Source organism: Buteo buteo, chromosome 3 (assembly GCF_964188355.1).
Source record: "Buteo buteo chromosome 3, bButBut1.hap1.1, whole genome shotgun sequence".
In the NCBI taxonomy this organism is placed as follows: Eukaryota; Metazoa; Chordata; class Aves; order Accipitriformes; family Accipitridae; genus Buteo; species Buteo buteo.
In genome coordinates this window covers 42,424-109,934 of record NC_134173.1, presented here as the reverse complement: position 1 = coordinate 109,934, position 67,511 = coordinate 42,424, and the positions used below count along the sequence as shown (strand labels likewise).

General features: G+C 50.1%; 2 protein-coding genes across 19 annotated transcripts; both read left to right on the top strand.

Moving 5' to 3' along the window:
• Positions 1–9,610: 9,610 nt before the first annotated feature.
• Positions 9,611–21,994, top strand: LOC142029399 (uncharacterized). The gene is made up of 4 exons (XM_075024262.1): positions 9,611–9,707; positions 10,067–10,994; positions 20,421–20,527; positions 21,824–21,994. Exons 1-4 carry the CDS (start codon positions 9,611–9,613, stop codon positions 21,829–21,831), a joined length of 1,140 nt encoding a protein of 379 aa, XP_074880363.1. The 3' UTR covers positions 21,832–21,994.
• Positions 21,995–26,319: 4,325 nt separating this feature from the next.
• Positions 26,320–53,726, top strand: LOC142028824 (uncharacterized). 18 transcript variants are annotated; one of them, XM_075022653.1, is made up of 12 exons: positions 26,320–28,324; positions 29,733–29,917; positions 37,578–37,640; positions 37,728–37,780; positions 38,025–38,080; positions 38,164–38,240; positions 38,482–38,574; positions 39,711–41,979; positions 42,312–42,350; positions 47,776–48,018; positions 49,846–49,991; positions 52,278–53,726. In XM_075022653.1, the coding sequence occupies exons 1-6, from the start codon at positions 28,121–28,123 to the stop codon at positions 38,218–38,220; spliced, it is 618 nt and encodes a 205-aa protein (XP_074878754.1). In that variant the 5' UTR covers positions 26,320–28,120; the 3' UTR covers positions 38,221–38,240; positions 38,482–38,574; positions 39,711–41,979; positions 42,312–42,350; positions 47,776–48,018; positions 49,846–49,991; positions 52,278–53,726. The 18 variants fall into 18 exon arrangements, 9 of the variants coding, with proteins under 9 accessions (XP_074878754.1, XP_074878760.1, XP_074878755.1 ...); XM_075022659.1 differs by adding an exon at positions 36,290–36,327 and having other exon boundaries at positions 49,846–53,726; XM_075022654.1 differs by having other exon boundaries at positions 39,711–41,038; positions 47,878–48,018; positions 49,846–53,726.
• The last annotated feature ends 13,785 nt before the right edge of the window (positions 53,727–67,511 follow it).

Below are 67,511 nucleotides of genomic sequence, written 5' to 3'. Positions count from 1 at the left end.
CGGGTCAAAAGAAGACTGGGTAAGACAGCAGCTAAACCTCTGGGTCAATAATAAAAGACCCAGGTCATAGAACTCATATGCAAGACTTGCGAACTATAGTAATCCAGGGGATTAGAAAAGCAGTACCCCGTGGTCAAAACATCAATAAGGCATTTAATGAAATGCAAAAGAAAGATGAAAGTCCAACCGAGTGGTTGGAACGCTTAAGGAAAGCACTTCAATTATATTCTGGGGTAAATCCAGATGATCCTGTTGGACAGGCACTTCTTAAAACTCAGTTTGTGGCAAAATCATGGGAGGATATTAGAAAGAAACTTGAAAAGTTAGAAGACTGGCAAAATAGGGGATTGGATGAATTATTAAGGGAGGCTCAGAAAGTTTATGTAAGGCGGGAAGAAGAAAGTAGTAAAAGGCAAGTAAGAATGATGGTAGCGGCAGTAAGAGAAGGTCGCAGGGATCAAGGCGGGGGATATAGGTTTTCTGGAGCAAGACAGGAAAATGGGACAACGAAGAGGGAACAAAGACGGTGTTTTTATTGTAACAAGATGGGACATTTGAAAAAGAATTGTAGAGAAAGGATTAGGGATGAGGGAATATCAAAAATGGAATAGGAAAGTCAGGGGCTCTACATTTTGGGGGACCAGAGTCATCGTGAGCCCTTGATAAAATTAAAAATAAGTCCCCATAAACAAGAGTTCACCTTTTTAGTAGACACCGGGGCTGAAAAATCGACTGTTCGGCAAATACCTGAGGGATGTAAGGTTTCCCCTGAAAAAGTACAAGTAATTGGGGTAAAAAGGGGAACCCTTTAAAGTAAATAAAATCAAAAATGTGATATTTAAAACAGAAAATAAATTTGGAATGGGTGAACTCTTGCTCGTCCCTGAAGCAGAATTTAATCTGCTAAGACGAGATTTAATTGTTGAATTGCAATTGGAAATTAAAGTAAAAAATCAAGAGCTAATGGTGTCTACTTATCCTTTAACCGTAAATGATCAAGAACAAATTGATCCAGATGTGTGGTATTCTCCGGACACAATAAGTAAACTGGAAATACCACTACTTAAAATTCAAATTTCCGAACCCCACACACCTGTGAGGGTGAGGCAATATCCTATATCTTTAGAAGGACGGAAAGGATTAAAACCAGAAATAGATCGATTACTAGCACAAGGGATTTTGGAACCCTGTATGTCACCTTTTAATACTCCCATTTTGCCTATAAAAAAGGCAAATGGAAAATATCGGCTTGTGCATGATTTAAGAGAAATAAATAAAAGAACAATTACACGGTTTCCAGTGATAGCTAATCCTTATACGTTGCTAAGTAAATTGGGCCCCCATAACTCATGGTGTAGTGTAATTGATTTAAAAGATGCGTTTTGGGCCTGTCCCTTAGCTGAAGAGAGTCGTGATTATTTTGCATTTGAATGGGAGGACATAGAAACAGGTCGCAAGCAACAATTATGATGGACAGTACTACCTCAAGGGTTCACCGAATCTCCTAACTTATTTGGGCAAGCTCTGGAAGAACTTTTACAAGAATATCAGGTCCAAATAGGAAAAGAAACCAAGTTACTAAGGTATTACTTGAACACATTATACCTCGATATGGGGTACCTGATGTAATCGACTCCGACAGAGGAACACACTTTGTGTCAAAAATTGTTAAAGATCTAACAGAAAGCTTGGGTATTAAGTGGGAATACCATACACCATGGCATCCACAAAGTTCGGGAAAAGTTGAAAGGATGAATGGAGAAATCAAAACTATTTTGACCAAATTAATGATAGAAACCAAATTATCATGGATTAAATGCCTACCCATGGCACTATTAATCCTCAGGACTAGACCCCAGGCAGATGTAAGAATATCAGCATTTGAAATGGTGTATGGTATGTCCTATAGAATTGAAAGTCCGCAGACGAATGTTTTAATTCGAGATCGTGTAATTAATGAATATGTTTCGCAATTAGCAGAACATCGGAACAAGCTTTGGGAACAAGGACTGATTGTGCAACGACCCCCGTTGGACTTAAAAATTCATAATTTTAAACCTGGGGACTAGATACTGGTTAAAATGTGGAAGGAGGAAACCCTAAAACCTAATTGGGAAGGACCTTATCTTGTTTTACTTACTACAGAAACTGCCGTTCGGACTGCTGAACGTGGATGGACTCATGCTAGTCGCATTAAAGGTCCAGTAACCCGACCCCACTGGAAAATAATCAGTACTCCAGGTGACACCAAGATAATCATGAAGAAATAAACCATGATAGAGACTCTGTTTGATCATTATGAAGCATTACCTTTTAGTGTAAAAAGTGTTATAGTTTTTGTTGTTGCTTTTTAATTTGTCTCTTATTGTGTATTATATTTAGAAGTTTACAAAGTGTACCAAGGGAGTCTGTTAAGCCTATGCAGCCCCATAACATAGAATATAAAAGACATACAGATGAAAGTAGGGTGCGTATCTTTGTTCGAATTAAGGGTAATGATCCAAACTGTAATTGCTTTCCATTTGCTTGTTTCAGGTGCAAAGTTTGTCGAGAAAATTGATGGAAGCACTGTGAGTATGGTTATCCTCCGATAGGAGTTTGTATACAGTGCTGGAAAATACAAAGAAATTTTACCAATCAGAAACTAAGACAATTGGTAGCAGAACAAAAAGATTCTTTACGAATCCCGGGAATGGTGGGAGATTTTTTACTAAAGGCATAATTCCCCAATATTATTGTTACCATTCCAACAAACCAGTCCCCTTTATGGCTGAAATTTCAGCTATAAAGTGTAGAAGGTAAATACTAACCGTGTCTTGCTTTGCCCCATTTGTTAAAGCCGCAAAGTGGGAGGCCTATATAAATAGGTAGGAGACCCGAAGCGGCTATTCTCCTGAAGAATTCCCTTGCTGCCGAGAAGATGGTACACCCCGTGACTCGAAGCAACCGGGTCGACGGGCGAGGCAGAGGAGGAACAAACAGTGGAGAAAAGAACCAGAACAATGGGACCCAAGAACAATGGTGACTGAACTTCCCCAGGACTGGTAGGAGTATTCCAAAAACAATACAACCAAAGTATTCTCTGCTCCTCGGTATACTTCTGTTAATGAAATCAGCAAATGGAAATCCCCCTGAGCCCGGCAACTAGCCATAGAAAAAAGCCCAAAAGAAACACACCGGAATAATGGGAGGAGTAGATATAAAGAACATAGGTTTAGCTACGGTGGTTCTCTATAATAGTACGGTACAACAACAATGGGACAGAAATAATAAAGAAGGAGTTGATCGGTTATGGGGTATGTGGAAACTAGGAGATGAGATAAAAGTGGGTTGAAGAGAAGGGGAGGAAGGCACTTTCCCCATTGAAATCCGAAAAATTGTTTGGGACAAGGCTACAAAATTAGAGAGAGAGCTACAATCTTGGTGGACTCTTGTAAACTTCACTTATGATTCCTCTACCAACACTACCATAACCTTTGTGTTAACTATTCGGAACTCTTCTATATCTTTATTATATCCCATTATTGCCCTAGGGTTAAATCATAATGGTACTGTGCTCTACCCCTCTGAACACAGAGCATGGGCTCGAAAGATAAATAAGAACTGGCAAACTGTAAACTTAGACTCCTGCATCACCCGAACACAATTAGGATTTATTTGTGAAAGTAATACAATTGATGCACAAGACATTTGTCTGGATACTGAACAAAATATTTGCCATTTTGAAATTCATCCAGATAGCAGTCAAAAGACATTACTCGTATATACTGGCCACGGTTGTGTTTGTTTGAGGACTGCCTGTGACTCCCTTACAATAGAATACGAAGTAGTCCAGACTGATAATCATTCTAATTTGTGCATTTGTAATTTCACTAAGATTGTAGGATGTGACTTCTCTTATCAAGCACCAGTCACATCCCATCAGCCGATAAAATCCAACTACACTCTGTTTCATCAGCTATCTCCTGTACCAATAGGAATGAATCTCTCGTTAGTAAAACAATTAATGATTCATACAGATTTAATCGAAATATTACAAGATGTCAAGGAAAGTGGACAGAAAACATTAATAACAGTCCACCATGATACAGAGAAAATCTACAAGGTCTTGAAAAGGATAAAAGAAGATACAACACATAATTGGTGGGATATCTTATTTGGCTGGTCACCCACTGCCACAGGCATCCTAAACATGATAAGACACCCTGTGATTATTCTTTTAATATTAGTACTAGTATGTTTAGTCTTTTCTGTTATTTTGTTTATCTGGAATTGGAAGATGTTAACAAGGATTACCTCTTTAACTTCTTTACTTAAAACACACGGAATAACTAAGTTAAATGTTGTAAGTACCAATATGGAAAATGATATCAGATCCATCCTTGAAGAGGAAAATTATTGTGAATGCATTATGCAAAAAGGCATCAGTTGTGATTGTTGGGAAGAAAAGGGAATTTATTGTGATTGTGGGACAAAGTGTGATAACTGTAAAAAAAGGATTGCGTATAAATATGAAGATACGCTTTAATAAACAATTGGATTATAAAAAAAAAAGGGGGGATTGTGATAAATGTGGGGCAAAGATTGTTTATCAAAGCTAAGAATGAGTAATTGGGAAATACGTTTTGTTACTGAAACCAGTTAATTTTAATTCATCTTTATATTGTAACAATTAACCGTTAATTAAACCCTCGGGTTAAGCAATAAGGATGTACTAACGATTTTACTGATATGTGTGGGGGTGTACTGATTATTGTGAGGAATGTGAAGAAAATGTTCCTGACGCTTGAAACAAAGATAGGTCAAACAGGAATTGTGCCTGCGAAAAGAACAAGATAAAGATTGAGAAAGGGGGATACGAGCAATTTCCCGACACTTGAAACAAAGATAGGTCAAACAAGAACTGTGCCTGCGAAAAGAACAAGATAAAGATTGAGAAAGGGGGATACGAGCAATTTCCCGACACTTGAAACAAAGATAGGTCAAACAAGAACTGTGCCTGCGAAAAGAACAAGATAAAGATTGAGAAAGAAGATATGAGAAACTGAAGAATGCACATGTTGCGGGAAGATTGCAAGCACCAACCAGGAGCTCAAGTTCTGTAATATGTATGAGATAATTAAAAACCTAAGGACTAAAACTATAAAAACAAGGGGTGTGAATGTGCTAGTTACGGCAGTCGGCGGAGCGCAGACTCCCCTGCCGTCCAGCGCTGTTCTTTGCTCCTATCCTACTTGCTACAATTAATAAATTTTAATTGGATTATAGTCCGTTGTGGTCTCAATTTATGACAGCTCCGTTCGGCTCTTCTCGCTTCGGCTGGGCTCGGCTCCGCTCGGCTCATCTCGCTTCGGCTGGGCTCGGCTCCGCTCGGCTCATCTCGCTTCGGCTGGGCTCGGCTCCGCTCGGCTCATCTCGCTTCGGCTGGGCTCGGCTCCGCTCGGCTCATCTCGCTTCGGCTGGGCTCGGCTCCGCTCGGCTTTTCTCGTTTCGGCTCCGCTCGGCTCTTCTCGTTTCGGCTCGGATCGGCTCCGTTCGGCTCATCTCGTTTCGGCTCCGTTCGGCTCTTCTCGTTTCGGCTCTGCTCGGTTCCCGTCGACTCGGTTCGGCTCATGTCGCTTCGGCTGGTCTCGGCTCCGTTCGGCTCATCTCGCTTCGGCTGGTCTCGGCTCCGTTCGGCTCATCTCGCTTCGGCTGGGCTCGGCTCCGTTCGGCTCATCTCGCTTCGGTTGGGCTCGGCTCCGTTCGGCTCATCTCGTTTATGCTCCGTTCGGCTCTTCTCGTTTCGGCTCCGCTCGGTTCCCGTCGGCTCGGTTCGGCTCATGTCGCTTCGGCTGGGCTCGGCTCCCCTCGGCTCTTCTCGTTTCGGCTGGGCTCGGCTCCCCTCGGCTCTTCTCGTTTCGGCTGGGCTCGGCTCCGTTCGGCTCTTCTAGCTTCGGCTGGGCTCGGCTCCGTTCGGCTCTTCTAGCTTCGGCTGGGCTCGGCTCCGTTCGGCTCTTCTAGCTTCGGCTGGGCTCGGCTAGGCTCGGCTCCGTTCGGCTCATCTCGCTTCGGCTGGGCTCGGCTCCGTTCGGCTCATCTCGCTTCGGCTGGGCTCGGCTGGGCTCGGCTCCGTTCGGCTCTTCTCGTTTCGGCTCCGCTCGGTTCCCGGCGGCTCGGTTCGGGTCATGTCGCTTCGGTTGGGGTCGGCTCCTTTCGTTTCTTCTCGTTTCGGCTGTGCTTGGTTCCGTTCGGCTTATGTCGCTTCGGCTGGGCTCGGCTCCTTTCGGCTCTTCTCTTTTCGGCTCCGCTCGGTTCCGTTCGGCTCGGTCCGACTCATATAGTTTCGGCTCCGCTCGTTCCCCGTCGGCTCGGTTCGGCTCATCTCGCTTCGGCTGGGCTCGGCTCCGTTCGGCTTTTCTCGTTTCGGCTGGGCTCGGCTCCGTTCGGCTCATCTCGTTTCGGCTGGGCTCGGTTTCGTTCGGCTCGGTTCGGCTCCGCTTGGTTCCCGTCGGTTCGGTTCGGCTCATCTCGTTTCGGCTGGGCTCGGCTCCGTTCGGCTCATCTCGTTTTGGCTGGGCTCGGCTCCGTTCGGCTCATCTCGTTTCGGCTGCGCTCGGCTGGGCTCGGCTCCGTTCGGCTCGGTTCGGCTCATCTCGTTTCGGCTCCGCTCGGTTCCCGGCGGCTCGGTTCGGGTCATGTCGCTTCGGTTGGGGTCGGCTCCTTTCGTTTCTTCTCGTTTCGGCTGGGCTCGGCTCCGTTCGGCTCTTCTCGCTTCGGCTAGGCTCGTCTCCGTTCGGCTCATCTCGTTTCGGCTGGGCTCGGTTCCGTTCGGATCTTCTCGTTTCGGCTGCGCTCGGCTGGGCTCGGTTTCGTTCGGCTCGGTTCGGCTCCGCTTGGTTCCCGTCGGTTCGGTTCGGCTCTTGTCGTTTCGGCTGGGCTCTGCTCCGTTCGGCTCATCTCGCTTCGGCTGGGCTCGGCTCGGTTCGGCTCATCTCGCTTCGGCTGGGCTCGGCTGGGCTCGGCTCCGTTCGGCTCTTCTCGTTTCGGCTGGGCTCGGCTCCCCTCGGCTCTTCTCGTTTCGGCTGGGCTCGGCTCCCCTCGGCTCTTCTCGTTTCGGCTGGGCTCGGCTGAGCTCGGCTCATCTCGTTTCGGCTGGGCTCGGCTCCGCTCGGCTCATCTCGCTTCGGCTGGGCTCGGCTCCGTTCGGATCTTCTCGGTCGGCTGGGCTCGGCTCCGCTCGGCTCGATTCGGCTCATCTCGTTTCGGCTCCGCTCGGTTCCGTTCGGCTCGGTTCGACTCATATAGTTTCGGGTTCGCTCGTTTCCCGTCGGCTCGGTTCGGCTCATATAGTTTCGGCTTCGCTCGTTTCCCGTCGGCTCGGTTCGGCTCATCTCGCTTCGGCTGGGCTCGGCTCCGTTCGGCTCTTGTCGTTTCGGCTGGGCTCGGCTCCGTTCGGCTCATCTCGTTTCGGCTGGCTCGGCTTCGTTCGGCTCGGTTCGGCTCCGCTTGGTTCCCGTCGGTTCCGTTCGGCTCATCTCGTTTTGGCTGGGCTCGGCTCCGTTCGGCTCATCTCGCTTCGGCTGGGCTCGGCTCCGTTCGGCTCATCTCGCTTCGGCTGGGCTCGGCTGGGCTCGGCTCGGTTCGGCTCATGTCGCTTCGGTTGGGGTCGGCTCCTTTCGTTTCTTCTCGTTTCGGCTGGGTTCGGCTCCGTTCGGCTCATCTCGCTTCGGCTAGGCTCGGCTCGGTTCGGCTCATCTCGTTTCGGCTGGGCTCGGCTCCGTTCGGCTCTTCTCGTTTCGGCTCCGTTCGGCTCTTCTCGTTTCGGCTGGGCACGGCTCCGCTCGGCTCGATTCGGCTCATCTCATTTCGGCTCTGCTCGGTTCCGTTCGGCTCGGTTCGACTCATATAGTTTAGGCTCCGTTCTGCTCCCCTCGGCTCATCTCGTTTCGGCTGGACTCGGCTCATGTCTGCTTTGCTCGGTTCCGTTCGGCTCATCTCGCTTCGGCTGGGCTCGGCTCTGCCCGGCTCTTCTCGCTTCGGGTGGGCTCGGCTCATCTCGGCTCCGTTCGGTTCAACTCGTTTCGGCTCCGTTCGGTTCCCGTCGGCTCGGTACGGCTCATTTCGATTCGGGTGGGTTCGGCTCCGTTCGGCTCTTCTCGTTTCGGCTGGGCTCGGCTCCGTTCGGCTCCGTTTGGCTCTTCGCGTTTCGGCTCGGTTCGGCTGTTCTCGTTTCGGCTGTTCTCGTTTCGGCTCAACTCGCTTCGGCTGGGCTCGGCTCCGTTCGGCTCGGTTCGGCTCATCTCGTTTCGTCACCGTTCGGCTCTTCTCGTTTCGGCTGGGCTCGGCTCCCCTCGGCTCGGTTCGGCTCTTCTCGTTTCGACTCCCCTCGGTTCCGTTCGGCTCTTCTCGTTTCGGCTGGGCTCGGCTGGGGTCGGCTCATCTCGCTTCGGCTGGGCTCGGCTCCGTTCGTTTCTTCTCGTTTTGTCTCCGTTCGGCTCTTTTCGTTTCGGCTGGGCTCGGTTCGGTTCGGCTGGGTTCGGCTCTTCTCGGCTCTGTTCGGCTCCGTTCGGCTATTTTCGTTTCGGCTGGGCTCGGCTCCCCTCGGCTCACTTCGCTTCGGGTGGGCTCGGCTTCGTTCGGCTCATCTCGTTTCGGCTGGGCTCGGTTCCGTTCGGCTCGGTTCGGCTTTTCTCGTTTCGGCTCCGCTCGGTTCCCGGCGGCTCGGTTCGGCTCATTTCGCTTCGGGTGGGCGCGGCTCCGTTCGGCTCATCTCGTTTCGGGTGGGCCAGTCTCATCTCGGGTCCGTTCGGCTGATCTTGTCTCGGCTCCGCTCTGTTCCCGTCGGCTCGGTTCAGCTCATGTCGGTTCAGCTGGGCTCGGCTCCGTTCGGCTCATCTCGTTTCGGCTAGGCTCGGCTCCGTTCAGTTCTTCTCGTTTCGTCTCCGTTCGGCTCTTCTCGTTTCGGCTGGGCTCGTCTCCGCTCGGCTCGGTTCGGCTCTTGTCGTTTCGGCTCCGCTCGGTTCCCGTCGGCTCGGTTCGGCTCACCTCGCTTCGGCTGGGCTCGGCTCCGCTCGGCTCACCTCGCTTCGGCTGGGCTCGGCTCCGCTCGGCTCACCTCGCTTCGGCTGGGCTCGGCTCCGCTCGGCTCACCTCGCTTCGGCTGGGCTCGGCTCCGCTCGGCTCACCTCGCTTCGGCTGGGCTCGGCTCCGCTCGGCTCACCTCGCTTCGGCTGGGCTCGGCTCCGCTCGGCTCACCTCGCTTCGGCTGGGCTCGGCTCCGCTCGGCTCACCTCGCTTCGGCTGGGCTCGGCTCCGCTCGGCTCACCTCGCTTCGGCTGGGCTCGGCTCCGCTCGGCTCACCTCGCTTCGGCTGGGCTCGGCTCCGCTCGGCTCACCTCGCTTCGGCTGGGCTCGGCTCCGCTCGGCTCACCTCGCTTCGGCTGGGCTCGGCTCCGCTCGGCTCACCTCGCTTCGGCTGGGCTCGGCTCCGCTCGGCTCTTCTCGTTTCGGCTGGGGTCGGCTCCGTTCGGCTCTTCTCGTTTCGTCTCCGTTCGGCTCTTCTCGTTTCGGCTGGGTTCGTCTCATCTCGGCTCCGTTCGGCTCATCTCGTTTCGTCTGTGCTCGGTTCATGTCTGCTCCACTCGTCTCGGTTCGGCTCATCTCGTTTCGGTGGGGCTCGTTTCGTTTCGGCTGGGCTCGGCTCCGCTCGGCTCATTTCGCTTCAGGTGGGCTAGGCTCCGCTCGGCTCCGTTCGGCTCTTCTCGTTTCGGCTCCGCTCGTTTCTTCTCGTTTCGTCTCCGTTCGGCTCTTCTCGTTTCGGCTGGTCTCGGCTTGGTTCTGCTCATCTCGGCTCCGCTCGGCTCTTCTCGTTTCGGCTGGACTCGGCTCCGTTCGTCTCTTCTCGTTTCGGCTCCCCTCGGTTCTGTTCGACTCGCTTCGGCTCCGTTCGGCTGCGCTCAGCTCATCTCGTTTTGGGTGGGCTCGGCTTCGCTCGGCTCCTCTCGTTTCCGCTGGGCTCGGCTTCGCTCGGCTCATCTCGTTTCGGCTGGGCTCGGCTCCGCTCGGCTCATCTTGCTTCGGGTAGGCTCGGCTCCGCTCGGCTCGGTTCGTCTCTTCTCGTTTCGGCTGGGCTCGGCTACGTTCGGCTTATCTCGGCTCCTCTCGGCTCTTCTCTTTTCGGCTGGACTCGGCTCCGTTCGGCTCTTCTCTTCTCGGCTGGGCTCGTTTCCGCTCGGGTCCGTTCGGCTCTTCTCGTTTCGGCTCCCCTCGGCTCTGTTCGACTCGGTTCGGCTCCGTTCGGCTGCGCTCAGCTCATCTCGTTTCGGGTGGGCTCGGCTCCCCTCGGTTCATCTCGTTTCGGGTGGGGTCGGCTCATCTCATTTCGGCTGGGCTCGGCTCCGCTCGGCTCATCTCGTTTCGGCTGGGCTCGGCTTCGTTCGGCTCATCTCGCTTCGGCTGGGCTCGGCTCCGCTCGGCTCTTCTCGCTTCGGCTGGGCTCGGCTCCGCTCGGCTCTTCTCGCTTCGGCTGGGCTCGGCTCCGCTCGGCTCTTCTCGCTTCGGCTGGGCTCGGCTCCGCTCGGCTCTTCTCGCTTCGGCTGGGCTCGGCTCCGCTCGGCTCTTCTCGTTTCGGCTGGGCTCGGCTCCCCTCGGCTCTTCTCGTTTCGGCTGGGCTCGGCTCCCCTCGGCTCTTCTCGTTTCGGCTGGGCTCGGCTCCCCTCGGCTCTTCTCGTTTCGGCTGGGCTCGGCTCCCCTCGGCTCTTCTCGTTTCGGCTGGGCTCGGCTCCCCTCGGCTCTTCTCGTTTCGGCTGGGCTCGGCTCCCCTCGGCTCTTCTCGTTTCGGCTGGGCTCGGCTCCCCTCGGCTCGGTTCGGCTCATCTCGTTTCGGCTGGCCTCGGCTTCCCTCGGCTCGGTTCGGCTCATCTCGTTTCGGCTGGCCTCGGCTTCCCTCGGCTCGGTTCGGCTCATCTCGTTTCGGCTGGCCTCGGCTCCGCTCTGGCCCGGCCCCGTGTGAGGTAAGGGCGGGCGGCGGGGCCGGTGGCCGTGGCGGGGGCTACTCGCCGTCCGTGGATCGGTGGGCTGCCCGGCGGTCGCCAGCGCCGGGGCTGCCCGGGGTCCTCGCAGGCCGGCAGCGGGGCTGAGGCGGCGGCGGTGGCGGCATCTCCCCTCACGGCAGGCCGGGGCGCCGGGACCCGGCCTTCCCCCCGCAGGCCCGGCCAGCCCCGGCCCCTCCCTGCCGCCCCCGGGGCTGCGGGGGCGGCAGGGGACTGCCCGCCGCTGGTGGCTGTCCGGCGGGGGCCGGCGGGCACCGCGGAGACGTGCGGCTGTGGAGAGAAAGGAGTTTCTGTCGGCTGTCCCCGCAGGGACCTGCAGCCGCCCGGGGTGTCCCTCCAAGCCTGGCGTCGGTGGTGGGCTGCGATGCAGTCCTGTCCGGGTGTTTTTGGCAGCCCCCGGGGCAAGAGGCCTATCAAGTTTCAGGGAGGTCGGCAGTGTCGGTTGCCTGGAACCAGATGTCTTCATGCAGGCAGGCTTGTGTACAGGCTTAAAATCTGGCAGGTGAGCATGTTGAAGCTACAGCCTGCAGTTTGGTGACTGCAGGTATCAGTGAGTTCATAAGAGACCCTAAATGCAGACGGTGCGGGCTGCTCTTTTCCTGCCTTCTTTCACTGACCGTGGAAGTGGTCACTTCAGAGTGGCTACTGCCCTCACACAGGCTGAGCATCAGCCTGAGAGAGTAATGTGCGCTGTAAAAAACGCTCCTGTTTCACTGCCATGTGTGGATTTTGTACTTCAGTGGGAAAAGAGGCTGGTTTTACTGACGGTATTTTGAAATTTTGTTTAAAGCGTTCAACTGAGAAGCTCTAGAGCCTTTGTAGTGGTTTAACCCCAGCCAGCAGCTAAGCCCCGCACGGCCGCTCACTCGCTGCCCCACAGTGGGAATAGGGAGAGAATCAGAAGGGTGAATCAACTTGCAGCTTGGCATAAAGATGGTTTAATAAGTAAACCAAAAGCTGTGCATGTGAGCAAAGCAAAATCAGGAATTCGTTCACTGCTTCCCATTGTCTGGCAGGTGTTTAATTTGCAGGAAAGCAGAGCTCCATCAAGCCTGACGATTACTTGGGCATGTCCCCCTTTCCTTCTTCTTCCCCCAGTTTTATTGCTGAGCATGACATCCTATGGTCTGGAATATCCCTTGAGTCAGTTGGGGTCAGGCATCCCAGCCTTGTCCCCCCCCAGCTTCTTGTGCACCCCCAGCTGACTCTCTGGTGGGGCAGTGTGAGGAGCAGAAAAGGCCTTGATGCTGTGTAAGGACTGTTTTCAGTACAAATCCAAAATACAGCCCCATGCAAGCTACTGTGTGGAAAATTAACTCTCCCAGTCAAAACCAGCACAGCTGTGGAGCTCTGTACTCAAAGTATGTACTTATTTCTTGGGCTGTCAGCTATTAGCAAAGTGCCTTTTACTGGCCTGGCAATCTGGCACTCAAGTGTGGATGTAGAAGGAGTCTTTGGAAACTCTCACTGGCAGTAGTTTGTTGTGCTCTAGGGATTTTTTCTCTTGCAAGGTTCCCTTTGCACTGCCACTCCTCTTTCAAATGTGTTTGTGACAAACCTGTCCTGTTGTTTTGAAACAACAGCGTGCCTCTCCTGCAGGCAGAGGGGCGCTGAGCAGGACTTTTAGGATAACTGCTGCTCTCAGTTTCTAGAAGGCGCTGTAGTGGCAAGCCTGAGAAATGAGAGTGAAGGGAGAGTATTTTAGTCTGTGGTACTGCTGGCCTGCAAGGCAGAGGAAGTAAAGCAGCCTTTGTGTATGCAGGGGACAATGAATAGGAGGGTTGTGGGAGGTAACAGTTGTATGGTAAGCCTCAAATGGAAAGCTTGAGTTAGTAGCCAGAAAAGTAACTAAAGCACGGGGTGCTGAGTAGTCTGGTCAGCTGGGGAAGATGTAAAACAAGTGAAGAGGATGGTCCTTTAGAAGTGAAAAAGAGAGTTTCCCTGAGGGTATTGCCCTGGAGGAATCTGCTTTTGACTGGTTGTCAGGCACACAGAGATGATGGGCAAGTGCTTTTATGAGTGGGCAAAACCTTGACCAGCTCACTAAAGGAACTCTGGAGCTTTTAGTTTGAGAGGGGACTGAGAATCCTGCGATCTATAATAATTCCAGAAGTTTGAGCTGCTCTGAAAAAGGAGCTGGAGCTGCTTAGGTTTGAGGGTGGTATTCCAAAGCAGGTGCTTATAGGTTGGGTCCTGCTGAAGGAGTGTTCTGTAGGGCTCAAACTTGGTCTGAAACTTTATGAGTTGTGGCTGTCTCAGCCTCTGATAAGTAATTAATAATGCTAGTATTCATAAGCCAAAGCAGTAGCTCAGCATAATCTGCCTCCCTGTGTACATCCTTCAAGGCTGTGATCATCATCAGGTTGATGTCCTCACAGGCTTTTGGGAAGTCTTCTAAACTGTTGAGGTTAAGTCTCTTTTCAGGTGGTGGCACCCATGCAGAAACTAGGACTGAGATCCTTTTGAGCCAGGAAGTATCCCTGAATCAGAGAAACAGAACAGCGTTGTGGCATTCCAAAACCCCTGCTTTCGTGCCAGTGAGGTTGCAGCAGGGCTAAAAATGCCATAGGCAATGACTCAAGCCTCTGCCTAGAGAGTGGTTTTATGAGTGTGAGTGAATTTGCTTTTGCAATGAGATGTGTACAGGCATTGCCAGGGCCTGGGTTTACTCTGGAAGTGACTGTTGTTAGCTGCAGAAGAATTGAAGAGAATGTGCTATGAACACCATGCCAATTAGGCTGTCTCCAGACCTGAGGCTACATTAAATCTTGTGCCACACTTGTCTCCTTTCTCCTTTGGAGAAGTAGGCTGGGTCCTTGAAATTCTGCTGCATGTCTTGTGGTGTCGTGTAGTGTTCAGAAGATGCTTGAAATGTTGCTCTTGTCTGTGACTAAGGTTCTTTCCCTCAGTGTAATCCCTTTGGAAGGCACTGCCAGTAGTGTGTGTATGTTTCTGAACAGCCTGCAGGTGTTTGATCCCCTGATAGTAGAGAGAGCACTGTATTTGTTTGAGTTTGGCAGTCCGTCATTGCTCCTTGCTTTCTTCCATTCTTTCCACCCTCTTCTCATCATCACCATGGCAGCATCCCTTCCTGCATCGTACTTTTGTGACCCTGCTGATTCATGAAGACTTCATGACCACAGCGTAAGTCTTGGGTGGGTGATATCTGTCCTTCTGCTGTGGCGCGCTGTGTAATTCCTTTCATTAATTTGTTCCGTATTAAGCAAGGAGAGAGCATTTCTGAAGAGGAAGGAAAGTTCTTATCTCTGACTGAGTTCTGCCTGGGGCCCCTGAATGTGGAGGATATGAGAATGGCTGCCTGCCAAACCATATACCAGATAATACTTGCACGCTGTAATTCCTTACACTGCACCGTATTTCCTTATTTCCAAGTGACATTTGTGCAACATCTGTTTACTTTTTAATGGGTTCGGCTTTTCTTTGAGACCTTCTCTCTCCCTGTGCATTTTATTGTTGGCCAATACCTAGCAGCAAACAACTTTGAGAAGCTGGCTTAAAAAAGGTGTAGTTAAGAGTTGGGAACACAGTTTGATGCAGGCAGTACACAATTCCCAGCATCACAGGGCTGTCCTAGTTTCAGCTGGGATAGAGTTAATTCTCTTCCTAGTAGCTGGTATAACTCTACAGTTATAGGCTATAAATACGGTATGGATGCTGTAATGATTAATACCACAGAATCACAGAATCGTTGTAATTGGAAGGTGCCTCCGGAGATCATCTAGTCCAATGCTCAAGGCAGGGTCAGTCGGAGGAGGGCGTGCAACGCTGAGTCCGCTGTATCCCTGCCTCTCCACACCTTTTGCAGGGAGGGGTGAGGCAACGTACTGGCAAGGCGGGGCCCCCGCGGCAGGACTTGGTCGTGGCAGGAGTGGGGCTTTTCTTCTTTTGGAGCCACCTCAGACTTCTCCAAGGAAGCTACCCAAGATGATTTTTCTCCTTTGGAGGAAGCTCTCTGTGAGGGACTGAGAGTTAGTATCTCAAACATTGTGGTGGGGCAAGTTCTGCTTAAGGACTGACTGCATAACAAGGATTTCTGCCTAGGAAGGAACCCCAGGTGAAAAGGAGCCGATCAGCACCCATCGTCAACAAGAGGGGAGGGGAGGGGAGGTCATGCCGGAGGGTGCACAGCCCCCTGGTCTGATGTGCTGAGCTGGGCAACTCACCGTGCAGGGAAGGGGAAGTTACTCCCCAAATGACCCCAAAGTCCCAAAGGCTCAGAAACCGCTCATGACACCTAATTAGCCTAATAAGTTTGAGTACCCTCCCGAAGGAGGGTCAAGGATGATAAAAGGACACAAACTGAAGCCCCACGTGTGCAAGCCCACTGGGACTGGACCCCTCGGCTGACTGAACCAGCGCTGGACCCAGGACTGGTGAAATCTTTCCCTTCTCTCTCTTTCTCTTTTCTGTAGTCCCTACACCTCGTCTCGTTGACCAAGTCTGGGACTAGGAGTGGATCCAGCCACCCCGGGCTCCTCTCTGAGAAGGAGTCTAGAAAGCGAGGGGGTCTGCTCTGAACCCCATGACTCGACGGGAGGGCTCGCCTTATTGTCTTCCCTGAACTGATTCCCAAATAAGCCAGGTGTCTAGGATACGTTTGGTGATGTAGGGTTAGCACGTTACACAGTTTACTGACATAGTTTCATACCAGTTTTGGTGGTGAGCATGCCGGTTCTTGCTGTGAGCAAATAAAAATTGAGTTTTGTGAGTTACAGGATCCCTGGTGTTTTTTCACCTTTTCCTGACCTGGGAATCAGCAAACCTGAGTCATCCTGAGAAATTGGGACATGACAGTGTGTCTCCTGCCCAGCCCCCCTTGCGTGTATGTGGGCGTGTCTACCTCCCCGCCCATCTTGCCCCTCCCTCAGCATGTCTCTCCCACCACCCCACCCGCGTGTCTGTGGGTGTGTCTCCCTGCAGCCCCACTGTGTGTCTGTGGGTGTGTCTCCCCCTGCCCCCACCCCACATGTCTGTGGGTGTGTCCCTCGCCCCCTTGCATGTCCATGGGTGTGTCACCGCCTTCCCTTGCCTGTCCGTGGGGGTGCTCCCACTTACCCCCCGTCCCGCATGTCCATGGGTGCGGCCCTCCCCCACTGCCCCCCCTGCATGTCCGTAGGTGCATCTACCTGCTCTCCCTATGTGACCGCGGGTGGGTGGACACATTTGGCTCCCACAATTGTCTGTTGGTGTGTCTCTCCCCCCCACTGCTCTCATGGCCGGGGTGTGTCTGTCTTCCCACACCTCCCCTGTGTGTCCCTCGGTGTGTGTCCCTCTAACCCTCCCCCTGCTCCGTGTCAGTGGGTGTTTCTCTCCCTTGACCCCCCCTTGTGTCGGTAGCTGTTGTGGTGGATCCCTAAGCGTAGATTCCGATTGTGTACGACCTCGTCCCACAGCCTCCCAGGGTTATCTCCCTGCAGCAGTGCTGTAAGGAAGGGAGGAGACGTTTTCCAACACCGGCGAGAGTGTTTACTTGTATGCTAAGAAGGTGTTCAAAATGGTATCAATTAGCCTAAATGCTGATTTTAAGTGTTCAAATCGCTCTTAACTTGTAAAGGAGGTGGTGTATTTCGAGCTGACCTGTTTACCTGGAATCCTGCTTTAGCTCAGCGACTCTTCTTGTGCACCCCCAGCCTCTGCTGGCAGGGCGGTATGAGAAGCTGGAAGGTCCCTGACTTAGTCTAAACGCTGCTTAGCAACAACTACAGCATCGGTGTGTTGTCAACATTGTTCTCATTCTAAATCCAAAATGGCCCTGTACCAGCTAGTCAGAAGAAAATGAACTTTATTCCAGCCGAAACCAGGACAACCCCAAACCCCCTGATTCTGGGTCTGCAACGGAAAAAACCAAACAAATTTGGGACTCCTGGGAAAGCCAAATCCGCCTGTATTGGTGCAGCTGGAAAGCAAAAAACCCACCCCATTTTCATGCACAAAACCGCAACCAAAAGATCACCCCTTTTTATGTTGTGGAAAAGCACTGAAACACACCCCAAACGGAGTATTTTGAAAAAGCAGAAAACTCCCCAGTTTGGGGAAGATTGGGGGTGAAGCACAGGCAGTTTGAGGGGTGTTGCTGGGGGTCCTCCCAGTGTGGATTATCTGGTGTGGGTGCTCTGTTGCGGGTTATCCCAGGCGAGTTACCTGCTGTGGATCATCCTGGGTGGACTCCCTGGGGTAGGTCATCCCCACCCGTGTCCCCCCATGCACCTTTGTACCCTCACCTACCCTCCCCCCCCCGCCCCCCGCGTGTGTTTCTCCCCCATATGCCCCCTGCTGCTCCAGCCCGCCCCCTTCACCCATTCGAGTTTTTAACCCACACGAGTTGTTTCCCCCTGCATCCCCTGCTCTTCTGTCTCCTGTCCCGTCCCCCCCCTTCTTCTTTTCCCTCCTCCATATTCCACACCACCCCCCCCCCATCATCCGTCAGGCTCCAGACCCCTGGCATGCTGCCTGCACCCCATTCTCTGTCATTTTTTCTTCTTTTCCTTGCAAGTTGTTGTTGTTGTTGTTGTTTCTTGTTAATGATTAGACTGTTTTCGTTTCAAGCCACGAGTTTTCTCACTTTCGCCCTTCCGATTGTCTCCCCGTCCCACTGGGGGCGGGGGAGCAAGTGAGCGGTCGCGTGGGGCTTTGTTGCTGGCTGGCGTTAAACCACGACACGAGGTGAGTTGCAAGCCCTGCCTGGCTAATGCTGGAGGCTCTCTATGTTCGTCCTGCCATCTTGACGGGCTGTCCTTGTTCTTCATTGCCGCTTTATAGCGAGCGCCTCTCGCTCTGTAAGCGGCAGTACTGGGGCCGTGCAGGTACTGCCTGTTGCAGGCAGCAAAGGGCAATTGTGTCGCTTGCTGGCGGGAGCGGCAAGGAGTGCGGAGCCACGCTCCTGTAGGGAGCAAAGATGGAACCTCGAGGGCTCTACGGTCATCTGCTGAGGACTACTAATATCCCGACAGGCCTCTTTGCTATCCCTGCTTCACGGCTGCTTCCTTTGCACGCCGGAGGGCGGGGCGGTAAGTAACACCGTGCAGCGTCTCTTCGATAAGAGACAAGCCCCGCACAAGAAGCCTTGCGTGCGCGCAGGATTGGGAGAGCAGAGTTCTGACGGCACGGAGGTGAGGAAAGGTGTGCCCACCCCAACTGAGCCCCAGGGTCGCCAGGGTATCGCTCGCTTGCAGGTGGGCCGCTGGCATCTGGTGCGCTGGGACGCGGCGTTTCCTGCTGAACAGAGCTGCCCCTCTGGCACAGAGCAGCTTTGGGTCTCTTGTGGCCTGCCTTCAGGCTGTCAGCTGAACCAGGCGTTATTTTTTGTTTTTAAAATCTGTCGCCAGCATCTGTTGACTGGCTGCTGTCACTCCCGCAACCCTGATGCCACATGCAGAGGGGATACAGCAGTCCCTGGGGCTTGCTCCAGGGGACACCCCCCCCCCCTTCCCCCCCCCCATTTGCAGGCTCCCTGTGCTGCTTCTCCTCTCTAGATAATGGGGTGGGGAGGGCAGGGGCAGAAGCGACCACCCGAATTGTCTGTTCTTTGCACTTGACTGCTGTAAACGCTCCAGGCACTCGGGTGCTTTTTGGAACGGAGGCGATGAAGATGACTGCCCGGGCTGCGAGTGGGGAAAGGGCAGGGCAACGTAAGCCCTGTGCCCCCAGTAAGTAGTTGCCGCCTGTGTCTGGTCTCTGCTGGGCTGAGCTGTCAGTCATCCCTCGTCCAGCCGCTGCTCCGAAGAGGATCGTTGTGGGGATGCTGCTGCCCGGCGACCAAAATGGGGTACTACAGCTCAGAGGCTGCAAAGGTGCGGTGGTGCCCCTGTAACGGCACCCGTGGTCCAACGGTAACGGCAGTGCGGCACGGGGGGAGAGTGCCGGCGCGCTCGTTGCTTCCTCCCGGTAAGGAAACGCCGCTGCCGGCCCACGTGCGCGGTGTGGGCGGGCGCTCAGCGGGCAAATCGCGGAACAGCAGCGCCGGCACCGCACAGGTGCGCAGCAGCGCCGCCGCCTCGGGTGCTGCCGCCTTGTGGGCAAAGTGTGGTACTGCAGCCCGGCGTTCGCGCGCCGGCTCTGAGCCCTCCGGCGCGCCGTCCGGGAGCACCGTGGCGGCGTGCAGGGCGCGGGTCTCGGCGGCAGCGGGCGAGCGCCGGGACCGCGGGTGAGGCGAGCGATCCCCTCCGGCGGGGGCGGTGGCGGGGGGTGCCTCCTGGCCGCCCGGGGCTGGTGGGACGGGAAGCTGCGAAGCGGCCGCCGCGGCAGGCTCCCGGTCCGCCGGAGGCGAGCCGGGCCAGGGCAGCGCCGGGCAGTTCCCCGAGAGCCGATAGAAGGGAAGAGGGGACGGAGGCGGGCACCCCCCAGGCGCGGCCGGCGGGCGCCTCCCCGAGTCGCCGGAGCTCCGACACGGCGTCGCGGCAACCGCGTATGCGCGGCGGCGCTCCTGGCGTTACCCAGCAACCGGAGCGCGTTACGGCAGCTCGGCAACCGCGCATGCGCGTTGCGCCTTTTACGGCGCTCGCCGCTGTTGCCTGGCAACCAGAGCGCGACACGACGCCTCGGCCACTGCGCATGCGCGGCGACGCGGTTTACGGCGCTCCTGCTGTTGCCTGGCAACCAAAACGCGGCCCTGGCCGTCGGGAGCCGCGCATGCGCGGTGGCGGCTTTTGCCGCCCTCCTGCTGTTGCCTGGCAACCAAAACGCGGTACAGCAGCTCGTGAGCCGCGCATGCGCGGTAGCGGCGCGTTTCTCCTGCGCTCTCTTCCGCCACCTATTGAGCAGAGTTCCGTACTGCGGCTGGGGTGCCGCGCATGCGCGCTGACGCGTTGTGCCAAGCGCTCGCCGCTGCCACCCCGCGACCAATGTTCGGTACTGCAGCTCGGAGGCTGCGAGTGCGCGGGGCTGCCCCGGTCCTGCACGTGCCGTCCGACGGTAACGGCAACGCGGCACCGGCGGGAGGGGCCGCCGCGCTCGTTGCTTCCTCCCGGTAAGGAAACGCCGCCGGCAAGGAAAGCTGGCACGGGCTGTCTCTGCCCGGCCTCCCTCTCCTCGCGGCGCGGGAGCACGAAGGGACAGGCGGGGCGCTTACCGGCTGCGGGCAGGAGCTGCTGCGGCTGAAGCTGGAGAGGCCAGAGAAAGGTTAGAGAAGAAGAAATGGAAGGCTGGCCGGCCGGCAGCTGCCTCCCGCTGCAGGCAAGAGAGAGCCTGCCTCTCCGCGTGTGGAAGGATCCCTCTTCGTAGTCCGCAGCAGGTCAGACCACCGAGGTGCACCGCAGGGGCCGGATGCGGCACCGACGGTGCGGTACGGCCACGTAGTGTGCGAGCGAGCGAGGCTCCGTGCCTAGGAAGCCTCGTCTTGCAAGACCTATGAGATGCGTGTTCTCCTAGGGGGAGGACGGCCACGCCGCCGGAGTTACAGAAGAGGAGGGGAGCGGGAGAGGAGCAGAAAGAAGCGTCTGAACTGGCAAATTCTCCTGGCAGCGCCAAGAGCTGTGGTGAGCCCCGGGCCCTCGGGGCCCTGTCTCCCCTCTTCCGCGTTCTGGTCCCTCCCTGCCCCTCCCCTGGTCCCCTCTCTTTCCCACACCGCTGCCTGTTTTTTTTCTTTTTTCTTTTTTTTTTTTTTCTTTTTCTTTTCTCCCTTGTACCTCTGATACTGAAAAGCCGGTCGAAGAAACTCCCTAAGACTCGTTTTGGAGTTTTAGAAAGCAGGCATTCTTCATTGCGGCACTGGATGCACGGGGGATAGTTCCACCCAGCGTGCATGCCACAGCTTTAGCACAAACAGGTTATACAGAATAAGTAATTGCATGTTAATCAGATTAGAATACATATACGTAAAAACGATGGCAACCGATTATCATAGTACTGCCTACATCCGATCACGCGCAATGAAGGATCCATTTGAGACGAAGGGCTGCTTTTGCGACCACCGACCCATTTGAAGTTCTTGCTGGCTGTCCTTGAAGTCTTTATTCTTGTCCTTGTTCTTTGATCTTGAAGCTTAACGCAGTTTCAATCACGTGTGGTCAGTTTCAGCATTGTTCTCATCTAGCGTACAGGAACATCTAGTCATAAGAGCAAAGAACTGCAAAACTTAGGAGTACCTACCTCTGCTAGTCGATTGCTTGGCTATACTTTTGTCTATTGTTTCAATGGTAGTGTTAGTATAAGATTTCTAATAATTATTTACCAAATCTCACTTTTGCAGTCACCTAGCAGCAAACCAGTTTCCACAGCTGGTACAAAATATTAAAACCATCCCAATATTTAGACGTGCCATACAGAATGTATGGAAATAGGCTATCAGAGGTGTCTGAGGGGCAGGGGGAGCGCTGGCGGGGCGCCCCGAGCCCCAGAGCAGACTCGCTGGCGGGACTCGATAGGCACGCGACTGACTGAATAAACGCTGGCCGCCCGTCCCCTTTGCCCTCCGGGCTGCGTTTGCGCTCCCTTTGCACGGGGCGAGGGGCCGTGAGGGAGCCCAGGGGAGGAGGAGGAGGTGAGGCGCTGGGGGGGGTCGGGCCGTGCCCCCCCTGTTCCTGCTGGGCTCCAGCTGTTGCAAATATTCTGGTAAAGAAATCAAAATTTAATCACATAGAAGAGTTAGGTTTGATTAAGAAGTAAAATTGTGAAGCATAACGTATAGGATTGTTAAGTTTGAAACGTAGCCATAGAAACTTTAGGAGCTGTGTTATGCGTGACTCTAGGAACCTTAATATTGTTAAAGTTTGAAAGAGCTAACCCTAGAAACCTCACCAGGAAGTTACTGGCTTTTCTACGTTCTGTTTCAGGAAAATAAGGAAACTGTCGTGGACACCAGTTTGCTGCTTGGAAACCCCCTTACCCTTCCCATCTCGATTTGAGGATCGAAGATGCCAGTCAGCAGAGCTAAGTGTAACTGACCAATGATTGTTTTTAAATAAGAATATTGATAAGGTTATATAATCAAAGGACCGATCATTATAAAGGTTAAATTTAAGAACGAGTATAGTATGCATTTTTACGGAAGGAGCTTAGGTAACAATGACCTGACAGGAAAAGTCTGTAAAAACTGATGGATTTTGATACTGAGTGGGACACGCCTTTGGAGGAGCGATCCCCTGTGTCCCCAGCACTGCGATAAACGAAGTGCCCGCTTCTTAACTTCACGTTGGTGTTAAGGAGTTTTATTCCAGATTTCGGTAACGGTTTTGGTGACCCAGATGGGACCTTGCGAGTGAGACTGGACGAGATCGAGTGTTGATCGAACTCCGGCCGGCACCGAGGTATTCTCGGGGAGAACTGTCACCCTCGACTCGCAAAGCTCCTCGCAGCGTTCCCTGGAAAAAAGGTAAGGCGCCACTGTGTTGGAATTTGTTTGGAAAGCCTGCCCGTGAGGCGCGGCGAAAGCTTCGCAGGGCTGGGGCTTGGAGGGTACCCGTCTGCAGTGGAAGCCTAGGTGTCTGCCCGTAAGTCATAAGCGAAAGCTATTGCTGGGTTGGACTTTGTGTATTATTTGGGACAATTGTCATTTGCATTTGTTTGGTAGTTGGTATTTGAATGTATATAAGTATAATGGCATTAGCAAAATTGTTTAAGAATAAGAGTGCAGGAAATGGAACTGCTGATGAAAAGATACCAAAACCATCACCGTTGGGATGTTTATTGGCACATTGGGGTGAATTGCAGGAAAAATGGTAAACGAACAGAACTTTGAGTTACAATACTATATTGCAATTACTTTTGTTTTGTAGGAGAGAGAGTAAATGGAATAAGGTGCCATATGTAGGTTTGTTCTTTTTAAGTGAACGTATCTGACGGGGACCGGAGGGGAGTCTCCCAGCAGAACCTCTGGTTACAGCTAAACCGGGAGAACAGAAAATTGAATTTGCATTGACACTAGAGTCACGTTTCCAGTTTTAAATACCTTAGAGGGAGAGTTAAGTTTTGAAGAAATTGGTGGTGTCGGTGCAACAAGTGAACGAGAAACTAGACCCTTCTTTAAATCTTTAACAATGAAATTAGGAAAGTAATGGGTCACTCAGCAGTTTTTGTGTTTGCCAAATTCTCCTAAACTCCTGTGAAGGAGAGATCTATTTGAGAACTTAGAGGCAGAAATTAAATTAAAAAATGGAGAGATTAAAATTTTAATTCCAGAAACTAAACGTATCGAAGCAGTGGCTTTGTTGTTAACAGGATGGTTACCGAAAGCAGAAGATTATACCAGTCAAAGTCTAATGCTGTAATTCCAATCGTCTGGACTGGGAAGTTCCCGGAAAATCCGAAAAGCAGAACCCGTGAGAGTTGATTTAAAGCCAGGATGGAATCCGGTAAGAATTAAACAATACCCCCTAAAACCGGAAAGTCAGAAAGAGTTAGCAATGGTAATACAAACATTTTTAAGATACAAATTGTTAATAGAATGTGAATCCAGATATAACACCCCGATCTTGCCTGTTAAAAGGCTAATGAAAAAGATGGTAGATTAGTTCAAGACCTCCTCAGAGCAATAAATCAAATAGTACAAGATATTCATCCGGTAGTAGCAAATCCTTATACTTTGTTAACAACCCTAACGGAGAAACAAGAATGGTTCACAGTGCTAGACCGAAAAGATGCCTTTTTCCATATTCCCTTGGATCCCGGTAGTCAAGAGGTTTTTGCTTTAGAATGGGAAAATCCTGAGACTGGGAGAAAAACACAATATACGTGGACAGTCTTGCCTCAAGGCTTTAAGAATAGTCTTACCATTTTTGGAAATCAATTGGCACGAGAATTGGAGATTTGGAAGAAAGAAAATAATCAAGAAATCTTGCCAAAATATATGGATGATCTGTTAATTGTAGCTGAGACGGAAGAACAATGCACAAAGTTAACTATTAACTTGTTGAACTTTTGGGGAATCGGTGGATATCGAGCGTCAAAAGAAAAAAACCAAATAACCCAGAAAGAAGAAACTTATATAAATGAGTTTTAAAATCCTAAAAGGACAGAGACAATTGGGAACTGAGAGAAAAGAGGCAATTTGTTGTCTCCCCGAACCTAAGACGAAAAAAATTAATGACGAGCGTTTCCGGGAATGGTTGAGTGGTGTCACCTGTAGATTATAAATTGTGGCTTGCTGGCCTGACCTTTATAGGAGCAGCTCAAAACCTCAAACAATGGATTGGACCGATGCCGAGAAAGCTACTTTCCAAGAATTGAAACAGGCTGTAATAGGGGTGCCAGCCCTAGGCCTGCCAGATCTCACAAAGACACTTGAACTTTTTGCTCGCGAAAGAAGAGGTGTAGCTCTGGGTATCCTGGCCCAATATTTAGGGCCAAGTGGGCGAGCTGTGGCCTACTTTTCGAAGCGATTAGATAATGTGAGTCTGGGATGCTCTGGTCGTCTGAGAGCCATCGCTGCAACTGTGCTACTGATCCAGGAAGCTCATAAGTTTAACCTGAGGACAAAGGATTACTGTACGTTTCCCATATGATAACTGTTGTGCTAAAACAGAAAGGGGGGCATTGGGTATCCCCTAGCAGGATGCTGAAATACCAAGTGGTGTTGCTGGAACAAGATGATGTTTACCTAAACACTACTACCACTGTTAACCCTGTTGCGTTTTCAACAACTGATCAAGTTAAAGGAGAACTGGAACGTGACTGCTTGCAGACAATCGAAAGAGTTTACTCCAGCCGACTGGATCTCTGAGATGTCCTGCTAGAAGAAATGGATTGGGAACTATATGCTGACGGAAGCGGTTCCATCTGTGAAGGAAAACGTTTATCAAGATAGACAATAACTACTGAGGAGGTAATTGCGTTGCCAGCTTTGCCTTCGACGATATCTGCCCAAAAGGCTGAATTGATAGCTCTCATTCGAGCTCTGGAACTAAGTCAAGGAAAGCGAGTCAACAGGACAGACTCAAAGTATGCTTTTGGAGTAGTACGCGCACATGGAGCGATACGGAGAGAAAGAGGACGGTTATCTGCACAAGGAACCACCATTCAGCACGCAGAACAAATACTGAAATTGTTAGAAACCATTCAAAAACCAACAGCAGTCACGATAATGCACTGTAAAGCACATCAGTTAGGTAAGACCGGTCCGAACACAGGTAACCGACTGGCTGATAAAGCTGCTAAAGAGGCTGCAGAAAAAGGCATCCTAGTACTAGTTCCAGAGAAAAGTATAAAATTGCCTAAAGAAACTCCAAATTATAACGAAAAAGATGAAGAATTAATTATTAGATTGCAGGCTAACAAAATGAAACAGGATAGGCTGTAACACCGACAGGTCAAATAATAGTCCCACCCACAATAATAAGAGAAATTGCCCGAGCTGAACATCACAAAGTATACTGGGGAACAGAAAGTGAAATATGACAAAGGTTGCTTAAACAATTATAAGCGGATGTGAAATTTATATATAAAATTATCCCCGAATCAGTAATAAGATCATCTTTGGGATTATTAAAGAAGGAAATTTTTTTAGGAGAATATTAGCAAATTGATTTTATAGAATTGCCTTGAAAAGAAGGATCTATCCTAGTTTTAGTTGATATCTTTACTGGGTGGCCCGAGGCTTTCCCTTGTCGCACCAACAAAGCAAGGGAAGTACTCAAAGTCTTGCTCAAAGAGATAATACCAAAATGTGGGGTGCCTGTAAGAATGTCATCTGACAATGGCCCTCATTTTATAGCAAAGATTATGAGACAAGCTGAGCAAAGTATTATCTATAGATTGAGACTATCACACCCCATCTAGACCACAAGCAAGTGGGGGGGTGGGGGGGGGGAAGAGAGAGAGAGAGAGGGAATGAACCATACCCTTAAGCAACAGTCGAGTAAAATTTGTCAGGAAACCTCACTCCTCACATGGGTTAAAGCATTACCCATGGCTCTATTAAGAATCAGAGCATAGCCAGAAGAGAAAGAAAATTTAAGTCATTATGAAATGTTGTATGAAAGACCATATCAAGAGTCCTATGTTCTGAGCATCTTGAGTGCCTTTGGAGATAGGTTTTTAAAAGGTGTTATGATTTCTTTAAGCAATTCTTTTCAGGAACTTTGTTAGTATGTCTCCACAGCTGGACCCTTAGAATTGGACGTAGCAGTGCTTCCCTTCCGACCAGGAGATTGAATATATATAAAATCACTGAGAAGTGGAAAGGATTGTATCGAGTCATTTTAACAACCCTTAGAGCAGTAAAGGTCTGGGAGAAGAACCTTGGCTTCATTATTCAAGAATAAAGAAAGCACCAACAAGAAATTGGAAGTCTAAAGAAACTGGCCCTTTAAAACTGAAAATCTATAAGTAAGTTTCACATTATCTATTTGGGAAAACAGCTGTGTAAAGTTTATACTATTGGGGTTGCTATTAGGAATATTGTCGAGGGCAGTAATCTTTTTGTGTGTGTATAGGGTTTATGTGGGTTTTTTTGAGGGGTTCTAAACATGAGATAAACAAAATGAAACAATTATTGTTTGAGCTATTAATCTTGATATTAACAGTTTTTGTAATTTGGTTTAAAAAAAAATATCTAGTTTTGTAATTGATTCAAAGTTTGGTAAAGACACAAAATTTAACCTCAGTAACAGCCTGCCTTCCGATTCCAAAGTCAAATGAAAATCTAGTTCCGTGGAGAATACTGACATTGAATTTAACCAAAACTTGAGAAAAGATGCAGAACAATGAGAATCATTTTAGCAAATTAAATGGGATGGATTTAAAAGGCAATTATTTTTTTTAAATTTGAAAGAAGGAATTAGAGCGTTGTGAATTATAACATTACCAAACCATCCACCTGATGGACAAAAGAATTAATTTAATCGCCCTTCGGGAGAAACTTGTGCAGGCACCCCTTGGGGCTGTCAGTTGCCAAAACCGTAGAGACAAGTGCAAAAAGGAACTTGGCATCATATTTGAAATATAAAACACTGTTTAGAATTTACTGGAGTTCCAGGATCCTTGTTAGAGCTACCCAGTGTCGGGACCATCTATGGAAATTTAGACTGGTTTAGACAACCAGAGAAAAATCACACATCCTAAACAGAGCTGTATTAAAGTTTATACTTGCAGCTCCTCTGACCCCAAACTCCAAAGACTTTCTCTAGTAGCTAAAGCTCTCAGATGGGGATGTCTTTGTAGAAAGTATAATAATATTTTAAATGATCTTTGGTCCCCTCTTAATGACGGAAAAAATTTAGCTTGGAGTTGACTGTATTAAAGGACAGGTGAAAAGTTCAGGGTTAACTGTTTGGGTGACTAGTGATGATATATGATCTGTTCTAAGTTACGACGTAAATTTGTACGCCAGCCCAGGGATAATCCAATCAAGGTTTATTGTAGCAACCACCAAGCAGGCCAAACAGCCCTGGGTGGCCGGGGAGTCTCCGCTCCACCAACGGCGCACACTTGATGTGGTAACGTGTTTCACAGTTAAACAGTTAAGTGTTACATATGTATGGGAATTCCAGGTAGGCCTATACATATTCATGACCTACTCCTGCTTTGCATTAAAATTAATTCCAAGAGGTATTGTAATTAATTCCAAGAGGTATTATAATTAGTTCCATGGGGACACTCCCTCAAGTTTATCTATCCAAGCCACGGAATCGGCCTTGGCCAGTTTCTGGGACCAGTTCCTTATTTTCTCAGGAAACTGCTCTTGAGGAGCTATATGATAAGGTAATCAAGACTGGCACATCCTGCTTACTTAGCTCAATATCTAGTTTCTGCACTTGTTACTGGGGTTATTACAGTTAAAAGCAGCTTAGTTACGAAGTTGTAGAGATCAATATATTTTAACAATCAACAGGTTTGATTAACAAATTGGTTACGCAAAGTTTATTACGTGATCCACTCACCTTTTCATGAAAGAGAAAAGCAAATCATGGACTTTAGACTTAATAACTCTATCTTCTCTGGAAAAAATCTCCCTTATGGCCTCGCTGGTGGACCTGGGTAAATGGAAAAGATGATACCTAGCACTCGCCAAGTCTTAGAACTAAAATAAGATGGGTATTAAAATTGTATTTTGACTGCAGTTAACACCTCTTCCAAATGAGGTGACTCTTGACATCTTTCATTTAATCACGGAAGTGCCTGCTGCTTAACTTCCCATGGGTGTTGAGGAGTTTTGTTCCGGATTTTGGTCCCCCAGCTGCGGGCCAGGTCTGGAGGAGCCGCAAGTGCGGGCAGTGAGGCTGATGGGGACGGCCCCTCCCTGGAAAGGGGGGCTGCCGGGGGAGGGGCCGGGGCGGGGCCGGTGGGAGCCGAGGCAGGAGCGGAGCGGTGGCGGGGCTGCGGCTGCCCCTCGGGAGAAGGTGAGCGGGGCCGGGCGCCCCTCGGACCGCGAACGTCGGAGGCGGGGGTGGCCCGGGGGAGGTGGGAGCTGGCGCTGCCGAGGCCGGGGGGGAGGCCTAGGGGCTCACAGGGCGGCTGGGAGAACGTGCGTGCGGGGGAGGGGGGGGCCGGGCCGGGCCGGGCCCCGTGGCGGGGCTGCGCAGTCGCCCAGCGGGTCCCAGGGAAAGCCCCGAGGAGGACGGCGGGGTCCGTGTCGGATGCACGGAGCAGCAGCGGGGCCGTGCCGTGGCGGAGCGGCGGCGGCGGAGGGTGCTGCCCGGAGCCGGGCGGGGGGGGCCGCGTCGCGGCGGAGTGGCGGCGGCGGGCGCTGCCCGGAGCCGGGCGGGGGGGGGCCGCGCCGCGGCGGAGGGGCGCTGCAGGGAGCCGCAGCCGGGCGGGGGGGGCCGCGGAGCGGCGGCGGCGGGAACGCCCCGGAGCGGGGCTGGAGGCTTGGCGGGAACTGCGGCTGCGCCGGCGTTGGGGTGGGCGGAAACGGAAGCGGCTTCCCCTCGGGGTCAGGCAGCAGGGCAGGCTGCCTCCCGGGGCATGCCGGGAGCTGTAGTTTTCGCGGACTCGGCGGCCGGGCAGCAGCGCGGCTCTCTGGCGCGGCGTAGTCCTTGCTTTCGCCGCGGCCCCCGGAGTCTGACTAGGTCAGACTCAGGAGCGTTGCCGGTTTCCCGTGGTTTTCCGTGGGCCTCCCGCTGCGCCGGCTCCCCGACCAGCCGTGCGGATGCGCCGCCCGGGCGCATGCGCCGCCCTGCGTGTGGGGCAGCCCGGCGTTCGTGCGCCGGCTCCGGCCCCTCCGGCGCATGCGCCGTCCCCGGGGGCAGCGTGGCGGCGCGCAGCGGGCGAGCGCTGGGACCGCGGGTGAGGCGAGCGATCCCCTCCGGCGGGGACGGTGGCGGGGGGTGCCTCCTGCCCGCCGGCCGCCCGGGGCTGGCGGGACGGGAAGCTGCGAAGCGGCCGCCGCGGCAGGCTCCCGGTCCGCCGGAGGCGAGCCGGGCCAGGGCAGCGCCGGGCAGTTCCCCGAGAGCCGATAGAAGGGGAGAGGGGACAGAGGCGGGCACCCCCCAGGCGCGGCCAGCGGGCGCCTCCCCGAGTCGCCGGAGCTCCCTCGGCGCCTTCCCCCGGCCCCGCTCGGCCCGTGCGGCTGCCCCCAGCTCCAGCCCCTCCCCTGAAGCCTGTGCTGTAGCCGCAGGCAGCCCCCGAGCCCTGTCGTGAGGGCAGCAAGCTGGCCCTCCCATGTTCTTGAGTCTCCCTGAACGTGGGTGCCGTTAGCAGCGGCGCGGGGAACGAGCGGCGTCTGCGGAAGCCCCTGCGGAAGGAGGGGCTCCGGCCAGGGTCGAGCTATGGTAATAACGGTCACTGCTGCCTCTTTCCTTCTCCCAGAGGCCACGTTGTGAGTGCGGTTGTCCGTTCGTCCCCGGGGATGCCGTTGCCTGCAGCAGCCTCAGGCTCGCGTGGGCTGTCTCTGCCTGGCCTCCCTCTCCTCGTGGCACAGGAGCACAGAGGGACAGGCGGAGCGCTTGCTGGCTGTGGACGGGAGCTGCTGAAGCTGGAGAGGCCAGAGAAAGGTAAAGAAGAAGAAACAGAAGGCCATCTGGCTGGCAGCTGCCTCCTGCTGCAGGCAAGAGAGAGCCTGCCTCTCTGGGTGTGGGAGGATCCCTCCTCGTAGTCCACAGCAGGTCAGACCGCCGGGGTCTGTATGCATGACCAGCAGCATGGTACGGCCATGTAGTGAGCGAGCGAGCGAGGCTACGTGTCTAGGAGGCCTCATCTCCTAAGAGCTGCGAGGCGCTCGCGTGTTCCGTTATGTGGAGGACAGCCAAGCGACTGGAGTTACAGAAGAGGAAGGGAGGAGAGAAGGAGAAAGAAGCATCTGAACTGGCAAGGTCTCCTGGCAGGTCCAAGAGCGAGAGCTGTGGTTTAAATTCCTTTCTCTGTCCTGTATTCTGGATACACTTTTACTTTCTTAGATTCTCTTGTTCCAGGTCCTTGTCCCTATGTTTTAACTTCTTCCCTCACTGTCCCATAGCCCATTGTTGTCTTTATTATTCTTTCTCTGTCTGATTCCCTGTCCCTATTCTTTATTTTCCCTCTCTCTCCCCTTTAGATCATCAGTGGTTTTGATATTTCTCAGTCTCTCTCATCTACCTCACTGTCCCCTTTTTTAATTCTTTCTTCTGCCCTATGGCTCATCACTAGTATTTGTTTTTCTCCATCTCTCTGTCTGGTACCCTCTCCCTTTTTATTAGTTTCTCCTCTCAGTCCTGTAGCCTATTGCTACCCCCCTCCCCCCGCCCCATCTCTCTCTGTCTCCCTTTTCCTACTTTTCAATCCCCTCTCTCTGCCCTGTAGCCGATCACTGTTGTAGTGAGTTTGTGTGGCAAGCTGGGGCAGGGGAGTGGGCAGGGGCTGCAGGGGTGGGTTCTGTGAGAAGACAGCAGGACTTGTCCCCATATTGGGCACAGCCAGTTCCAGCTCCAAGATGGAGCTGCTACTGGTCGAAGCTGAGCCAACCAGCAACGCTGGTAGCACCTCTGTGATATTTAAGAAGGGCTAAAAAAATGCTATGCAGAAGCTGTCAGTCCTGCAAACACCAAGGTTGGTGAAGAAGGAAAAGGAGGAGGTGATCCAGGTCCTAAAGCAGATTCCCCTGCAGCCTGCAGTGAAGACCATGGTGACACAGGCTGTCCCCCTGCAGCCCACGGAGGTCCATGGCAGAGCAGATATCCACCTGCAGCCGATGGGGGACCCCTCGCCAGAGCAGGCGGATGCACCCAAAGGGGAGGCTGTGACGCTGTGGAGAGGAGCCCACACTGGAGCAGGTTTTCTGGCAGGCCCTGTGGCCCCATGGGAGTGACACCACATTGGAACAGAAGAAGAACACGAAGAAGGAAGGAGCAGCAGAGGCAACTTGTGATGAATGATTGCAATCCCCCGCTCCCTCTCCCCCTGTGCTGCTCGGTAGGAGGAGGTAGAGAAGTCAGGAGTGAAGATGAGCCCAGGAAGAAAAGAGAGGGGTGGGGGGAAGGTGTTTTTCAGATTTGTTCATATTTCTCATTATTGTACTCTGATTTTGACTGACAAAGTATTTTCCCTAAGTTGAGTCTGTTTTGCCTGTGACAGTAATTGGTGAGTGATCTCTTTGTCCTTATCTTGACCCACAAGCTTTTTTTGTTGTATTTTCTACCCTCCTGTCTTGTTGAGGAGGAGGAATGATAGAGTGGCTTGGTGGACACTTGTCAGCCAGGCAAGGTCAACCCACCAGAGTTTCCTTCTATCAGGCTCCCTGTCCCTGTTTTTTAAATCTTGCCTATGTTTCTTGTATATCATCACTTTTGAAACTTCCTGCCTCTCCATCCCTATTTAAATTTTTGCATGTTTCTTAAACCCAGATGCTTTTAAAATTTTCTTGCTACTTTTCCCTCTCTTTGTCTCCCTGACCTTATTTTAATTTCTCACCTGTGTTTCTTGTACCCTGTTGCTTTTCAAATTTCGTTCTTAATGTCTCCCTCTATGCAGCTTCATGTACCTACTTTTTGATTCTTGTACTCTGTTGCTTTCAAAATTTTCTTTCTGTTTCCTTCTATCCATCTCCCTGTCTCTAGTTCTTAACTCTTCCTTCTCTGTCCTGTACGCTGTCACTTCTTACATTTTCTTTCTACATCTCCCTCTTTCTACATCTCCATGTGCCTGTTTGTTAGTTCTTGCCTATGCTTCTTGTATGCTGTTGCTTTTTAAAATTTTTCTCTCTACCTGGCTCCCTGTTTCTTTTTTCTAGTTCTTGCTGTTTCTTCTCCTGTATCACTTGAGAATGTTTCCCTGTCCCTTGTCCTGTGTTTATCTTCCTGTCCTGCCAGTCTCTTCCCCTTCTCTCCCCTGCTTCCTATTATTTATTCCTCCATCTCCATCTCTGTTGTTCTGCTCAGTCTCTCTGCTCTTCTCTCTCTACACTGTTTTCCTGCTTCTTGTCCCTCTCTTGTTCCCAGCATCCAGTTTCCTGGCTCCCTGTCTTGCACATCTGTGTCCCTCTGTCCTTCCTCCTGCTTTTCTCTTCCCTTTTATCCCCCCATCCTGCTGCCTTTGGGCACTGAGCCTTGTAGCCAACTTATTGCCAGGATTTCTTATATGCCAGGAATTCTTATCTTAATGAATAAATTTTTCCTGCCTCCTCTGTCTCCCTGGATGTGGGTAGGTGCAGGGGCAGGGATGATGTGCTGTGGGGCTTTGGCAATGGCCCCTATTCCTGATGGGCTCCAGCTGGAGCTGGGATGGCCCCAGGTGTGGCCAGTGAGGCTGAGGATGGGGCTGGCCCTGCTGTGTGAAGGGGCTCCAGCTGTAAAGGGGGCTGCCTGGGCAGGGGAACTGGCTGAGGAGGGAGTGCAGGGGGGTCTGGCTGGTAGGTGCCTGCAGCAAGGAATGGCCAGTCCCTGTGGCAAGGAAGGATCCCTCTGAGCTGTCCCTGGCCTTTGTTGGCTACATGCGTGAGCCACCGTGTATCAAAGCAAGCCTTGTGGATGAGGAGCATCGAGGCATCCACTGCGTGCTGCCGAGTACGTGAGGGTCAGGCAGCCGGCACTGGGGAGGAGGAAGGGGCAGAGGCAGAGAGAGAAGCATTGGGGCGGTGAAGGTCTCCTGCCAGCACCAGGAGCTGTGGTGAGTCACAAGTCCTATCCTCTGCATCCTGGCCCACCTCTGCCTCCCTTCCTCTGTCTCCCTCTCTGCCTGCCCACCTATGTGTATGGCTCCTCAAAACTTGTTATTCTTCTGTCAACTCTGCCCAGTACCCTGTTGCCTTTTAAATTTTTAATATGCCTCTCTCTAACCAGCTGCTTCTCCCTGTTTTTTATTTTTTTTCTGCGCTGCCTTGTACCCCATTACTTTGAAAATTTAATTTCTATGTCTTCCCCTCTCTGTCTCCCTGGCCCTATATTTTAATTCCTCCCTCTCTGTCCTGTACCCAGTTGCTTGAGTCTGGCTGGGCATTGGTCAGTTGGTGGTGAGCAATTGTTTTCATTTGCTGTTTTTTTTTCCTCGTACAATTTTTTTTTTAAAAATAGTCTTTTTAATTATTAAACTTTTTATATCAACCCATGAGTTTCTCACGTTTACCCTCCCGATTCTCCCGCTATCCCACTGTGGTGGAGTAAGTGAGCAGCTGTATGGTACTTAGTTGCCAGCCAGGGTTAAACCACGATGCTACATCTACTTTTATGAAGCTGCCTATTGCTATTTTTTAATTATTTCCTGTCTGTTGTGTACCCTGTTGCTTTGAAAATTTGCTTTCTAGGTCTGCTTTTATCCAGTTCCCTGTCTTTATTTTTTATTTTTTTTCTCTCTGTCCTGTGCCCCTGTGTCACTTTTAAATTTCCTTGATATTTCTCAGTTTTAGTTCACTGTGGCTATTTTAAAATTTTTTTTGTCCTGTACCCAATCACTTCTTAAATTTTCCTTCTATGTCTACTTGTATCGAGCTGTGTATCACTGTTTTTTAATTCTTTCCTCACTATTGTGTACCCCGTTGCTTTTTACTTTTTCTTTCTATGTCTACTTTAACCTATTCACTGTCTTTAAGTTGTTCCTGTCTGTCATGTAGCCCATCACCTTTTAAATTTTCTTCCTATGTCTGTTTGTTTAGTTAGCTGTCCCCATTTTTTAATTCTTTTGTCTCTGTCACATACCCTGTTGTGCTGGTTTTGGGTGGGATTGAGTTAATTTTCTTCCCAGTAGCTAGTATGGGGCTACATTTTGGATTTGTGCTGAAAACAGTGTTGATAATACAGGAATGTTTTTCTTATTGCTATTCATACAGTAGTTCTGGTAGAAGTTAGGTGGTATGCACAGTCTTGCTAGAAATGAAGCATAACCCCAGAGCATTTTGGCTTTTTTATAGGAAACTAAAGCACATCATTTTGATAACAACATTGTCATTGCATTTAATGAGCTAGTTTCTTACCTAGTTTAGAAGGGCATCTATTGTTTTCTAGCTACACCCCAGAAAAATTAAGTTTAATTCCCTACCCAGTCCTATTGCTGATGCAATAGGTGTAGCTATAGTAAAGGAGCAAGTAGTGTCATTTCCTGGAGGGGTTACTTTGTCTGTTCAGGGCTTTGCTTGCTGTAAATTTAAGGCAGGTGAGAACAGTGCTGCTGCTCCTCCAGCTGACTCTTATAACTTCTGGTGGTTTGCCCTTCCCCTTTCCCAGGTGATTGTGCTAAGGGTGGTGGGCAGAGGCTCGGGGTATTTGAGCCACAGCCTCTGCTGAGGGAGCTCATTGTGCTCCTGGGTTTCTCTGGTGTTGGTGCTCAGCTCTTTCTTGAGTCCTTTGCAGCTTTGGAGCTGGCTCAGCCCTTTGGGAAGAGGTGTCTGCCTGAGGTAAGAGCTTCAGGACCAGTCAAGGTTCAGCAGCATGTGTGGTAGCAAGTAACACTTGTATGCAGCTTTTTTTTGTTTTTCCTTTCTTTTTTTCAGGTCAGTAATTTTGAGTGTTCAGGTGTAGAAAGATGGTTTAATAGTATGCATAGTTTGTTGTTTGTTTTTTTTTTAAATTCTTCATGCATTTTGTTTTCCTGGAATTCCCAGCTTTATTGAAAAAGGAACCTTGTTTTTTTCACCAGTTCTGCTGTATGCTGTGTAAGTTGCTGATATATCTCTTAATGAGACCGATGGTGACATTGTTTAGCAGGGGTCAGGGTCAGTATCTTGTATGCATTTGTATATGGAGTTTTAGTATTTCTGAAGCAAGCAGAAGGGCCGTGATGCACAGTGCCCTTCAGGGTTTGGGATGCCTTTCCTCATTGCCCACAGAATGCCACGTTGTCCCTAGAACCTTTGCAGCTTATGGCAGGCCCCTCGTAGATTACAAGCCTTGGGACTTGACTTTATTTTGTGGGGATGTAGCAGAGCTCAGAGTCTCTGGGAAGCTGTAGGTTAGGAGGTGCCCCTAGAATTTGGGATGTGGCTCAGAAGAGCGGCTCCTGAGGAGTAGCCACTGAAGGGGGTTCAGGGGTGCGAATCGAGGGCAGGAGGTGTCAGGAAGCAGTGGGGTTCCTTTCCTGACAGTTGAGGAGAAGAAAAGAGGTTTCTAAAGTTTTGGGACTGCTGGGGAAAGGGAGGAGGGTTCACCAGCCCTTCTCAGAGGAGTTTTGCAGTTGGATTTGGATGTCATAGAATCATAGAATGGTTTGGGTTGGAAGGCACCATAAAGATCCTCTAGTTCCCTCACCCCCGCAATGGGTAGGGACACCTTCCGTGAGACCAGGTTGCTCAAAGCCCCATCTGACCTGGCCTTGAATGCTTCCAGGGAGGGAGCATCCGCAGGTTCTCTGGGCAACGCGTTCCAGTGCCTCGCCACCCCTAGTGAGAAACGTCTTCCTAACGCCTAAACTAAATGTACCCTCTTTAGGGCTGAAGTTGGTACCGCCTTGTCCTATTGCTGTACACCCTTGTAAAAAGTCCCTCTGCAGGTTTCTTATAGGCACCCTTTACGTACCGTGAAGTCTGCTATAAGGTCTCTGGTCTGCTATAAGCTGCATGCCGGTGAGGGGTCCGAGAAGGTGAGGCGGTCGTCGGCCGGGTCGGTGTTGAATAGCTAAGTGTTATGGGGCTGCTCGGTTAAGCATTTACCTTCCGTTCTGGAGGCGTTGTGTGGGCTATCTTTGAATTGGATGAGCGTTTGAGGTGAGCTGTGGATTAGTGAGGAGGAGCGTGGGGCCGATGACTTCTCGCGAGCGCCATGCTAACTTGGTGTCTCTTGGTACCTTAGGTACCACGAGTGATGACGGCTGCAGGGTCTGACTCTGAAATGAGTGGGGAAGCAAACACGGTGGGACTTGTGAGGAGGGGGGAGTTGGGGAAGTAGTTGGCGTTGGCCAGCGGGATGCTTACTCGCCTTTCTGATTTGTGGGTTTTTTTTGTTGTTTGTTTGTTTGTTTCTTTGCAGATGTTGAAGATCAATGTGTCCCCTTGAAGAACATCCTGGTTAGCCCGTGTGGTTTTGTGGAGGATGGATTCGGATCCTCGGCCCTCTGAAAGCTAAGTTGAGGGCCCCGGGCTGGGGAGCAGCTGGGAGGAAGGGACGAAGCTGGGAATTGCCGGGAGGGGTTTTACAGTCAGCGCAGGAGAGAGGACCGTCTCAAAGCAGTCGCCTTTGCGCAGGCGAAGGGAGCGGGTTGCTCTTCAGCACGAGACCAGCGTGTGCCGGGCAGGGCGGTTCCGGCCTGTGTCTGTGGTGGCGCGCGGTTTGTGTAGTCTGTCCTCCGTGGCTTAGACCTTCCTCAGATCTCAATGTCCTCGTCGCGCTTTGTGCCGGGGGAGCACGGCACGCGCTTTAGGCACCGTCCCTAGGGTCTCGAATGCTCTTGCTCATCGGCCCGGTGCCAATCGGGTGCTTCTTTTCTTGCGTTCGGAGCTCTAAAGCACGGATCGGTCTCGGCAGATTCCAGTCGGTTCTTTTTGCGGCGTTCTTTCGGGCCGCTTTGGCAGCTCCGCTCTCTAGCTGTCCGTTTTCTCGGACTGGGAGTTCTTCCCCGCATCTTGACGTTCCTAGGTCTTGATGACAGGCTTCTGGCGCATCCATCATCTCGGTTTTGATGGTACCATCTTGTAACAGGCCGTTACGTTGGACTCCTCGGGGGGTCTGCCGTACAGCCTCCTCGCCTCGGCATTTTGGACCCTGTAGGTCATCTTGCTGGACGGCACCTCCCGCCTGGGAGTCATTCTTCTTGCTGAGAGTCTTCTCTCTGAATCACCTTGTCTGTACTGTTCTGTTCTGTCTTGTGTTGGTGTGTGCACAGGTGTGTTTGGCTTGGAGCCGCCCTGCCCGGGGCCGTAGAGTCGGGCTAGGTGGAACAGCGATAAGAGTCTATGGGTGAAACGTTGATTTGCTTTAATTGTTTAGGCAAGGGTTGTACAGTCATCTGGGATCGAGTAGGCATTGGTGGGCTGTGCGGACAGCAATGTTGAGATTTCTTTATGGCAATGATTGTAGGCCTGTGGCAGAGGCTGTTGAGGGGTGGTGAAGTGGATTTGAGCCTCTAAGGTGTTGAGGCTTGCATGTGATGGGCTTAAAGTTTGGCCCTGTTTTTTTTGTTGGTTTTGTTTTTTGTTTTTTAAAAAATGGCTGGTTGTAGGTGGAGTACTGGTATTCCTAGATGGAATCAAGATCTCTGGAGTTGTTAGGCTCTTGCTCCGCATCCAGGCTGACTCGTTCAATATGGGTTTTTTTTCAGATGTGGAGAGGCAAGATGTGTGCCCCAGAGCGATGGAGGAGGGGAGCGGAGCGCCGTAAGGAGGTGGGTCTGCGAGTGGAGTCGGAGGGAAGATGGGGCCGGTGGCTCTATGACTAGCTGATGGGGTTCTGTTTTTCTTTTATTTGGAAGGTGCGAAGCAAGGAGCGAAGCGGGCCATCGGCACCGGAGGTGTCTCGGGCAAGGTGAGCCGTGACTACTGGGTTAAAGAAACCGTTCCTTTGGAGGTGTCGCATTGTTGGCAAAGTTGGAAGCGTCCCTTGTTTGTTTTTTGCAGGTAGTACGCGTGCTTTGACGTGGCAAGCTCTCGGTGACGGAGCAGGGTAGTTGAGCAGCCAAGGTAAAGGAGAGGGAGTTGGGAATCGGTCCGGGCAGGCTCAGGGTTTCGGGCGGCCTCCCGGCACGCGTCTTCTGCTTTGGTTTTTGCAGGTGGCACACGCAGCCTCAGAGGAGCTGTGCCGCAGGCCACCGAGGAGTTTGAGAAGGTGAGGTGGTTGTGGGCCGAGTTGGTGTTGAATATCAATTATTACGCGGTTGCTTGGTTAAGCATTTATCTTTTGTGTTGCAGGCGCTGTGCGGGCTGCCTTTGGATCTGGATGAGCGTTCGAGGCGAGCCATGGATTAGGGAGGAGGAGAATGGGCCCGGTGAGTCTCACGACTGCTGTGCTAGTTTTGTGCGTCTTGCTGTCTCGGGTACCCTGAGTGACGATGGCCGCAGGGTCTGACTCTGGAATGAGCAGGTAAGCGTAACGCTGTGGCATGTGTGATTAAGTGGGGGGTTGGGAAAGTAGGAAAGTAGTTGGTGTTGGCTGATAGGTTACTTGCTGCCTCTTCTGATTTTGTTGCCTTTTTTCTTTTTTTTTTTTTTTTTTTGTCTTCACTGCAGATGATGAAGAGGAACCTGGCGACTGCCGGATCGTCCCAGTTGGCCCACGCGATTTTTGCGGAGGATGGATTCGTATTCTTGGCCCTCTGAAAGCTAAGCTGAGGGACCCGGGCTGGGGAGCGGCTGGGAGGAAGGGACGAAGCTGGGAATTGCCGGGAGGGGTTTTACAGTTAGCGCAGGAGAGAGGACCGTCTCAAAGCAGTCGCCTTTGCGCAGGCGAAGGGAGTGGGTTGCTCTTCAGCACGAGACCAGCGTGTGCCGGGCAGGGCGGTTCCGGCCTGTGTCTGTGGTGGCGCGTGGTTTGTGTAGTCTGTCCTCCGTGGCTTAGACCTTCCTCAGATCTCAACGTCCTCGTCGCGCTTTGTGCCGGGGGAGCACGGCACGCGCTTTAGGCGCCGTCCCTAGGGTCTCGAATGCTCTTGCTCATCGGCCCGGTGCCAATCGGGTGCTTCTTTTCTTGCGTTCGGAGCTCTAAAGCACGGATCGGTCTCGGCAGATTCCAGTCGGTTCTTTTTGCGGCGTTCTTTCGGGCCGCTTTGGCAGCTCCGCTCTCTAGCTGTCCGTTTTCTCGGACTGGGAGTTCTTCCCTGCATCTTGACGTTCCTAGGTCTTGATGACAGGCTTCTGGCGCATCCATCGTCTCGGCTTTGACAGTACCATCTTGTAACAGGCCGTTACGTTGGACTCCTCGGGGGTCTGCCATACAGCCTCCTCGCCTCGGCGTTTTGGACCCTGTAGGTCATCTTGCCGGACGGCACCTCCCGCCCGGGAGTCATTCTTCTTGCTGAGAGTCTTCTCTCTGAATCACCTTGTCTGTACTGTTCTGTTCTGTCTTGTGTTGGTGTGTGCACAGGTGTGTTTGGCTTGGAGCCGCCCTGCCCGGGGCCGTAGAGTCGGCGGTAGGTGGAACAGCGATAAGAGTCTATGGGTGAAATGTTGATATGTCTCGATTGCTAGCATTGAGGGTTAAAAGATTTTTGAGTCATTGCATGCCAGTAGGGGAGTGGATTGCAAGTAGATTGTGAGGTAGAATATAGTAAGGCAGTAATTGGGCGTGGGTGTTAATATTGTTTATGTGGACACTTTGTGGTAAGCTTCTAGAAATGGTTAAGGTATTGAGTTTTTTGTTTTTGGAATCGGTGAGAAGCAGGTGTTTGGAGCTGTGGAAGATTTCTTTTTATGCCGAGGGTGAAGTGCGTGTTCAAGAGTTTTGTGTGTTGGTTTTGCAGGTGATCATAGGCCACGAGGCATTTGAAGGAACCTCACCTTTAGGCGATGTGGCTGCTACGGAGGTTGGACTGTGACATGTGCCACTATGAAAGCTAAGTATCTGGTTGAAAATCTGTGTATGGTGCAGATGGTGTGTGTTGAAGCGTTGCTGTAATGGAAGGGTAGTTTGTGGGGAGCTTGGAAGGCGGTTGGGCTGGGGCTGGGGGTTTTGCAGGCAGGGTGATTATTGAGGTCCTCGGTGCTGCAAGTAAGGGGCGATGGCCACTTGACGCCCTTTGGCTGCAGGATGTGTTAGTTGAGAGTGAGGGCTAGTGTGCATGTGATCTGAATGAGTGGTGTGTTGTGAATGTGCGTAACTTTGTGGGGTTACGTGGTTTAGCTTTTCAGTGGTCTCTTGTAGGGTGGATGTAGAGATGTTTGTTAGGCGATTAGGAAAAAATAAAATACAATTAGAATAAAAAATCCCCAGCCAGTGGATTTTTTTTTTTTTTTCCCCCCCAGTCCTGGCTGCTTTGTGAGGCGATGTTCATGGCCAGTGTTCAGACGGGGGTCTGGGTCAGGCCGGGGTTTTGGCAGGCAGGGTGATTTTTGAGACCCCTGGTGCTGCAGACACAGGGCAATGGCCCCTTGAGGGTGGCAGGCTGTTGGATGGATGAGTTGAGAGTGAGGGCCGGTGTGCATGCGATGTCAATGCGTAGTGTGTTGTGAATGTGTGTAACCTTGTAGGGTTATGTGTTTTGACTTTTTAATGTTTTTTTCCTTTCAGGTTGTACAGGTGAGATGTTTTCTAGGGAATTAGAATTGAAAAAAAAAATACAGTTAGAATAAAAAAAAACCCTAGCTGGGGGATTTTTTTTTCCCCCTAGTCAGGTGTGTTTTGGTCCCCCCCCCGTCCTGGTGCTCTGTGAGGCGATGTTCATTGCCAATGTTCGGATGGGGGTCAGGCTCGGGCCGGGGTTTTGGCAGGCAGGGGGATTTTTTTCTAGGCTCTCGGGAACGGCACTCCCCTGGAACATGGTCATTGCCAATTAGCGCAGGGAATTATGTTGGTCAGCAGATGGTCTTTGGAAGATAGTTGAGGATTTTGCGGGCGAAGGGTGGGGGGAGTTGGACTAGATGGCCAGCATAGAGTAGGCCAGGGTTGTGAAGTGTGTGAGTGTAACTGTATTTTTCCTTGGTGTGTTTGTAAAATATTTGGGTGCTCTTTGTAGTTTGCGATGTAATGATATTTTTCGATTTTTGTTTTTGTGCCTAGGTGTGGAAGTGGACAGTCTGTGAAGAGGAGCAGAGCTAACTCGTTTTCTACTTGAGAACAGGGATTGTGAAGGTAACATAACCTCGGGGAGGAAAACTTCTGGATGTGCAGCAACGGCCATAATGGCAGTGAGGAATGTGGAAAAGACTGATAGGTTGGAACATGGTCTGTAGATTCAGAACATGGTCTGTAAACTCTGTATTTAAATACCCGGTGAAACAACAATAAAAAGCAGTAGGATATGGCACTGTCCCTGGGTGTAATCAAGTAAAAAAATAAAAAATTTACTATTATGTTGGAAGCCATTTTATACTGCAATTTTTGAAGTTACTGTTGTACAAATGTATTCTGGAACTGTATTGTAAAAATGTAAAGTTGCTATTGTGAAACTGTATTGTAAAACTTGAAAGTTGGTATTGTGAAACTTGCATGTTGCTTCTGTGAAACTTGAAAGTTGATATTGTGAAGTTGCTACTGTGGCACGTGGAAGTTGCTACTGTGGCACGTGGAAGTTGCTACTGTGGCACGTGGAAGTTGCTACTGTGGCACGTGGAAGTTGCTACTGTGGCACGTGGAAGTTGCTACTGTGGCACGTGGAAGTTGCTACTGTGGCACGTGGAAGTTGCTACTGTGGCACGTGGAAGTTGCTACTGTGGCACGTGGAAGTTGCTACTGTGGCACGTGGAAGTTGCTACTGTGGCACGTGGAAGTTGCTACTGTGGCACGTGGAAGTTGCTACTGTGGCACGTGGAAGTTGCTACTGTGGCACGTGGAAGTTGCTACTGTGGCACGTGGAAGTTGCTACTGTGGCACGTGGAAGTTGCTACTGTGGCACGTGGAAGTTGCTACTGTGGCACGTGGAAGTTGCTACTGTGGCACGTGGAAGTTGCTACTGTGGCACGTGGAAGTTGCTACTGTGGCACGTGGAAGTTGCTACTGTGGCACGTAAATTTAAAACAAAAGAGCAGTAGCAGATGGCTCAGGCTCTGGGAGTAAAGAGTTATAAAACAAAGGTAAAAAATTTACTTCCAGGGCAGAAGCCCTTTCCTACTGCCACTTTGCAGTACTGCTGCGCTTCACCTCAGATTTTGCAGTACTGTAGTGCTTAAGTTTAGATTTTGCAGTACTGCTGCGTTTAACTGAGAAAGTGACAGTACTGCTGCGCTTAAACTTAATTTTAAGTTCAAAAGTAAACATTTAAAAAAAAAAAGCAGTAGAAATTGGTAGACTTTCTGGGAGCAAAGAGTTAATAAAAAGCAAACCAGAAAACACTTGCTCCTGGGCAGGAAGCCAATTTCTACTGCTGCACCAAACTTACATATTCTTAATTTTTTTTTTTTTATAGATTTTCTACACCTTCCCCACCCACCTACCACTTCCTGAGGTAAGTTCACCCCCAAGCACCCACCCCTGGTGTTAGTGGGCTTCCCCCCAGCACCTGCCCTGGGATTAGCAGGCCCTGCCCCAGCACCAGTCCCCTAATTAGCAGCCCCCCCTGTAGGTAATCCTTCCCCAACCCCCACACCCTAATTAGGAGCGCTGCCCCCACTACCTACTCCTTCCCTGAGCCCCACCCCCTACTTTGCACACCTCTACACCCCCCCAATGCAATAATTAGAGTAAGCTAGAACTCTCCCCATAGTAATCAATGAGGGTAATAGCTGCCACGTGCCCCACCCCTCCAGTTTTAGTTAGCTCAAGGTAGGGTTAGGGTACCATTGGGACCCAGAACCCCACCCTAACCCTATTGCGGGGGTACCCCCACATTACACCCCCTAGTGCTCTACGGTTAGGGGACTTCTTAGACATAGAACCCCACCCTAACCCCACTGGGGAACCCCTAATTAGGCCCCCCTAATCTGCAGGGCTATGGTTAGGGGGGCTAGGGTTAGGGGTCCCTGGAGTCAGGGGTCCCTGCATTTGCAGGCACTCTAGACCCCAGGGACCCATAACCCTAGACTGCCCTAACCATACCCAGAACACCCCTAACCCTAGCATTGCAGAACCCCAGGCTCCACTACCCCTACTCCCTGGAAACCCTACTGTAGAGGAACCCTAACAAGGGTTACACCCAGTGGGCAGGGCCTCACCAGAGAGTGGTATGAGTGGTGGGACAGCGCCCTCTGGTGGCTGGATGTGGGTTTGGGATTAGGGCTGTTAGTGTTTAGGTTTGGGGTTAGGGTGACAGGTTAGGGTGTTGGCTTCGGGGCCAAGGTCAAATGTCACTGGGGTCCGGGGTCAAAGGTCACAGTGCTGAGGGTAAAAGTGGAGGTCAGGGGTCATGGACTCAAGGTCAAAAGTTTAGGATTAGGTTGTTAGTTTAGGGGATAGGGTTATGGTGTCAGGTTAGGGTTAGGGTGCCAGGTTAGGTTGTGAGCTTAGGTTTAGGGTGATAGGGTTAGGGTGTCGGATTAGGGTTAGGCTTACTGGTAAGAGTTTAGCATCAGGTTGTTGGGGTAGTGTTAGTGTGTCCGGTTAGGGGGTTAGGGTTACTGTGTCATGTTAGGGTTAGCGTGTTAGGGTTAGGCTTAGGGATTAGGGTTAGGGGTAGAGGTAGGGGTTAGGGTGTTGGGTTAGGGTTTCGTCTTAGGGTTACGATGTCGGGTTAGGGTGTCGTGTTAGGGGTTAGAGTGTCAGGTTAGGGTTTCAGGTTAGGCTTGGGTGTCAGGTTAGGGTAGGCTTAGGGCATCAGGTTATGGTTAGGGGTTAGGGTTTGGGTGTCGGGTTAGGGTTAGTGTGTTAGGGTTAGGGATTAGAGTTCGGGGTTATGCTTAGCGGTAGGGGTTAGTGTTAGGGGTTAGTCTTTAGGGTTAGGCTCAGGGTGTTGGGTTAGGGTGTTGGGTTATGGTTAGGTTGTCAGTTTAGGGTTAGGCTCAGGGTGTCGGGTTAGGGTGTCAGGTTAGGGTTAGGCTTAGGGTGTCGGATTAGGGTTAGGGTGTCAGGTTAGGTTGTGAGCTTATGGTTAGGCTGTCAGGTTAGGGTTACTGTTAAGGGTTTAGTGTTAGGTTGTTGGGTTAGTGTGTCACGTTAGGTTTAGGGTGTTGCGTTAGGGTGTCTGGTTAGGGGGTTAGGGTTAGCGTGTCTGGTTAGGGTGTTGGGTTAGGGTTAGAGTTAGTCACACCATTAGGGTTAGGAGTATGCTTTGTCACAGCATTAGGATTAATGTCAGTCACACTGTTAGGGTTAGGGGGTGAGGATTAGGGTTAGGTTAGGTTGAGGGTCGTTAGGGTTTAGGGTTAGGGCTTGGGTTAGGTTTAGGGGTTAGGGCAGTGGGTTAGGGGTTAGGGTAGTGGGTTAGGGCAGTGGGCATGGCCATTAGGGTTAGGGAGTGATTAGGGTTAAGGGTTAGGGAACCGTTAGGGGTTAGGGCCGTGTGTGTGCGTGGCCATTAGGTTTAGGTTAGGGATAGGGGGAGGGGGGGTTAGGGTTAGTTATTAGGGTTAGGGTGGTTAGGGGTTAGGGCCATTAGGGTTAGGGTCGTGTGTGTAGCCAGTAGGGGTAGCGGTTAGGGTTGGGAGGGAGGGTTAGGGCCGTTAGGGGGGTTAGGGTTAGGGCAGTGGGTTAGGGCTATTAGGGTTAGGGTCGTGTGCGTGTAGCCGTTAGGGTTGCGTGTGTGTGTAGCTATTAGGGTTAGGTTAGGGGTTAGAGCAGCAGGTTAGGGTTGCGCACGTAGCCACTACCGTTAGGGTCGTGCATGTGTGTAGCCATTAGGGTTAGGTTAGGGTTAGTATCGGGTTAGGGGTTAGGGTAGCAGGTTAGGGCTATTAGGGCTAGGGCCGTGCACGCGTGTGTATAGCCATTACCGTTAGGGTCGCGTGTGCGTAGCTATTAGGGTTGGGTTAGGGTAGCAGGTTAGGGCTGCGCGTGCGTGTAGCTGTTAGGGTTGTGCGTGTGTAGCTTACTAGGGTTGGGGGCTAGGGTTAGTATTGGGTTAGGGCTGTTAGGGTCGCGTGTGTGTGTAGCTTATTAGGGTTAGGTTAGTGTTGGGGGTTAGGGCTAGTATTGGGTTAGGGCTGTTAGGGTCGCGTGTGCGCAGCCATTAGGGTTAGTTTAGGGTGGGTTAGGGGGTTAGGATTAGGGTTAGCAGTTAGGGTTAGTCATGTTTAGAGTTAGGATCATGGTTATTAGGGTTAGGTTAGGGATTAGGGTTAGGTTAGGGGTTAGTCATTAGGGTTAGGGGTTGTGGTAGGGTTAGGGTTTAGTTGTTAGGGGTTAGGGTTAGGTTAGGGGTTAGTTGTTAGGGGTTGGGGTAGGGTTAAGGTTTAGTCATTAGGGTTAGGGGTTGTGGTAGGGTTAGGGTTTAGTCGTTAGGGTTAGGTTAGGTGTTAGTCATTAGGGTTAGGGCTTGTGGTAGGGTTAGGGGTTAGTCCTTGGGGGTTAGGGTTTGGGTTAGGGGTTAGTCATTAGGGTTAGGGGTTAGGGTTAGGCTTAGGTTAGGGGTTGTGGTAGGGTTAGGGGTTAGTCATTAGGGTTAGGGTTATGGTTTAGGGTTAGGTTAGGGGTTAGTTATTAGTATTAGGGGTTGTGGTAGGGTTAGGGGTTAGTCATTAGGGTTAGGGGATAGGGTTAGGGGTTGGGGTTATGGTTTAGGGTGAGGTTAGGGGTTACTCATTAGGGTTGGGGTTGTGGTATGGTTAGGGGTTAGGCTTAGGGGTTAGTTGTTAGGGTTAGGGGTTGGGGTTATGGTTTAGGGTTAGGTTAGGGGTTAGTTGTTAGGTTTAGGGATTGGGGTTATGGTTTAGGGTTAGGTTAAGGGTTAGTCTTTAGGGTTAGGGGTTGTGGTGGGGTTAGGGTTTAGTCATTAGGGTTAGGGGTTAGTCGTTAGGGATTCGGGTTAGGGGTTGTGGTAGGGTTAGGGGTTAGTCATTAGGGTTAGGGCTTGCGGTTATGTTTTAGGGTTAGGTTAGGGTTTAGTCTTTAGGATTAGGGGTTGTGGTATGGTTAGGGTTAGGGTTTAGGGTTAGGTTAGTGGTTCGGCATTAGGGTTAGGGTTTGTGGTAGGGTTAGGGGTTAGTCATTAGGTTTAGGGGTTAGGGCTTAGGTTTTAGGGTTAGGTTAGGGGTTAGTCATTAGGGTTAGGGTTTGTGCGTAGGGTTAGGTGTTAGTCCTTAGGGTTAGGGGTTAGGGTTTGGGTTAGGGGTTAGTCATTAGGGTTAGGGGTTGTGGTAGGGTTAGCGGTTAGGCTTAGGTTAGGGATTGTGGTAGGGTTAGGGGTTAGTCATTAGGTTTAGAGGTTAGGGTTAGGCTTATGGTTTAGGATTAGGTTAGGGCTTAGTTATTAGGGTTAGGGGTTGTGGTAGGGTTAGGGATTAGTCATTAGGGTTAGGGTTTGGGCTTAGGTTTTAGGGTTAGGTTAGGGGTTAGTCATTAGGGTTAGGGTTTGTGCGTAGGGTTAGGTGTTAGTCCTTAGGGTTAGGGGTTAGGGTTTGGGTTAGGGGTTAGTCATTAGGGTTAGGGGTTGTGGTAGGGTTAGCGGTTAGGCTTAGGTTAGGGATTGTGGTAGGGTTAGGGGTTAGTCATTAGCGTTAGGGGTTGTGGTAGGGTTAGGGGTTAGTCGTTAGGCTTAGGGGTTAGGGTTAGGGGTTATGGTTTAGGGTTAGGTTAGGGGTTAGTCTTTAGGGTTAGGGCTTGTGGTAGGGTTAGGGGTTAGTCATTAGGTTTAGAGGTTAGGGTTAGGCTTATGGTTTAGGATTAGGTTAGGGCTTAGTTATTAGGGTTAGGGGTTGTGGTAGGGTTAGGGATTAGTCATTAGGGTTAGGGTTTGGGCTTAGGTTTTAGGGTTAGGTTAGGGGTTGGTCAATAGGGTTAGGGGTTGTGGTAGGGTTAGGGGTTAGGCTTAGGGTTAGCGTTACAGTTAGGGGTTAGGGTTAGGGCTAAGGTTAGGGTTAGGGCTAGGGTTAGGGTTAGGAGTTAGGGTTAGGGTTTCTATTAGGTTAGTTTTAAGGGCTAAGGTTAGTCTTAGGGTTAAGGTTGGGTTAGGGTTAGGATTAGGGTTAGGGTACGACTTAGGGCTAGGGCTAGGGTTAGGGTTTAGGGTTATGGTTAGGGTTAGGGGTTAGGCTTAGGGTTAGCGTTACGGTTAGGGGTTAGGGGTTAGGCTTAGGGCTAAGGTTAGGGTTAGGGCTAGGGTTAGGGTTACGGCTAGGGTTAGGGTTAGGTTAGGCTTAGGGTTAGGAGTTAGGGTTAGGGTTTCTATTAGGTTAGTTTTAAGGGCTAAGGTTAGTTTTAGGGTTAAGGTTGGGTTATGGTTAGGATTAGGGTTAGGGTTAGACTTAGGGTTAGGGCTAGGGTTACGGTTAGGGGTTAGGCTTAGGGTTAGTGTTATGGTTGGGGTTAGGGTTAGGGCTAAGTTTAGGGTTAGGGCTAGCATTAGGGTAAGAGTTAGTGTTAGGGTTAGGTTAGGGTTAGGAGTTAGGGTTAGGGTTTGTATTAGGTTAGTTTTAAGTGCTAAGGTTAGTCTTAGGGTTAAGGTTGGGTTAGGGTTAGGATTAGGGTTAGGGTATGACTTAGGGCTAGGGTTAGGGCTAGAGTTAGGGTTAGGGTTTAGGGTTATGGTTAGGTGTCGGGGGATGCAACGAGCCTACGGAATTCCTGACAGTTTGCCAACAGCGCGACCTTGAGCAGCTTGTAGCGTATCCTTGAGAGTCTGGTAAGATCCGAGAAGACCAGTACAAAAACAAGATAGCGATTAGAAGAACCGTCCTAATGAACTCACCAATCATGAATTGTTAGTTACTAACCAAACCAATCATATACTAATACATACTCAAAAGAAGGGTATAAAAAGGTGTGTTAGAACAATAAAGTAGCTATTTTGCGTGATCTATTACTTGTCATGTCTGTCTCTACTGCGCCAAATGGTGACCCCGATGCGTCTGAGCGAACAGATCATTTAAAGGCAATAAATCCAGCACTAGCAAGAAGTATACCAGCGGTGACGAGAGCTGCGAAAGAGTATACGGGCAGCGAGACAAGCTGCGGAGACAGAGCCCGGTGAAGCTGAGAGCAGTGGAATCTGCCTGGTCCGGACCTGAGCCTGGACACCTAATAAGGTGAGCTACCGTGTACAAAACTGTTAGAATGGGGCAGCAATTAACAAAAGAAAAGGAGATGATTTTGTCTACCTGGAGAGCCCTATTAAAAAGAAAAGGGGTTAAAACCCCAGAACAAGGCTTGAAAAGGATTTTACTATGGTGTAGGATGCAAGGCTTTCAAGCCACAACAGTTATTGCGTTTAGTGTGGGTGCATGGCAATCTGTGGCCTTGAAAACGTTTGATGAGATTTCTAAAGGACAGAAAGAGCTGTGCGAGTTGGCGGTCGGATGGCATTTACTAACTGAGACTCTGAAAGAACGGAAAGCAGAATGTGATGCGAATGATTGGCAAAAGAAAGCTGAGGACTCTGGTAATGTTAGCAATGAAAATGTTTCTGCTCAAGTAACAGCTGCAGCTAATGCTGCAATCTCAGCAGTTGCGGGCAGAATACGCCTCATGGGCAAAATCAGATCATACCCTTATTCACCTCCTCCTCCTCCTACGCCATTAATTACTTTACCGGGCGATGAGGGGCCCTCCTCACCTACTGGTGCGGCGGCAGAAGGGGTGACTCCATCAGCCCCCCCTGAGGAGAATGATGTGGCGATTAACACCGAGCCGGACAGTGTGGGCCGTACTGAAATTGAGGGCCGAAAGGACGGTGAGAGTCACACTGAATGTGAGGGCCGAATGGAAAGTGAGAACCGAAATGAAACTGAGGCAGAAAAATCTCTAATTGACACTATGCGATCTCTGCAGCTCACAGATAAAACCATACCGAAGGAACCCCTGCTGGGGGCTCTCCCTCCATCCACAATAACTGTGGTCTCGAGATCCCCTGATCAGTTCTGGGAGGGAGTTCGAAAATATGCTGCCGACTCTGGCAACTGGGATCTAGTAGAACGCCTCAGCCCGTGCTCTCTAACACCGGCGTTTCTCAAGCCTCTAGATAAAGCAGCAGAGGCTCCTGTTACGTTTCCTGTTTTCAGAGCTGCTCCAGGCACAAACCGGCACGATGAGCACAATCCAATCGGCTGGAGAGTAGTGCAGGATTTGCAGAACAGAGTACAAAAATACGGAATCAATTCTCCTGAGGTGATGCAACTTATTCGTGTAATCAGCATAGATCTGCTGTGTCCATATGACATTATGCATCTAGCACAAGTGCTGTTTCAGCCCGTACAATTGCAAGTATTTCAATCTACTTGGAGGCAGATGGCATGCACAGCAGCACAGCATAATTTCCGACTGCTACAGGGTGACCTGATATTAGGTCTTGGAGAGGATGCTTTGCTTGGTGCAGGGCAGTATAGTAGCCCTCAGCTGCAGGCTACATGGCCTCCGATGGCTCTCGAACAAGCACACAATATAGGCCTTATGGCAATAAAGCGACCCATGGACGTGGCAGCTCCGAAGCGAAAATATGCCACTATCCACCAAGGCCCCACAGAACCCTTTTTACAATTTGTAGAAAAAATATCTGCTGCCCTGGAAAAACAGGTAGAAGATGATGTCTTAAGGCAAATTCTATGTAAACGGTTAGCAAGAGATAATGCTGATAAGGACTGTCAAAAGATCATACAGGCTTTACCAGGAGATCCTTCTGTCCCTGACATGGTAGCTGCATGTTCTAAAGCTGGGACACTGGAATACACGGTGACCACCACAGCCAATGCTATGAGAAATTCTGGAAAGTGCTGTGGGTGTGGCAGTGAAGGGCACATCAATGTAACTTCTCCACACAAAACATCACCAGATCAAATTTGCACGATGGTTTCGACCCCCTACCCACCAGTATTAATCCCTAAAGGTACTCATATTGCTCAACTTGTTCCTTTTTTGAGTTCTATTTCAAGAGCAGGATAGCACCTGCGATGCGATGGAGGCTTCGGCTCTACGGGACCCCCTCAGTTCTGCTGGTCTCGGACTGTCTTGTCATCCCGACCACGTGATGTGCACGCTGTTGAATCACGGAAGATCGCCGACTACAGTAAGGCTTGCAGGGCTCCTGGACGCCGGAGCCGATGTGACTATTACTGCTGATTGTCTGTGGCTGTCCACCTGGCCCACAGAGGAGGCTGGTTTGGGAGTAGTGGGGCTGGGAGGCTCTGCGCGAGCAAAGACGGCAGACACACCAGTTCTGATTACCGATCCTGAGGGCCAACAAGCAGTTATTAAACCATATGTGACGGCAGCTCCCCTCAATTTATGGGAGAGGGATTGCTTGTCGCAGTGGGGGGTGAGAATTACCACGGATTTTTAACGGGGGCCACTGTGCTGCAGGGTGTTAGACAACCCACGCTTGTTTTAACCTGGTTAACAAATAACCCTGTGTGGGTGGATCAGTGGCCCCTACTAATTGAAAAATTAAAGGCCCTGCAAGAATTGGTAGCAGAACAACTAGCTGCCGGACACGTTGCACCATCTCACAGTCCATGGGATACTCCAGTGTTTGTGATAAAAAAAATCAGGACAATGGCGATTTTTGCATGACCTGCGGCAAGTCAATGCTGTCATGGCCACGATGGGGGCTCTGCAACCAGGCATGCCTTCACCTGCCATGATCCCTCAAGATTGGGAAATCATTGTCACGAACCTTAAGGATTGTTTTTTTACAATTCCATTAGCTTCCTGAGACAAAGAAATATTTGCATTTTCTGTGCCTTCTATCAATCATGCAGAACAGGCAAAAAGATATCAATGGAGAGTTCTGCCGCAGGGCATGAAAAATTCACCAACCATTTGTTAATGGTTTGTTGCACAAGCTCTGTCACCTGTAAAGGAAAAATTCCCCACTAGTTATTGTTATCACTATATGGATGACATTCTGTTAGCATCAGACAACAAGGAGCAGTTGAATGACATGAAATATTTGGCCATGAATTCGCTACGACAATATGGGTTGGTTATTGCCCCTGGAAAAGTGCAAGAAATAGCACCCTGGAAATATTTGGGAATGGCAATTACAAACATGCAGGTTGTGCCCCAACCTGTGAAACTTAATCTTGCGGTTAAGACACTCAATGATGTACAGAAATTAACGGGATCCTTGGACTGGATCAGGTCCTATCTTGGACTGACCAATTCGCAGTTACAACCTCTATTGGACTTCTTAAAACATTCCAATGATCCAACAGAACCCAGAATATTGAATAAGGAAGTGTTAAATGTAATTCACGTGGTGGAACAATGTATATTCAAGAAATTTGTTTCTCGAATTGATCTGTCTTGATTGGTACAATTCTTTGTGCTAATTGCCAAAACTGCCATTTGGTGCTTTGGTGCAGTGGAATTCTGAGTGGGATGACCCATTACGTAATTTAGAATGGATGTTTTTGTTATTCCAGCCATGAAATACTGCTTCTGGCTTGTTTGAACTTATTGCTGATGTAATCATAAAAGCCAGAAAACGCTGTGTAGAACTAATAGGACGTGATCCAGCTACGATTGTTTTACCTGTTCAAAATTGGTACTTTGAATGGTGTCTGGCAAACAATTATGAGCTGCAAGCAGCTATGGCGGGTTTTCAAGGACAGATTTCGTATCATCTACTGTCGCACCCGCTCCTGAAATTTGCTCGAGAAATACCATTTGGTCAGAAAAACTTAAGCCAGCCGGAACCTGTGAAAGGCCCTACTGTCTTCACAGATGGTTCTGGAATACCGGGTAAAGCAGCAGTAGTATGGTATGAAAACAATAACTGGAACGGCAAAGTAGTACATCAAAATGGTTCTCCACAAGTGGTAGAGCTGCGTGCAATGGCTGTTGCTTTTTCTATTTTTTCTACTCCTGTAAATATTGTAACTGACTCAGCGTATGTAGCTAATTTGGTTTCTCGACTAGACAAAGTGGCTTTGACCATGTCAGACAATCAATTATTATTTGATGTGCTTTTAGAACTCTGGAAAAGTATTCACCTATGAATAGAACCTTATTTAATCATGCATATCCGGAGTCATACCACTTCACCAGGTTTTTATACGGAAGGTAATGCTAGAATAAAAAAAAAAAAAAAACAAAAACCAAAAATAAAACAAAAAGGGGGAATGATTGGGGAACCACCATAGGCATGCTTAGATAAAGCAGTTTATGTTCTTAACTTTCTCCGTTATGGGGATAATTCTTCCCTACCTCCTCTTTTTCAACACTTCTCTCTTTTCAACACAGAATTTACAAAAGGGTATCAAAGTACATGTTAAAGATTTAGTTACTGGTCAGTGGAATTGACCATGTGAGCTATTAACCTGGGGGCGAGGTTATGCTTGTGTTTCCACAGATGCAGGCCCACAATGGACTCCCGCTCGATTTGTGCGACCGTCATCATCTGGAACATCCCAGAGGGTGCGGCAATATAAATACCACCTCAACCAAAAAACTAAGTGTAGGTCACCTTGGCTAATATAACAGGTCAAGATTCTCTGTGCATTGCAACCGCATCACAAAGCCCATGAACCAATAGACAGGATGGCTATGACTCGTGCAGCGCGCCTGGCCAGCGAGCGCATGCGTCATAGGTTGCAACTGAGGCGGATTTTGGCACCCGCTGGCCACGTGTGTTGAAATCCATTCCTCTGCAAATGTATAAATACCGGGATTTTCCAAAGAGCATCGGGCTGGTGTACAGCAAGGCCATCGTTGCCTCCGTGGGGAGGCCCACGCAAAGCTGGCATCTACCGATTGCTGGGCTGAGTTCGCAGAGCAAGACAGCACAAGAATGTACAGATGGTTCATCTACCTCACAGTCCTCAGATGGACGTAGTCATGGATACCGCCGCAAACCAAAGAAAACATCTGGATGACCCTGGCTGACGTGACCAGACAAGATTGCTTATACCTTAGTACAGTAACACTAAGCAATCCTTTTTTTGCAGGTTTAATAGGGGGTTACACTGACATCAACAGAGTTTAAGAACTTATTGATGGAGACCCCTGTGCAGCAGGTCATGGACTCAATGAATGGGAATGCCTGGTTTCCATGAATCGGACATTCACCCTCATCGCCACCCCAGGAATCACAAATTCTGGGGTCCCTGAATACAGACTGGTGTAGTATTATCTGATTTACTGCTAGACTTTGATAATGTCAGACATGCTATGCTAGAAAATAGAGCTGCAATTGATTTCTTGCTTTTAGCACAAGGACATGGTTGTGATGAGTTTGAAGGGATGTGTTGTATGAATTTATCCGATCACTCAGGATCCATTTTCAGTAGTATTCAACAATTAAAGAAGGGAGTCAGGAAGCTGACAGAAAGCGATGAATTAGATTGGCTGACGAAGATGTTCGAGGGTTGGGGATTGTCTGGATGGTTGATATCTCTGCTCAAGACTGTGGGGGTAGTGATCTTGGTTGTGATAACTATGCTCCTGATGTTACCCTGTCTTTTCAGCCTTCTGCAAAGGGCCCTGCAGAGGGCAGCTGGGACAATATCTTTAGCACAAATACAAAAAGGGGGAATTGTCGGGGGATGCAACGAGCCTACGGAATTCCTGACAGTTTGAGAACAGCGCGACCTTGAGCAGCTTGTAGTGTATCCTTGAGAGTCTGGAAAGATCCGAGAAGACCAGTACAAAAACAAGATAGCGATTAGAAGAACCGTCCTAACGAACTCACCAATCATGAATTGTTAGTTACTAACCAAACCAATCATATACTAATACATACTCAAAAGAAGGGTATAAAAAGGTGGGTTAGAACAATAAAGTAGCCATTTTGCATGATCTATTACTTGTCGTGTCCGTCTCTACTGCGACAGTTAGGATTAGGGGTTAGGGGTTAGGCTTAGGGCTAGCGTTACGGTTAGGGGTTAGGAGTTAGGGTTAGGGCTAGGGTTAGGGCTAGGGTTAGGGTTAGGAGTTAGGGTTAGGGTTTGTATTAGGTTAGTTTTAAGGGCTAAGGTTACTCTTAGGGTTAAGGTTGGGTTAGGGTTAGGATTAGGGTTAGGGTACGACTTAGGGCTAGGGTTAGGGTTTAGGGTTATGGTTAGGGTTAGGGGTTAGGCTTAGGGTTAGCGTTACGGTTAAGGGTTAGGGGTTAGGGTTAGGGCTAAGGTTAGGGTTAGGGCTAGGGTTAGGGTTAGGGATACGGCTAGGGTTAGGGTTAGGTTAGGCTTAGGGTTAGGAGTTAGGGTTAGGGTTTCTATTAGGTTAGTTTTAAGGGCTAAGGTTAGTTTTAGGGTTAAGGTTGGGTTAGGGTTAGGATTAGGGTTAGGGCACGATTTAGGGCTAGGGTTAGGGTTAGGGTTAGGGTTTAGGGTTATGGTTAGGGGTTAGGGGTTAGGCTTAGGGTTAGCGTTACGGTTAGGGGTTGGGGTTAGGGTTAGGGCTAAGGTTAGGGTTAGGGTTACGGCTAGGGTTAGGATTAGGTTAGGCTTAGGGTTAGGAGTTAGGGTTAGGGTTTCTATTAGGTTAGTTTTAAGGGCTAAGGTTAGTTTTAGGGTTAAGGTTGGGTTAGGGTTAGGATTAGGGTTAGGGTACGACTTAGGGCTAGGGTTAGGGCTAGGGTTAGGGTTAGGGTTAGCTTAGGGTTTGGGTTAGGAGTTAGGGTTAGGGTTTGTATTAGGTTAGTTTTAAGGGCTAAGGTTAGTTTTAGGGTTAAGGTTGGGTTAGGGTTAGGGCTAGGGTTAGGGTTAGGGTTTAGGGTTATGGTTAGGGGTTAGGGGTTAGGCTTAGGGTTAGCGTTACGGTTAGGGGTTAGGGTTAGGGCTAGGGTTAGGGTTAGGAGTTAGGGTTAGGGTTTCTATTAGGTTAGTTTTAAGGGCTAAGGTTAGTTTTAGGGTTAAGGTTCGGTTAGGGTTAGGATTAGGGTTAGGGTACGACTTAGGGCTAGGGTTAGGGCTAGGGTTAGGGTTAGGGTTTAGGGTTGTGGTTAGGGTTAGGGGTTAGGGGTTAGGCTTAGGGTTAGCGTTACGGTTAGGGGTTAGGGGTTAGGGTTAGGGCTAAGGATAGGGTTAGGGTTAGGTTAGGCTTAGGGTTAGGAGTTAGGGTTAGGGTTTCTATGAGGTTAGTTTTAAGGGCTAAGGTTAGTTTTAGGGTTAAGGTTGGGTTAGGGTTAGGATTAGGGTTAGGGTACGACTTAGGGCTAGGGTTAGGGCTAGGGTTAGGGTTAGGGTTTAGGGTTATGGTTAGGGTTAGGGGTTAGGCTTAGGGTTAGCGTTACGGTTTGGGGTTAGGGTTAGGGCTAAGGTTAGGGTTAGGGCTAAGGTTAGGGTTAGGGCTAGGGTTAGGGTTAGGAGTTAGGGTTAGGGTTTCTATTAGGTTAGTTTTAAGGGCTAAGGTTAGTTTTAGGGTTAAGGTTGGGTTAGGGTTAGGATTAGGGTTAGGGTACGACTTAGGGCTAGGGTTACGGCTAGGGTTAGGGTTAGGGTTTAGGGTTATGGTTAGGGTTAGGGGTTAGGTGTTGGGTTTAGGCTTAGGGTTAGCGTTACGGTTAGGGGTTAGGGGTTAGAGTTAGGGCTAAGGTTAGGGTTAGGGCTAGGGTTAGGGTTAGGGTTACGGCTAGGGTTAGGGTTAGGTTAGGCTTAGGGTTAGGAGTTAGGGTTAGGTTTTCTATTAGGTTAGTTTTAAGGGCTAAGGTTAGTTTTAGGGTTAAGGTTGGGTTAGGGTTAGGATTAGGGTTAGGGCACGACTTAGGGCTAGGGTTAGGGCTAGGGTTAGGGTTAGGCTTAGGGTTTATGGTTATGGTTAGGGGTTAGGGGTTAGGTTTAGGGTTAGCGTTACGGTTAGGGGTTAGGGTTAGGGATAAGGTTAGGGTTAGGGCTAGGGTTAGGGTTAGGGTTAGGTTAGGCTTAGGGTTAGGAGTTAGGGTTAGGGTTTCTATTAGGTTAGTTTTAAGGGCTAAGGTTAGTTTTAGGGTTAAGGTTGGGTTAGGGTTAGGATTAGGGTTAGGGTACGATTTAGGGCTAGGGTTAGGCTAGGGTTAGGGTTAGGGTTTAGGGTTATGGTTAGGGGTTAGGGGTTAGGCTTAGGGTTAGTGTTACGGTTAGGGGTTAGGGTTAGGGCTAAGGTTAGGGTTAGGGCTAGGGTTAGGGTTAGGGTTAGGGTTACGGCTAGGGTTAGGGATAGGGTTAGGTTAGGCTTAGGGTTAGGAGTTAGGGTTAGGGTTTCTATTAGGTTAGTTTTAAGGGCTAAGGTTAGTTTTAGGGTTAAGGTTGGGTTAGGGTTAGGATTAGGGTTAGGGTACGACTTAGGGCTAGGGTTAGGGCTAGGGTTAGGGTTAGGGTTTAGGGTTATGGTTAGGGTTAGGGGTTAGGGGTTAGGGGTTAGGCTTAGGGTTAGCGTTACGGTTAGGGGTTAGGGGTTAGGGTTAGGGCTAAGGTTAGGGTTAGGGTTAGGGCTAGGGTTAGGGTTACGGCTAGGGTTAGGGTTAGGTTAGGCTTAGGGTTAGGAGTTAGGTTTAGGGTTTCTATTAGGTTAGTTTTAAGGGCTAAGGTTAGTTTTAGGGTTAAGGTTGGGTTAGGGTTAGGATTAGGGTTAGGGTACGACTTAGGGCTAGGGTTAGGGCTAGGGTTAGGGTTAGGGTTTAGGGTTATGGTTAGGGGTTAGGGGTTATGGGTTAGGCTTAGGGTTAGCGTTACGGTTAGGGGTTAGGGGTTAGGGTTAGGGCTAAGGTTAGGGTTGGGGTTAGGGTTAGGGCTAGGGTTAGGGTTAGGATTACGGCTAGGGTTAGGGTTAGGTTAGGCTTAGGGTTAGGAGTTAGGGTTAGGGTTTCTATTAGGTTAGTTTTAAGGGCTAAGGTTAGTTTTAGGGTTAAGGTTGGGTTAGGGTTAGGATTAGGGTTAGGGTACGACTTAGGGCTAGGGTTAGGGCTAGGGTTAGGGTTAGGGTTTAGGGTTATGGTTGGGGTTAGGGGTTAGGGGTTAGGCTTAGGGTTAGCGTTACGGTTAGGGGTTAGGGGTTAGGGTTAGGGCTAAGGTTAGGGTTAGGGTTAGGGCTAGGGTTAGGGTTAGGGTTAGGGTTACGGCTAGGGTTAGGGTTAGGGTTAGGTTAGGCTTAGGGTTAGGAGTTAGGGTTAGGGTTTCTATTAGGTTAGTTTTAAGGGCTAAGGTTAGTTTTAGGGTTAAGGTTGGGTTAGGGTTAGGATTAGGGTTAGGGTACGATTAGGGCTAGGGTTAGGGCTAGGGTTAGGGTTAGGGTTAGGGTTTAGGGTTATGGTTATGGTTAGGGTTAGGGGTTAGGGGTTAGGTTTAGGGTTAGCGTTACGGTTAGGGGTTAGGGGTTAGTGTTAGGGCTAAGGTTAGGGTTAGGCTTAGGGCTAGGGTTAGGGTTAGGGTTTAGGGTTATGGTTAGGGTTAGGGGTTAGGGGTTAGGGGTTAGGCTTAGGGTTAGCGTTACGGTTAGGGGTTAGGGTTAGGGCTAAGGTTAGGGTTAGGGTTAGGGTTAGGGCTAGGGTTAGGGTTAGGGTTACGGCTAGGGTTAGGGTTAGGTTTAGGTTAGGCTTAGAGTTAGGAGTTAGGGTTAGGGTTTCTATTAGGTTAGTTTTAAGGGCTAAGGTTAGTTTTAGGGTTAAGGTTGGGTTAGGGTTAGGATTAGGGTTAGGGTACGACTTAGGGCTAGGGTTAGGGCTAGGGTTAGGGTTAGGGTTTAGGGTTATGGTTAGGGTTAGGGGTTAGGGGTTAGGCTTAGGGTTAGCGTTACGGTTCGGGGTTAGGGGTTAGGGTTAGGGCTAAGGTTAGGGTTAGGGTTAGGGCTAGGGTTAGGGTTAGGGTTACGGCTAGGGTTAGGGTTAGGGTTAGGTTAGGCTTAGGGTTAGGAGTTAGGGTTAGGGTTTCTATTAGGTTAGTTTTAAGGGCTAAGGTTAGTCTTAGGGTTAAGGTTGGGTTAGGGTTAGGATTAGGGTTAGGGTACGACTTAGGGCTAGGGTTAGGGCTAGGGTTAGGGTTAGGGTTTAGGGTTATGGTTAGGGTTAGGGGTTAGGGGTTAGGCTTAGGGTTAGCGTTACGGTTAGGGGTTAGGGTTAGGGCTAAGGTTAGGGTTAGGGTTAGGGTTAGGGCTAGGGTTAGGGTTAGGGTTAGGGTTACGGCTAGGGTTAGGGTTAGGGTTAGGTTACGCTTAGGGTTAGGAGTTAGGGTTAGGGTTTCTATTAGGTTAGTTTTAAGGGCTAAGGTTAGTTTTAGGGTTAAGGTTGGGTTAGGGTTAGGATTAGGGTTATGGTACGACTTAGGGCTAGGGTTAGGGCTAGGGTTAGGGTTAGGGTTTAGGGTTATGGTTAAGGTTAGGGGATAGGGGTTAGGGGTTAGGCTTAGGGTTAGCGTTACGGTTAGGGGTTAGGGGTTAGGGTTAGGGCTAAGGTTAGGGTTAGGGTTAGGGTTAGGGCTAGGGTTAGGGTTAGGGTTACGGCTAGGGTTAGGGTTAGGGTTAGGGTTAGGTTAGGCTTAGGGTTAGGAGTTAGGGTTAGGGTTTCTATTAGGTTAGTTTTAAGGGCTAAGGTTAGTTTTAGGGTTAAGGTTGGGTTAGGGTTAGGATTAGGGTTAGGGTACGACTTAGGGCTAGGGTTAGGGCTAGGGTTAGGGTTTAGGGTTATGGTTAGGGTTAGGGGTTAGGGGTTAGGCTTAGGGTTAGCGTTACGGTTAGGGGTTAGGGGTTAGGGTTAGGGCTAAGGTTAGGGTTAGGGTTAGGGCTAGGGTTAGGGTTAGGGTTACGGCTAGGGTTAGGGTTAGGGTTAGGTTAGGCTTAGGGTTAGGAGTTAGGGTTAGGGTTTCTATTAGGTTAGTTTTAAGGGCTAAGGTTAGTTTTAGGGTTAAGGTTGGGTTAGGGTTAGGATTAGGATTAGGGTACGACTTAGGGCTAGGGTTAGGGTTAGGGTTAGGGTTTAGGGTTATGGTTAGGGTTAGGGGTTAGGGGTTAGGGGTTAGGCTTAGGGTTAGCGTTACGGTTAGGGGTTAGGGTTAGGGCTAAGGTTAGGGTTAGGGTTAGGGTTAGGGCTAGGGTTAGGGTTAGGGTTAGGGTTACGGCTAGGGTTAGGGTTAGGGTTAGGTTAGGCTTAGGGTTAGGAGTTAGGGTTAGGGTTTCTATTAGGTTAGTTTTAAGGGCTAAGGTTAGTTTTAGGGTTAAGGTTGGGTTAGGGTTAGGATTAGGGTTAGGGTACGACTTAGGGCTAGGGTTAGGGCTAGGGTTAGGGTTAGGGTTAGGGTTAGGGTTTAGGGTTATGGTTAGGGTTAGGGGTTAGGGGTTAGGCTTAGGGTTAGCGTTACGGTTAGGGGTTAGGGGTTAGGGTTAGGGCTAAGGTTAGGGTTAGGGTTAGGTTTAGGGCTAGGGTTAGGGTTAGGGTTACGGCTAGGGTTAGGGTTAGGTTAGGCTTAGGGTTAGGAGTTAGGGTTAGGGTTTCTATTAGGTTAGTTTTAAGGGCTAAGGTTAGTTTTAGGGTTAAGGTTGGGTTAGGGTTAGGATTAGGGTTAGGGTACGACTTAGGGCTAGGGTTAGGGCTAGGGTTAGGGTTAGGGTTTAGGGTTATGGTTGGGGTTAGGGGTTAGGGGTTAGGCTTAGGGTTAGCGTTACGGTTAGGGGTTAGGGGTTAGGGTTAGGGCTAAGGTTAGGGTTAGGGTTAGGGTTAGGGTTAGGGTTAGGGTTACGGCTAGGGTTAGGGTTAGGGTTAGGTTAGGCTTAGGGTTAGGAGTTAGGGTTAGGGTTTCTATTAGGTTAGTTTTAAGGGCTAAGGTTAGTTTTAGGGTTAAGGTTGGGTTAGGGTTAGGATTAGGGTTAGGGTACGATTAGGGCTAGGGTTAGGGCTAGGGTTAGGGTTAGGGTTAGGGTTTAGGGTTATGGTTATGGTTAGGGTTAGGGGTTAGGGGTTAGGTTTAGGGTTAGCGTTACGGTTAGGGGTTAGGGGTTAGTGTTAGGGCTAAGGTTAGGGTTAGGCTTAGGGCTAGGGTTAGGGTTAGGGTTTAGGGTTATGGTTAGGGTTAGGGGTTAGGGGTTAGGGGTTAGGCTTAGGGTTAGCGTTACGGTTAGGGGTTAGGGTTAGGGCTAAGGTTAGGGTTAGGGTTAGGGTTAGGGCTAGGGTTAGGGTTAGGGTTACGGCTAGGGTTAGGGTTAGGTTTAGGTTAGGCTTAGAGTTAGGAGTTAGGGTTAGGGTTTCTATTAGGTTAGTTTTAAGGGCTAAGGTTAGTTTTAGGGTTAAGGTTGGGTTAGGGTTAGGATTAGGGTTAGGGTACGACTTAGGGCTAGGGTTAGGGCTAGGGTTAGGGTTAGGGTTAGGGTTTAGGGTTATGGTTAGGGTTAGGGGTTAGGGGTTAGGCTTAGGGTTAGCGTTACGGTTCGGGGTTAGGGGTTAGGGTTAGGGCTAAGGTTAGGGTTAGGGTTAGGGCTAGGGTTAGGGTTAGGGTTACGGCTAGGGTTAGGGTTAGGGTTAGGTTAGGCTTAGGGTTAGGAGTTAGGGTTAGGGTTTCTATTAGGTTAGTTTTAAGGGCTAAGGTTAGTTTTAGGGTTAAGGTTGGGTTAGGGTTAGGATTAGGGTTAGGGTACGACTTAGGGCTAGGGTTAGGGCTAGGGTTAGGGTTAGGGTTTAGGGTTATGGTTAGGGTTAGGGGTTAGGGGTTAGGCTTAGGGTTAGCGTTACGGTTAGGGGTTAGGGTTAGGGCTAAGGTTAGGGTTAGGGTTAGGGTTAGGGCTAGGGTTAGGGTTAGGGTTAGGGTTACGGCTAGGGTTAGGGTTAGGGTTAGGTTACGCTTAGGGTTAGGAGTTAGGGTTAGGGTTTCTATTAGGTTAGTTTTAAGGGCTAAGGTTAGTTTTAGGGTTAAGGTTGGGTTAGGGTTAGGATTAGGGTTATGGTACGACTTAGGGCTAGGGTTAGGGCTAGGGTTAGGGTTAGGGTTTAGGGTTATGGTTAAGGTTAGGGGATAGGGGTTAGGGGTTAGGCTTAGGGTTAGCGTTACGGTTAGGGGTTAGGGGTTAGGGTTAGGGCTAAGGTTAGGGTTAGGGTTAGGGTTAGGGCTAGGGTTAGGGTTAGGGTTACGGCTAGGGTTAGGGTTAGGGTTAGGGTTAGGTTAGGCTTAGGGTTAGGAGTTAGGGTTAGGGTTTCTATTAGGTTAGTTTTAAGGGCTAAGGTTAGTTTTAGGGTTAAGGTTGGGTTAGGGTTAGGATTAGGGTTAGGGTACGACTTAGGGCTAGGGTTAGGGCTAGGGTTAGGGTTTAGGGTTATGGTTAGGGTTAGGGGTTAGGGGTTAGGCTTAGGGTTAGCGTTACGGTTAGGGGTTAGGGGTTAGGGTTAGGGCTAAGGTTAGGGTTAGGGTTAGGGCTAGGGTTAGGGTTAGGGTTACGGCTAGGGTTAGGGTTAGGGTTAGGTTAGGCTTAGGGTTAGGAGTTAGGGTTAGGGTTTCTATTAGGTTAGTTTTAAGGGCTAAGGTTAGTTTTAGGGTTAAGGTTGGGTTAGGGTTAGGATTAGGATTAGGGTACGACTTAGGGCTAGGGTTAGGGTTAGGGTTAGGGTTTAGGGTTATGGTTAGGGTTAGGGGTTAGGGGTTAGGGGTTAGGCTTAGGGTTAGCGTTACGGTTAGGGGTTAGGGTTAGGGCTAAGGTTAGGGTTAGGGTTAGGGTTAGGGCTAGGGTTAGGGTTAGGGTTAGGGTTACGGCTAGGGTTAGGGTTAGGGTTAGGTTAGGCTTAGGGTTAGGAGTTAGGGTTAGGGTTTCTATTAGGTTAGTTTTAAGGGCTAAGGTTAGTTTTAGGGTTAAGGTTGGGTTAGGGTTAGGATTAGGGTTAGGGTACGACTTAGGGCTAGGGTTAGGGCTAGGGTTAGGGTTAGGGTTAGGGTTAGGGTTTAGGGTTATGGTTAGGGTTAGGGGTTAGGGGTTAGGCTTAGGGTTAGCGTTACGGTTAGGGGTTAGGGGTTAGGGTTAGGGCTAAGGTTAGGGTTAGGGTTAGGTTTAGGGCTAGGGTTAGGGTTAGGGTTACGGCTAGGGTTAGGGTTAGGTTAGGCTTAGGGTTAGGAGTTAGGGTTAGGGTTTCTATTAGGTTAGTTTTAAGGGCTAAGGTTAGTTTTAGGGTTAAGGTTGGGTTAGGGTTAGGATTAGGGTTAGGGTACGACTTAGGGCTAGGGTTAGGGCTAGGGTTAGGGTTAGGGTTTAGGGTTATGGTTGGGGTTAGGGGTTAGGGGTTAGGCTTAGGGTTAGCGTTACGGTTAGGGGTTAGGGGTTAGGGTTAGGGCTAAGGTTAGGGTTAGGGTTAGGGCTAGGGTTAGGGTTAGGGTTAGGGTTACGGCTAGGGTTAGGGTTAGGGTTAGGTTAGGCTTAGGGTTAGGAGTTAGGGTTAGGGTTTCTATTAGGTTAGTTTTAAGGGCTAAGGTTAGTTTTAGGGTTAAGGTTGGGTTAGGGTTAGGATTAGGGTTAGGGTACGATTAGGGCTAGGGTTAGGGCTAGGGTTAGGGTTAGGGTTAGGGTTTAGGGTTATGGTTATGGTTAGGGTTAGGGGTTAGGGGTTAGGTTTAGGGTTAGCGTTACGGTTAGGGGTTAGGGGTTAGTGTTAGGGCTAAGGTTAGGGTTAGGCTTAGGGCTAGGGTTAGGGTTAGGGTTTAGGGTTATGGTTAGGGTTAGGGGTTAGGGGTTAGGGGTTAGGCTTAGGGTTAGCGTTACGGTTAGGGGTTAGGGTTAGGGCTAAGGTTAGGGTTAGGGTTAGGGTTAGGGCTAGGGTTAGGGTTAGGGTTACGGCTAGGGTTAGGGTTAGGTTTAGGTTAGGCTTAGAGTTAGGAGTTAGGGTTAGGGTTTCTATTAGGTTAGTTTTAAGGGCTAAGGTTAGTTTTAGGGTTAAGGTTGGGTTAGGGTTAGGATTAGGGTTAGGGTACGACTTAGGGCTAGGGTTAGGGCTAGGGTTAGGGTTAGGGTTAGGGTTTAGGGTTATGGTTAGGGTTAGGGGTTAGGGGTTAGGCTTAGGGTTAGCGTTACGGTTCGGGGTTAGGGGTTAGGGTTAGGGCTAAGGTTAGGGTTAGGGTTAGGGCTAGGGTTAGGGTTAGGGTTACGGCTAGGGTTAGGGTTAGGGTTAGGTTAGGCTTAGGGTTAGGAGTTAGGGTTAGGGTTTCTATTAGGTTAGTTTTAAGGGCTAAGGTTAGTTTTAGGGTTAAGGTTGGGTTAGGGTTAGGATTAGGGTTAGGGTACGACTTAGGGCTAGGGTTAGGGCTAGGGTTAGGGTTAGGGTTTAGGGTTATGGTTAGGGTTAGGGGTTAGGGGTTAGGCTTAGGGTTAGCGTTACGGTTAGGGGTTAGGGGTTAGGGTTAGGGCTAAGGTTAGGGTTAGGGTTAGGGTTAGGGCTAGGGTTAGGGTTAGGGTTAGGGTTACGGCTAGGGTTAGGGTTAGGGTTAGGTTACGCTTAGGGTTAGGAGTTAGGGTTAGGGTTTCTATTAGGTTAGTTTTAAGGGCTAAGGTTAGTTTTAGGGTTAAGGTTGGGTTAGGGTTAGGATTAGGGTTATGGTACGACTTAGGGCTAGGGTTAGGGCTAGGGTTAGGGTTAGGGTTTAGGGTTATGGTTAAGGTTAGGGGATAGGGGTTAGGGGTTAGGCTTAGGGTTAGCGTTACGGTTAGGGGTTAGGGGTTAGGGTTAGGGCTAAGGTTAGGGTTAGGGTTAGGGTTAGGGCTAGGGTTAGGGTTAGGGTTACGGCTAGGGTTAGGGTTAGGGTTAGGGTTAGGTTAGGCTTAGGGTTAGGAGTTAGGGTTAGGGTTTCTATTAGGTTAGTTTTAAGGGCTAAGGTTAGTTTTAGGGTTAAGGTTGGGTTAGGGTTAGGATTAGGGTTAGGGTACGACTTAGGGCTAGGGTTAGGGCTAGGGTTAGGGTTTAGGGTTATGGTTAGGGTTAGGGGTTAGGGGTTAGGCTTAGGGTTAGCGTTACGGTTAGGGGTTAGGGGTTAGGGTTAGGGCTAAGGTTAGGGTTAGGGTTAGGGCTAGGGTTAGGGTTAGGGTTACGGCTAGGGTTAGGGTTAGGGTTAGGTTAGGCTTAGGGTTAGGAGTTAGGGTTAGGGTTTCTATTAGGTTAGTTTTAAGGGCTAAGGTTAGTTTTAGGGTTAAGGTTGGGTTAGGGTTAGGATTAGGATTAGGGTACGACTTAGGGCTAGGGTTAGGGTTAGGGTTAGGGTTTAGGGTTATGGTTAGGGTTAGGGGTTAGGGGTTAGGCTTAGGGTTAGCGTTACGGTTAGGGGTTAGGGGTTAGGGTTAGGGCTAAGGTTAGGGTTAGGGTTAGGGCTAGGGTTAGGGTTAGGGTTAGGGTTACGGCTAGGGTTAGGGTTAGGGTTAGGTTAGGCTTAGGGTTAGGAGTTAGGGTTAGGGTTTCTATTAGGTTAGTTTTAAGGGCTAAGGTTAGTTTTAGGGTTAAGGTTGGGTTAGGGTTAGGATTAGGGTTAGGGTACGACTTAGGGCTAGGGTTAGGGCTAGGGTTAGGGTTAGGGTTAGGGTTAGGGTTTAGGGTTATGGTTAGGGTTAGGGGTTAGGGGTTAGGCTTAGGGTTAGCGTTACGGTTAGGTGTTAGGGGTTAGGGTTAGGGCTAAGGTTAGGGTTAGGGTTAGGGTTAGGGCTAGGGTTAGGGTTAGGGTTACGGCTAGGGTTAGGGTTAGGGTTAGGTTAGGCTTAGGGTTAGGAGTTAGGGTTAGGGTTTCTATTAGGTTAGTTTTAAGGGCTAAGGTTAGTTTTAGGGTTAAGGTTGGGTTAGGGTTAGGATTAGGGTTAGGGTACGACTTAGGGCTAGGGTTAGGGCTAGGGTTAGGGTTAGGGTTAGGGTTTAGGGTTATGGTTAGGGTTAGGGGTTAGGGGTTAGGCTTAGGGTTAGCGTTACGGTTAGGGGTTAGGGGTTAGGGTTAGGGCTAAGGTTAGGGTTAGGGTTAGGGCTAGGGTTAGGGTTAGGGTTAGGTTAGGCTTAGGGTTAGGAGTTAGGGTTAGGGTTTCTATTAGGTTAGTTTTAAGGGCTAAGGTTAGTTTTAGGGTTAAGGTTGGGTTAGGGTTAGGATTAGGGTTAGGGTACGACTTAGGGCTAGGGTTAGGGCTAGGGTTAGGGTTAGGGTTTAGGGTTATGGTTAGGGTTAGGGGTTAGGGGTTAGGCTTAGGGTTAGCGTTACGGTTAGGGGTTAGGGGTTAGGGTTAGGGCTAAGGTTAGGGTTAGGTTTAGGGTTAGGGCTAGGGCTAGGGTTAGGGTTAGGGTTACGGCTAGGGTTAGGGTTAGGGTTAGGGTTAGGGTTTAGGGTTATGGTTAAGGTTAGGGGATAGGGGTTAGGGGTTAGGCTTAGGGTTAGCGTTACGGTTAGGGGTTAGGGGTTAGGGTTAGGGCTAAGGTTAGGGTTAGGGTTAGGGTTAGGGCTAGGGTTAGGGTTAGGGTTACGGCTAGGGTTAGGGTTAGGGTTAGGGTTAGGTTAGGCTTAGGGTTAGGAGTTAGGGTTAGGGTTTCTATTAGGTTAGTTTTAAGGGCTAAGGTTAGTTTTAGGGTTAAGGTTGGGTTAGGGTTAGGATTAGGGTTAGGGTACGACTTAGGGCTAGGGTTAGGGCTAGGGTTAGGGTTTAGGGTTATGGTTAGGGTTAGGGGTTAGGGGTTAGGCTTAGGGTTAGCGTTACGGTTAGGGGTTAGGGGTTAGGGTTAGGGCTAAGGTTAGGGTTAGGGTTAGGGCTAGGGTTAGGGTTAGGGTTACGGCTAGGGTTAGGGTTAGGGTTAGGTTAGGCTTAGGGTTAGGAGTTAGGGTTAGGGTTTCTATTAGGTTAGTTTTAAGGGCTAAGGTTAGTTTTAGGGTTAAGGTTGGGTTAGGGTTAGGATTAGGATTAGGGTACGACTTAGGGCTAGGGTTAGGGTTAGGGTTAGGGTTTAGGGTTATGGTTAGGGTTAGGGGTTAGGGGTTAGGGGTTAGGCTTAGGGTTAGCGTTACGGTTAGGGGTTAGGGTTAGGGCTAAGGTTAGGGTTAGGGTTAGGGTTAGGGCTAGGGTTAGGGTTAGGGTTAGGGTTACGGCTAGGGTTAGGGTTAGGGTTAGGTTAGGCTTAGGGTTAGGAGTTAGGGTTAGGGTTTCTATTAGGTTAGTTTTAAGGGCTAAGGTTAGTTTTAGGGTTAAGGTTGGGTTAGGGTTAGGATTAGGGTTAGGGTACGACTTAGGGCTAGGGTTAGGGCTAGGGTTAGGGTTAGGGTTAGGGTTAGGGTTTAGGGTTATGGTTAGGGTTAGGGGTTAGGGGTTAGGCTTAGGGTTAGCGTTACGGTTAGGGGTTAGGGGTTAGGGTTAGGGCTAAGGTTAGGGTTAGGGTTAGGTTTAGGGCTAGGGTTAGGGTTAGGGTTACGGCTAGGGTTAGGGTTAGGTTAGGCTTAGGGTTAGGAGTTAGGGTTAGGGTTTCTATTAGGTTAGTTTTAAGGGCTAAGGTTAGTTTTAGGGTTAAGGTTGGGTTAGGGTTAGGATTAGGGTTAGGGTACGACTTAGGGCTAGGGTTAGGGCTAGGGTTAGGGTTAGGGTTTAGGGTTATGGTTGGGGTTAGGGGTTAGGGGTTAGGCTTAGGGTTAGCGTTACGGTTAGGGGTTAGGGGTTAGGGTTAGGGCTAAGGTTAGGGTTAGGGTTAGGGCTAGGGTTAGGGTTAGGGTTAGGGTTACGGCTAGGGTTAGGGTTAGGGTTAGGTTAGGCTTAGGGTTAGGAGTTAGGGTTAGGGTTTCTATTAGGTTAGTTTTAAGGGCTAAGGTTAGTTTTAGGGTTAAGGTTGGGTTAGGGTTAGGATTAGGGTTAGGGTACGATTAGGGCTAGGGTTAGGGCTAGGGTTAGGGTTAGGGTTAGGGTTTAGGGTTATGGTTATGGTTAGGGTTAGGGGTTAGGGGTTAGGTTTAGGGTTAGCGTTACGGTTAGGGGTTAGGGGTTAGTGTTAGGGCTAAGGTTAGGGTTAGGCTTAGGGCTAGGGTTAGGGTTAGGGTTTAGGGTTATGGTTAGGGTTAGGGGTTAGGGGTTAGGGGTTAGGCTTAGGGTTAGCGTTACGGTTAGGGGTTAGGGTTAGGGCTAAGGTTAGGGTTAGGGTTAGGGTTAGGGCTAGGGTTAGGGTTAGGGTTACGGCTAGGGTTAGGGTTAGGTTTAGGTTAGGCTTAGAGTTAGGAGTTAGGGTTAGGGTTTCTATTAGGTTAGTTTTAAGGGCTAAGGTTAGTTTTAGGGTTAAGGTTGGGTTAGGGTTAGGATTAGGGTTAGGGTACGACTTAGGGCTAGGGTTAGGGCTAGGGTTAGGGTTAGGGTTAGGGTTTAGGGTTATGGTTAGGGTGAGGGGTTAGGGGTTAGGCTTAGGGTTAGCGTTACGGTTCGGGGTTAGGGGTTAGGGTTAGGGCTAAGGTTAGGGTTAGGGTTAGGGCTAGGGTTAGGGTTAGGGTTACGGCTAGGGTTAGGGTTAGGGTTAGGTTAGGCTTAGGGTTAGGAGTTAGGGTTAGGGTTTCTATTAGGTTAGTTTTAAGGGCTAAGGTTAGTTTTAGGGTTAAGGTTGGGTTAGGGTTAGGATTAGGGTTAGGGTACGACTTAGGGCTAGGGTTAGGGCTAGGGTTAGGGTTAGGGTTTAGGGTTATGGTTAGGGTTAGGGGTTAGGGGTTAGGCTTAGGGTTAGCGT

Excerpts from the sequence above, each read along its gene's own strand:
- LOC142029399 (XM_075024262.1), top strand. The coding sequence starts at position 9,611 with ATGTCTGCTCCACTCGTCTCGGTTCGGCTCATCTCGTTTCGGTGGGGC. Across the intron at positions 9,708-10,066 it reads CTCGGCTCATTTCGCTTCAG|GCTCGGCTCCGCTCGGCTCG; the intron begins GTGGGCTAGGCT and ends TGCTTCGGGTAG. Across the intron at positions 10,995-20,420 it reads CTGGCCCGGCCCCGTGTGAG|GGGGAGGACGGCCACGCCGC; the intron begins GTAAGGGCGGGC and ends GTGTTCTCCTAG.
- LOC142028824 (XM_075022652.1), top strand. The coding sequence starts at position 28,121 with ATGGGTGTTGAGGAGTTTTGTTCCGGATTTTGGTCCCCCAGCTGCGGG. Across the intron at positions 29,918-37,577 it reads GCTGGAGAGGCCAGAGAAAG|ATGTGGAGAGGCAAGATGTG; the intron begins GTAAAGAAGAAG and ends GTTTTTTTTCAG. Across the intron at positions 37,781-38,024 it reads CCGGAGGTGTCTCGGGCAAG|GTGGCACACGCAGCCTCAGA; the intron begins GTGAGCCGTGAC and ends TGGTTTTTGCAG.